This window comes from Elaeis guineensis, chromosome 4, assembly GCF_000442705.2.
Source record: "Elaeis guineensis isolate ETL-2024a chromosome 4, EG11, whole genome shotgun sequence".
NCBI classification, from domain to species: Eukaryota; Viridiplantae; Streptophyta; class Magnoliopsida; order Arecales; family Arecaceae; genus Elaeis; species Elaeis guineensis.
In genome coordinates, this window is record NC_025996.2 from 128,174,714 (window position 1) to 128,246,802 (window position 72,089).

A 72,089-nucleotide genomic window follows, 5' to 3' on the forward strand; every position below is an offset into this window, starting at 1 on the left:
CTAGCACCTTGCAAGCTTCACTCGACTTGGATCTGGACTTCTTCTAGATCTGGAAGAATAGGACTGCAGCATGAATCTTTCGTGCTGATCTGATGGGATCTCTTCTGGATGCCAAGAAGAAGAAAAAAAATTCTTCTTCTTCTCTTTCTCTCTCTCTAAAATCTCTCTAGATCTCATCTAAGGAGGAGGTGGGGCGTGGAGATAGAAGAAAGAAAGAGGAGAAGGTGTGGAGAAGTGATTAGCAGCAAGGAAAGAACCCCTTTACAAAAATACTGCACACCAACCCCTTTTTATTATTTTTGTCGCACAAAAACTACCCCCAACACCTTTTTTTTGATAAGATAGGATTTTATTCCTTGTTTGAATCAAATTCAAAAAAAATTAAAATCCAATAAGGAAAGAGAGAGAGTTTCAGAGAGGTGGGGCGCCAACTATTGGCACCCCTCTCTTTTCACTCATGCAAGGGAGAAGGGGCATGATTTCTTGCACACCCTCTCTCCATATGGTCAGCCAAAAGAGAAAGAATCCTAGGGATTTAAGGCTCTTGCAATCTCTTTTGATTTGGTTTCAAATTAGATTCAATGCGAGTCCGATTCGAATCAAATTCGAAAAGACTGTCAAACCTGATCTAATCAGGATTGCAATCCAAATCTAACTTGAATAATTAAACCCAATAAGCCTTAAATAAATTTAAATCTAATTAAATTAAATCTGATTTAAATTAATTAAGACTTGATTCATAATTTAATCAGACCTAATCATATTTCAACACTTACAATTAAGTCCCTCATGCTAACAATTAGCAGTTATTAAATTTATAATCTTTATAACTTAGCAGTTTCTAATTCAAACCATCAATTCAATTGATAATTTGATTATGATCCAAGCTATTGATCAGGTCGTGCTCCTTTTGTGTGTGATCCCTCAGGTTCTATTTTGTCTGATAGTAAGATATACCATAATCTCCATCATAATATCATCGAAACTCCTTTCGATGGGCTGAAATAATTTCAACTCAACCCAACAAAGATCGTTGATCCGAAAATGATCCTAGTGAGTTCTCACAATCTACCACTATTACCTAGTAGCATGTAGTGGTAATCCAGTAGAACAGAAAAATCTGAACCCCTAAGTGTAATTACCATTTGATCAAGTTCTTCTATCAAGAGTCCTGATAGGATGCAGGTCATAGAACCTCGTCAAACCCTAAGCATCCGTCAATGCTAGACTTAATTAGCTTGAGTTCAATCCTGAATCCTATAAAAAAAAATTTCTATAATCATGCTACTGTGACTACAAATTTATGGACTCAACCTCATAGGTCGTATAGGACTACTCTTCAACTACTAAGACCGATAGATCTCCTATAAGTGCACTCCTACAGTGAACCTACTACAGCCAACAAACACCGCAAGACACCGAATGGCTAGAGACTATGTTTATGTGTTGTCAAACTACAATAATTTAACTGTGAGTAGTTGAGGTACCGCAGATTAAAAAAAATGACTCACACAATTATAGCATCAAGATAGTCATTGATGAGTGAGTAGACATTCAACTGACTTCTCATTCTTGATCACGCTCAGTATCATTGTTCTCTAACAACCATCTGTACTCTCACTCTAATATCCCCACACTATAGACTCAAGATCCATCTATCCAAAAAAGAAGCAATCTGTGTACCAATCTTATTGGATCTATCACTGTCTCCATGATGATCATCGATTGAGAGCAATTCAAGAGTTAATCTATAATGACATATGTTTCAAATTCTCAATTTTTGAGAATATATGTCATTAATTATTAACTCCTTGGATGATTCTAGGTCACATTACTTCAGAATGAAAATAATTATTCATATTTAATATAAAATTATGATTAAGAGAAAGGATCATGTCCTAGACTAGAAAAATGTGTCACTCAGATTGACTTCTAGAGCATACATCTAACAAATTTTTTAAAAGCCACCAATAAATGTTATAACGTATCCCTCAATATCCAACTATCAAACTAAAATCAAATTCCTTCTTAATCCTGGAACATGTCTGACATTCTTCAGCCTCCATATTGACTGATTCGGCATTTTTATATGAACATCATCTTTCTCCACAATATCTAAAGACTGATTATTAGTGAGATCAATCTTTCTAAAATTTTCAGCAGTGTAATTTAACATACACTCCTTCTGTGAGGTAGAGTGAAATGAAGCTCCGAAGTCTAGGATTCAAGACTCTATAGGACTGTCTATACTGAGGATTAGGGCATCATTGACTTTGTCTATAGCTATATTCACGGATTCCTCATTCTAGCCTTTATTTTGATTCTTCTTTCTAAGCCAATGATTCTTCCTCGTGTGACCCTTCTTGCCGCAGTACCAATGGCCATCACCCTTCAGTCTTGACTGACTTCTCATCTTGGACTTGGATCTCCCATGGCTTTCATTGTGTTGTATAGTTCTTCCTCTGCCTTCGTGAGTGACTAAGACAGAACCATAGCTTCCTTTGGATTCTTTCCTCCTGATGTCTTCACTGAGGATTAGATTTCAAACCTTTTCAAAACTTAATTTACCTGAGCCACAAGAACTACTAACTGCTATCACAGTAGCACCCCAACTCTTGGATAAAGAAAATAATAATATCAAAGCACAAACTTCATCTTCAAAACTAATTTCTACAGAGCTTAACTGACTAGTAATTAGATTGAATTCATTAATATGGTCTATAATAGAGGCATCTTCATTCATCTTTAAGTTAAATAGATGGTGCATCAGATATACCTTGTTGGGAGCCGAAGGCTTCTTATACATGTTGGATAGAGCCTTCATCAAATCAACCGTCATCTTTTCCTCCAGAATATTAAATGCAACATTATTGGCCAATGTCAATCGGATAACTTCCAAGGCCTGATGGTCTATCAACTCCCAATCAGCTTGTGACATCTCGACAGGCTTCTTTCCTTCAAGAGATAGATGAAGCTTCTTCTGGTACAGATAGTTTCAATCTGTATCTTTCAGAAATCGAAGTCCTTCCCATCAAACCTATCAGTCTTAATCTTTTCTTCTTCAACTATCATTGCTTCTACTCTTTTCCTCAAACCTGGGGGTTCTGATACCAGCTGTTAAGAACTAGGGCTTAGCCTGACATGCAACGAGATGTGAAGAATAGTGGGAGAAAGAAGGAAAAAACATCAAATCATATACGCATACAAAAACACAGAGATTTATGTGGTTCGAAATCTCATGCTCCTATATCCATGGCTACATAGAAAGTTTCACTATATAATCAGAAAGTTTATAAGAGTACAAAAGATAGGGAAGCAACTCTTTCTCACATGCCCTCTCTTCTACACAGCACAGCCATCGGCTCTAATATATTTGATGCCCAATGATTATCTATTTATACCAGAGATTAGGGTTAACAACTGGTAAGAATATTTTAATTCAAATTTGCCCTCCATTCTAATAAGACAGAGAAGGAGAATCACAGCCATCAGTAGTGTGTACCATTTATCATTTGTTTGATGGGGTTTCACCCCCTAGACTCCTCTGGCAAGGGAGTGCTGCCCCCTTGACCCCCCATTTATTGATCACGCAATAGGACCTACAACTACCAATCGTAGTGCACAAATAAAACTTAGATTAAGAGGATGGATCAGGCTCTACAATCCCAACAAGGAGGATCGGAATGCCTCTACCACTAGCTGACCGGCATCGGCAAGCTTCTCATTGGCCTCCTTATGCCTCTCTTTCTCTGCCTAAAGCTCTATCTCGACCTTCTTCAGTGCCGCCTCAACCTTCTTTTATACAGTTTCAGCCTTTCGCTTCAGCTGCTGCCTTTGCTACCTTGGCAGCCATTTTCATCATCTTGGTCATTGCTTGTGCAACTTCAATCTTCTCAAGGACCTTCTTAAGGCACTTTACTTTGGCTTCAACCTCTTTTGCCCTCATACGAAAGGCCTCAGACTCCTTACAGACATCAGAGACCTTGATACCAAAAAAAGAGGAGAAAGTCAAAAAACTCACCTGGATAAAGGAATCAATAGGATCCTCTTTTGGGCACCTATGTCTTGCACCTCCAATTGATTAGTATCAATGAGAAGGTGGATGCTCTGGAGCAGCTCACGGGCTATCACATGATCGCGTAGGGCAGAGCTCGTTGGCAAAATCAAAAAGTCTTTGATCTTTGGCTGGATGGGGGAGCTGGTTTCGAGATGACCCTTTCGACTCGAGAGGATGGGGCCAAGGTCTTGGGGGCATGCTGTGAGACTAGGGGTGGTGGACGAATTACTGACATCCGAGCTTGCACCAGGATAGCTTGGACAACGTTGGCCATTGAAGGAGAACCCTTCTTGGCCGACTCTTTTGCTTGGGCAGTCGGAGCTTGACGCGGCTTCTTCAGTATGGCCACACCTGAAGATGAACCTAAAGCCTTCCTTCTCTTTAGGATCAAGTTGTTCATCATCTCAATTTCCTCGGACCTCATTTCTACATCAAACCAAAGCAAATTTAAAAAAAAAAAGAGAAGAAAAGCAAGAAGAAAGGAAGAAGAGTGGATTGGCTAATTTGATCCTTACCTCGCAGATCAACTAGGCTGAGGTCGACACTAAAGAGAGTCTGCTCTGATAACAACTCCAACAATGATGAAATTTTGCTTTTTTGCAACACTTTGAAGTATTGTTTATCTTCATTCCTCAGTTTAGGAGCTCAGAGGTCAGACTTTCTGGGTCGGCTTGGCAAACTCCCATCTTTTATGGCTGAGCAAAAGACATAAAGGAAGTGCCCCTTCCAGCATGAACAGGCGAAGGGGTACCATAGATCAAGGCACGAACCAATTTTTGGGGAGACAGGTACCACTAATCATTGGCAGATAGGTACCTCTTAAAGGTGACGAAAGATCAAAACAGATGGACAGATAGCTTAATCTCTGACAAAAAATATGCACCAAAAAACCAATGACAAAATGCCATGAGTCGAGACCATTGACCTAGGGCCATATCAAAAGATAAAAAAAGTTTGATTACAAAAGGATGAAGAGGAAGTCTAAGACCAGTCCGAAACAACTCTTCATATAGAGTGAGGTAACCCAAAGGAGAGTTGCAAATCCTATCAGTCGGACCCAAGAGCTCTAAGTCAAATTTCATTGGAATACCAAATTGGGCCCTAAACAGGTTGAGATTGTCTGAATCTAGGGTAGGGTAGTATTTTCTGGGCACAAAATTCTCATCCCAATGCCCAGACTTTCTAAGGTCATCTCCTGAGGGAGGATCGGAAAGCTCCCTCACTATCTCTTTCTCTAGTCTACCCATCTTAAGGTGAAGGGATAAGACTAAATTCCAAGCAAAAAAAATGAGGAAAGAAAATATGGAGATGAAGAAGAAGTGATGAGTGGATGCATAAAGGAAGCAAGAATAGACTGGAAGGTGACTGAGAAGGAACTCTAAGAAACCAACCTACACGATTGAAGGTAGATCTGCAAGAAGATATTTGAAAGTTGCTAAGGGAGCTTTGAACCTTTCTGGAGAAGCACTGCTAGCAAGGAAGAAGAAGACTAAAAGAATAATAAGAAAAAGAATAGAATGAAGAAAGCACTCCTATTTACAATAGCTATGGACGGCCCCTAATCTTGCACTGATTTAACCAAAACTGCTGGATGATCGCCGCGTAGTGAAGCTAAGTGGACCGAAATGATTTCTCTCAGAGATATATTTATGGGCACATCTCTAAAGGCATACACGATGCCTCAAATCCAGCCAAATCTTTAAATAATCAATGACTAACAATCTTTCATCGATATCTCTTTGCAAATCCTATCGACTCCTTGACATGATAGTTCGAAGGCTACAAACATGCCATTTAGCCCAAGAAGCAGAAGCGTAACATGTGTTTCGATGGACATGATATAATTTGTATTTCCTGCATCTGACCCTAGCTAAAACTAGGGAGTAGGAGGGCATATGTTATGAGTACAACTTTCGTCATGGCCGACTCATATATCAGCCATTGATCCACACATCAACCGCAAGCCTATACACAATGAACTTCATTGCCAACATTCATTCCTAAGCCATCAATCCATGATTGATTCGCTGACCTCAGCATCGGCGGTTGACCTCTATCTCCATCACATCAAATTGCCGATCTACACATCAACCATCACTCCATCATCAAAGTGATCTCCAATTAGGCTTCAAGTTTGACCCTCACATTGACTCTGATCTAGGCATCTACCACTGATCCCCATCTCCAATAATACATTATGATGGGTCGTCAAGCCACATTCCATCTGACCCCTACTTTGATCATCATATTCGAAAAGTTTGATAGAAAATTCCCATACAATCCCGTCAAATCACGCCACCACTGGAGCAACAAGCTACAGGCCAAATAAGGTACCTACAATCGCTCAACGTTGAAAAATTTGACTGAAGATCTCAAGATAACACATCCAAAGGAGTCAGAATAGTCTACAATTCTTCTCTCCCACAGCTCTCACCTTTGTAAATAGAGGTAACCAAAGGAACCACAAGGTATGCAATTCTCTCTCGTGCTCCTTTCTATCTATTCAGCTGATTCCTAACTTGGGCATCGAAGAATCTTTGTTTGAACCACCTCCAGTCAAAAATTTATTTTGTAGATCCGATCGCCATCTCACTCCAACCAATCCGACCCAAACCGAGAATCTGCCACAACATTTACGATGCTTTAAACCATCACCATATTAAATTTGTAAAAAAAATCAACTAATAAAAAATTATAAAAAAAAATTAAGAACACAAAACATATACAAAACTTGACATAGATGATGACCAAGGGAACAGCATCATAAAAAAATAAGCTGAAAATATTCTAATGTTTTTAAGCATTATTAATTATCGATACTTCTAAAAGCATGGGCAAATTTTGGTGCATCACTCACGCTGCCGACACTTTCTCCTCACTTTGGCAAACTTAAGTCAGCAATTTATTATTTGCCTATACTAATAATAAAGCTTGGAGCATGGGAGAGGATAGGAATTCTATGCTCTACGAGACTTGAAGAAGGGGTATGTAGGTAAGATATTTGAGATGGGACAAAGGCCATTTCATGGTGATTATGCATATGCATGTGCCCATGCTGACATATGTATGGAGATTTGGGGGGAGGGGGGGGGGAGCAAACTTGTTAGGGATGAAAATAGTATAAATATTATCCATTCATATTTATTTTCGTATCCGAATTCATTCAGATATCAATAAAAATTTGATGATCTAACTAATATCCATATCTGTATCCATATCTGTTAAAGAAAAATAAATATTAATATGGATAGATAACTATCTGATCCGTATTCAAATATCCGAATCTATATATAATCCTATGTAATTTTATATGGTACTTATTAATTTTTTAAAGAAATATACAACCATATAATATGTTCTTAAATTGATTTATCATATATTTACTAATATCTTTGACTTTATAATCATAAAATTTAATTATCTAAATTACATCTATCATTATATCCATACTTTCAGTATCCGAATCATATCCGTATCAGTTTAAAATAAACATGGATATGAAGATGCTGGTATCTGATCTGATTTCAGCCCTAACACTTATTCATGGATCGAACCAAATTGGATTTCAACCAAACTTTGCCCAACATATTTACTCATACCCAGCCCAACCATCAGCCTGCTTTCGAGACCCAAGCTTGGTCCATACTTGAGCTTCAACCAAGCATCAATCTTTATGAACTCTTTGTTTTTAAAATAATATATAAAAAATAAAAATATTTTAAATATTTCCAATATCCTACAATATATCTGCTATCCCATTTGTTATATTTGGCTCCAAATCATATTTTCATATTCTTCTCCCGTGACAGTTGGGAATACTACATTGGCTCAAACTCTATTTTTGAGAAGGTTTTCTTCCTTTATAAAGAGGCCACTGGCATCCTTTCTTGGTGAACAGAGGTAAGAGCGGACGGAGAAATTTCTAGGGCTTCCTGTGCGGGATTTTTCCTTGCTTTCTCATGTGCGCAGGCTTTGTTCTCGGGTCGACCTCTCACCTGTGAGTCGACCTCTCACCTGTGCCTCTTGTGCGCGGGATCTGTTCTCTGGCCTGTGTCATCTCTTGTGCGCGTGCTCTGTTCTCTGGTCGATCTCTCTTGCTTGTTCTTCGGTGCTGGCCTGTTCTCTGGCCGTTCTCTCGGCTGTGCCTTGTGCGCGGGTTCTGTTTTCTGGCCGATCTCTCGGCTGTGCCTCGTGTGCGGGTTACTTTCTGGCTTCTTTCTGTTGGCCTTCGGTTGGTGATCTACCTGTTTCCTTCTTCTCGGTTTCACAAATACTTTGTGCTGCTACGGCTGGTAAGGAGGTATCATCTTGATTTTTTGCCGAGGATTGAGGAAGGTATCTTCATCAGGTATTGTTTATTATCTTGATCTATTGCCGAGGCTGAGATTGGTTGATCCTATTGGATCTTGGTTGTCTTCTATTCGATATATTGTTGCCTTCTTGTGGGATTCGAAAAAAGGTATTTTATACCTTATATTGTACCTATTTTTTGGGACGGATTTATAGTGGAATTGCTCCTCCTCCCCGTGGATGTAGGCCTTTTGTGCCGAACCACGTAAATCTTGGTTCTTTGTCTTTATTTATTTATGCCTGCAATGTGTTTGGTGAATTGTCTCAAAGAAATTAGATATTAGATCACAAGCCCAGATCGATCCAATCCGATGCGCGTTGCTCCAACAATTAGTATCAGAGCTCTTGGATGGCTGGTGACAAGAAATCAAGTTTCTCAATGGCTAATGATCCGGTATCTGTCTCTCACTCCACCACCGTCAGGCATGAAGTGGCCGTCTTTGATGGCACGGGAGATTTTTCACTATGGAAGGTAAGGATGAAATATCTGTTAGTTAAAGAAGGTGTTGCAAAAGCCCTTAAGGGCATAGATTCAATTCCGGGAGATAATGAAGCTGTTAAAGAAGAGATTAACGAGAGAGCCCTAGGAACCTTGTTTTCAGGTTTAAGTGATAAAGTCCTTCGTAATGTTGTGGAACTAGACACAGCCCAAAGTGTATGGGAAAAACTAGACAGTTTATACATGGCAAAATCCCTGACCAATAGATTATATTTGAGGGAAAAATTACACACATTTCGTATGACAGAAGGAACTTTACTTAAAGATCACTTGGATGAGTATAATAAGCTCCTGCTTGATTTAGTAAATATTGGTGTCGATGTAGATGAAGAAGATAAGGCTTTGATTCTAATTTACTCTTTGCCCAAGTCATTTGAGCATATTACCACTACCATGCTTTATGGAAGAGAAACAATAAATCTTGAAGAAGTAGAAGCTACTTTGTTATCCAATGAACTTAGATTAAAAGTACAGCTTCAGCATCAGGCTCAGACTTCAGCTCAAGGTCTTGTTGTTAGAGGAAGAGATGAACAGAAAAAGAGTGGACAAGGTAGGAGTAAGTCCAAAATTAGATCAAAGTCTAGGCCTAAAAGACCAGGTATTTGTCACTACTGTAAAAAGCCAGGTCACTGAAAATCTGAGTGTAGACTTCTACAATCTAAAAGGGAAAAGGAACAAAAGGATAAAGGAACAATCTCTGATACAGCATCAATTGCAGTTTCTTCAGGAAGTCATAGCAGTATATCAGATGATGCAGTATTCACAGCTGCCTGCAGTGTTAGTCATACTGACACTTGGATAGTGGACTCTGGAGCATCTTTTCACATGACACCTCACAAGGAATGGTTCTCTTCCTTTAGATCTTGTGAAGGTGGTACTGTTCTTCTTGGAGATGATGGTATCTGTAATATAGAAGGTATTGGAACAATTCAAATTAAATCAAATTCAAATACCATGGTGATATTAGATGATGTTAGATATGTTCCTAAATTAAAAAAGAACCTTCTCTCAATACATGCCTTTGACAGAGTAGGATATGAGGGCAGATGGGGTAGAGGATCTATTACTATCAATAAAGGGGTATTAACTTTATTGAAAGATAAATTAAGTGGAACTCTTTATTACCTGGATGGCAGTATAGTTGTTGGTCAGGCATCAGCAGTACAATCTTCTCTTGAGCAGTTGACACATTTATGGCACCAGAGACTAGGACACATTTCAGACAGAGGTCTACAGGAGCTGAGCAGATGTGGTCTGCTGAGAGGTCAGAAAATTGGTGCACTTGGATTCTGTGAGCACTGCATATTTGGAAAACAACACAGAATCAGCTTCACTACAGGCGTGCACAGGACAACTGGTATATTAGACTATATTCATTCTGACCTATGGGGACCTGCCCCAATTATATCCAAGGGTGGATCAAGATATATACTTACTTTTATTGATGATTACTCCCGAAAAGTCTGGATATACACCATTAAAAATAAGAGTGATGTATTTGAAACATTCAAATGGTGGAAGTCTATGGTCGAGAGGCAAACTGAAAGGAAGGTGAAAATTTTTCGTACTGATAATGGTTTAGAATTTTGTTCTACAGAATTTGATGACTTTTGCAAGTCAGAAGGCATTATTAGACATAGAACAACAGTAAGTACACCTCAGCAGAATGGTGTGGCAGAACGCATGAACCGGACACTGTTAGAGAGAGTCAGATCTATGCTATCTAGTTCAGGATTAAGTAAAAATTTTTGGACAGAGGCCGCTCACACAGCCTGCTATATTATAAACCGATCTCCAGCATCAGCATTAAGCATGAAGACTCCCGAAGAGATGTGGACAGGAAGACCTGCAGACTATTCAAAACTTAGAATCTTTGGGTGCCCAGCTTATGCATATGTAAAAGATGGGAAGTTGAACCCTCGGGCGAAAAAGTGCATATTTATTGGATATGCATATGGGGTAAAGGACTACAGATTATGGTGCACAGAACCTGGATCTCAAGGATTTCTAGTCAGCAGAGATGTGACATTCCATGAGACAGCCATTGATTCAAGGCAGCTACAGCCTAATTCTTCTCAAAGTGATCAGGATCGGGGTCAGTAGGATAGGAAGGTTGTAGACATTGATCAGACTGTTAAATCACAACAACAACAGACAGATGCACAGATTCAGACTCAGGAGGAGGTGACATTACAAGATCAGGATCAGATTGAGAGTATTGCCACTCGCAGACCAAAGCGTCAGATCAGAGCACCTCAAAGGTATAGTTTTGAGGATTCTGCTTATGCTGAGTTAGTCTATTATGCTCTGAGTGTTGCAGACACCATTGGTGATGAGCCGACCACATTTCAGGAGGCCATTAGTAGTTCACGAGCTGATGAATGGACCATGGCTATGGTTGAAGAACTTCAGTCTCTAGAAAAGAATCAGACTTGGGAGTTAATCAAATTACCAAAAGGTGAAAAGGCAATTGGCTGCAAATGGATCTTCAAAAGGAAAGAAGGAGCCACTCCCCAAGACTTAAGATATAAGGCCAGGTTGGTAGCAAAGGGATACAGTCAACGAGAGGGTATTGATTACAAGGAGGTATTTTCTCCTGTAGTCAAACACTCATCTATTCGTGTGTTACTTGCTTTTGTTATTTCTCAAAATCTGGAGCTGGAACAACTAGATGTTAAAACAGCCTTTCTTCACGGTGATTTAGAGGAACAGATCTATATGCAACAACCACCTGGTTTTAAGGTTCCAAATAAAGAAGATCATGTATGCTTACTCAAGAGATCATTATATGGTCTCAAGCAGTCTCCAAGATAGTGGTACCGTAAATTTGACAGATTTATGGTCGACCATGGATACAGTAGATCTCCATATGACAGTTGTGTGTATCACCAGCAGCTTTCAGATGGATCCTTTTGTTATTTATTATTATATGTGGATGATATGCTAATTACAGCCAAAGACATGACAGTCATACAGAAACTGAAAGCCGAGCTCAGTACTGCATTTGATATGAAGGACCTTGGACCAGCAAAGAAGATACTTGGGATGGAGATTATTCGTGACAGACAGTCAGGTAGACTCTTCCTTACTCAGCATAGTTATATTGAAAAAGTCTTGGACAGATTTGGTATGTCTACAGTCAAGCCTGTCACTACCCCCTTTGCCAGTCATTTTAGACTTTCTGCCAGAGACTCTCCTCAGACTGAGGATGAGGAGAGATATATGTCTAGAGTGCCATATACGAGCGCAGTTGGCAGCATCATGTACGCGATGGTCTGCACTCGACCTGATATTTCACAAGCAGTAAGCGTAGTGAGCAGATATATGGATAAACCTGGAAAGACTCACTGGTCAGCTGTGAAATGGATACTTAGATATCTGAAAGGCACTTCTAAATTGGGATTGATATTTTCTACACAGAGTAATTGCATAGTTACAGGATTTTGTGATTCAGATTATGCTTGTGACTTGGACAGGAGAAGATCTTTGACAGGATATGTGTTTACTCTTTCTGGATGTGCAGTCAGTTGGAAGGCTACTTTGCAGTCTACAGTTGCCTTATCTACCACTGAAGCAGAATATATGGCATTGACAGAGGCAGCAAAGGAAGCTATTTGGTTAAAAGGGTTAGTACAGGATTTGGGTCTCAAATAGGATTGTTTAGACATTCATTGTGACAGTCAGAGTGCTTTGCACCTTGCCAGAGATCAGATGTATCATGAATGAACAAAACATGCAGATGTCAGATATCACTTCATCAGAGACCTAGTAGAGAAAGGTGATGTCAGACTTCAGAAAATATACACTGCCCATAATCCAGCTGACATGTTCACTAAACCAATCCCTGCAATTAAGTTCAGGAATTTTCTGAACTTGATTGGAATAAATATTTGGTAATGCCCTGCGGGGCTTGTGGTGAGGAGGAGGTTATAAATTTTTCCATCTGATATATAAAAGGTACAATATTTATCGCAAGGAGGAGGATTGTTATATTTGGCTCCAAATCATATTTCCATATTCTTCTCCCATGACAGTTGGGAATACTACATCGGCTCAAACTCTATTTTTGAGAAGGTTTTCTTCCTTTATAAAGAGGCCACTGGCATCCTTTCTTGGTGAACAGAGGTAAGAGCGGGCGGAGAAATTTCTAGGGCTTCCTGTGCGGGATTTTTCCTTGCTTTCTCGTGTGCGCAGGCTTTGTTCTCGGGTCGACCTCTCACCTGTGAGTCGACCTCTCACCTGTGCCTCTTGTGCGCGGGATCTGTTCTCTGGCCTGTGTCATCTCTTGTGCGCGTGCTCTGTTCTCTGGTCGATCTCTCTTGCTTGTTCTTCGGTGCTGGCCTGTTCTCTGGCCGTTCTCTCGGCTGTGCCTTGTGCGCGGGTTCTATTTTCTGGCCGATCTCTCGGCTGTGCCTCATGTGCGGGTTACTTTCTGGCTTCTTTCTGTTGGCCTTCGGTTGGTGATCTACCTGTTTTCTTCTTCTCGGTTTCACAGATACTTTGTGCTGCTACGGCTGGTAAGGAGGTATCATCTTGATTTTTTGCCGAGGATTGAGGAAGGTATCTTCATCAGGTATTGTTTATTATCTTGATCTATTGCCGAGGCTGAGATTGGTTGATCCTATTGGATCTTGGTTGCCTTCTATTCGATATATTGTTGCCTTCTTGTGGGATTCGGAAAAAGATATTTTATACCTTATATTGTACCTATTTTTCGGGACGGATTTATAGTGGAATTGCTCCTCCTTCCCGTGGATGTAGGCTTTTTGTGCCGAACCACGTAAATCTTGGTTCTTTGTCTTTATTTATTTATGCCTGCAATGTGTTTGGTGAATTGTCTCAAAGAAATTAGATATTAGATCACAAGCCCAGATCGATCCAATCCGGTGCGCGTTGCTCCAACACCATTAAATATGTAAGTGCATCAAATATGAATAAATAATAAAAGAAAAAAAATAAGGATAGAATAAGGATAGGGACACTCTTTAATCTCCAAGCTCAAGCCACGCCATTTATTAAACAAACTCTGTCTTGTAGGCTTGGCCCGGCCATTCATGCCTAAAATCTTTGATCCAAGCCAGCTCGAAAGGCTTTAGGCTTAAGCGGATTGGATATGCTGCTTAGCTTGTGAAGAGAGAGATAGAGAGGGATTAGTAACAGTAAACCTCATGCAGGCTCGGCTATTGGGAGTAGATAATTGCGAAACTCTTATTTTAAAATGGCTGTTTAACATTTATTTTCTACATAAGCTAGAACAAGGGGTGAAAATGGTATGAATATTATCCATCCGAATTTATTTTCTTATCCAAATTAATCTGAATATAAATAAAAATTTAAAAATCCATCTAATATCTATATCTGTATCCATATCCGTCAAAAAAAAAATAGATATGGATATGGATAGATAGCTATTTGATCCTTATCCAACTACTTGAATCTACATGTAATCTTATATAATTTTATATAATATTTATTAAATTTTTAAAAAAATATATAACCATATAAATATATTATTAATTTGATTTATCATATATCTAGTAATATCTTTGATTTTATAGTCATACAATTTAATTATCTAAGTAATGTCCATAATTATATCTATACTTCTAAATCCGAATTCTATCTGTAATCTTATATAATTTTATATAATATTTATTAATTTTTTAAAAAAATATATAACGATATAAATATATTATTAACATGATTTATCATATATATATATATATATATATATATATATATATATATATATATATATATATATATATATATATATATATATAGTAATATCTTTGATTTTATAGTTATACAGTTTAATTATCTAAATAGTATCTATAATTATATTTATACTCTTAATATCTAAATTATATCTATATTTATTTAAAATAAATATAGATATAAATTTTTATATTTAAATAATATTTATATTTATATTTATATTTATTAAATAAAATAAATATAAATATGAATATATTGGTATTTGATTCATGTTTGGTTCCGTCCTACTTAACACTTCTTATGAAATTTGTCTTGGGTGCAAACTGAAAATATTTGGACTACCAACCTTCAGACCTTTTGAAAGTTAATGTCGCATTGAGCAAAACAGCAGTCAAACCTGAAATAATTAAAAACATCTGACATGATTGGTCTTGGCTTTTACTTAATTTTTTAAAGAAAAGATAAGATAAGCCCAAGGAGGTCGGTGATGGTGGGCAAATCCTCTTTGTCTTCCTCCAAAACTCGTCGTGGTCAACAATGCCCCTGTCACTGCTGTTGGATTGCTCCAAGTTGGAGATATCACTACATCCATCTATGGGACCAGTACTGGAAACTTCAAGCATGCTTCTGGAATAATTATAAATAGCTACGAAATCATTCATTTGGAAAATAATAATACACTATTACTATGATACACATCGTATCATGATAACGAAGATACGGTATCCATTTTCGAAGTATATGATGTACTGACTATCCATGATAGTTATACACTCTAGGATGCAAAAAATAGCACTATATAGGATCCCATTTCACCTTCTCCCTTCTCAATTTCCAATCGTACGCTTCCCTCTCTCATAGTTTGTCCAACAATGCGCCAAGTAATAAACAACCTAGCACACTCCATCTGTCTCTTAATTAATTCCTATTCCATTTTTTGGGTTCAGCTTGTAGTGCTCATATTATTATAATGAGATTTGAACTGGCATTTTTATTATAATCACTGATATGGATTTTGGAGCATTATTATGATTGTTAACTTTTATGAGACTATTATTACCAAATAACTCTTAATTTATGGCTTTAGTTATTTAAGACTAACATACAATGAAGTATGAGTTTCTCATTATTTCATATATTTTATTTGGCAATTAAAAGCTTTCAACAAATTCAAAATGCTCGTGACAAAGTTGGTATCAGTGATAAACAGAGGTTGATGTATACTGAGACAAATATCCAGTAAAGTTCATACAAATTGATCATTATTCTCTAAGGATGGTTCTCCAGCATAATTGTTGCAACATTTTTCTCATATGAATGGCATAATTAGGGGTTTTAGTTGGTACCTCCAACTTAGATTAGGCTTGGACGTACTATCTAAGCTTTTGACCCAAACTATACCCATCCAAAGAACGCGTTAGGTGCGGGCAGTCAAGACTTGTTATGGTGGGATCGAGTATATCATGATTCACCAACACTCATGTGATTTGTATCGAATTTGTTTTGGATCTGGGACTTGAATGGTTATTAATATCTAATAAGTCATGCTCTAAAAAGTAGGGTTTTAATAAATTCTCTGCTCTATACCCTTTTAGTTAGGGAAAAAAACATTGTAAATATAGAGTCAAGTATAACTATGAAATTTTGATAAGAAATCCTAAGAGTATATAATATAAAAGTGGACATTATACTCAAAAATCAATCCCCAATTACCCCCTTTCTCTACACGCATTGTTGGGTTTGGCCGAGTTTGGTTATATGTACCTTTACCTACCAAAACCTATATGTGAATTTTTTGAGAAATTGGATACATGCTTGACTCATATGCCTAGGTTCCAAGTCAAATATTGGTCCAGAAATCTTAAGATTTAGTCTTTCTGCTGCATTTAACCACTTTGGTGCTGGAGAGAAGTGAAGAGAATCTATAATATATATATATATATATATATATAAATATAAATTGTGAGAAAATATATGTTAGCAAATTAAGTTGTCTACTAAAACATCAATTTATCACCTATGAATGTCATATGGATAAAAAAAATATCTACAAAATATTATTAAATTAAATAAAAAAATATTATAATATTAAATAATCAAATTGAAATTCATGTATTCGAATTAAATGATATGATTAAAATATAATATTATTATATTTTTGTAATTAAAATTTACTCATGTATGTAACCGAAAATATGAATTAATATTAAAAATTTAGATGAATATTATTTTATCATATTGATTTATTAGTCTAAAAAATAATTAATTTTAAAAAATAATTAATAATATGGTCTATAATTCGTACACAGCGGGCTCAAAACTAATTTATTTATAGTCCCTTTGTGGGCAATTGTGAAAAATATGGGAAAATATGAATGGATGTGTCTGATCTAAACATTGTTGTTTTCTGTCAAAAGAGGGGGCAAAATAAACTAGAAGTCGAAGAGATTCCTATTGGTCCAGAAAAACAGAAAATTAGACAGATGGTATGCGGATGGTACGATCTTTCGGATTCTCTCTCGTCCGGATACGTATCATGCTGCGGTCGCCGGCCAGGCTTGGTAATGGGTGTGCATCAGTTCGATAGCTGTCCCTTTCTCTCTCTCTCTCTTTTTCTCTCGAGGACGGATCATATGGAACTTGATATAAAATGGGGACAATAACCGGTCGTAGCAGTATCTAACCGTACTTATAAATAATATGTTAATAGCCTAGATCACTTTTTGCACTACGAACACAAAAGTTTTCCACAGCCTTTTTGCCACAATGGAAGCAAGAAGTCAAGCTGTAAGCATTTTGCCCATTTCCGATTCATAAGCAAGAACGAGGGGATTAAATCAGATCGAATATAGTATATTTACGTCTATATTTATTTTATAATATAAAGATATAAATTTTTTAATTAAAATATATAATTATTTTAAATTTATATTTCAAATAAATAGTTATTTTTATTTGAAATTCAAATAAATAACTATTTTTAAGTTAAAAATATCGGTAGAGATTTATCTCTAATTTTTTATAAATAAAATATCAAAAATATAAATATAAATTAGATAATTCAAATTTATGATTATAAAATTAAAAATATTATTAAATAAATAATAAATTAAATTAATAATATATTGATATGGTTATTTATTTATTTTTTCTAAATACATAAGTGCAATATAAAATTAGAAAACGGATCCAATAGTTATTAAATGGGATAAATAATCATATATTCATATACAGATTTTATAATTAATATTTATGCCTATATCAATTTTTTATATGAAAATAAATAAATATTAGTTAAATATTTAACTTGTTATTTATATTTGAATATATTTAAGAACAAAAGGGTCGGCCAATATTATCCGACCCTCGTTGACTACCGAGAAGATACGAATAGATTGGACTTGCCAAATTGATCACATAAACGTGACAATACCTTGCATAAAGCACTCATCACCACGTGTCCTTTCATTTTCACGCCCATCACTCCTTAGCACACGTACTTGGACGCGCCACTTGCCGGCACCGGCGGTACACGGAACATCGCCAGCCCCAGTCCAGACCATTAAACCAAAAAAAAAGGGGAGATATTTGACGCCTCCAGCTCCAGATTAATTGTATACAGCTAAAAAAAAAAAAAAGTAAAAGACATCGACCATTTGACGGTCCAGATTGATGTCCCCTTCCCCACTTGACGTGGGACCCACACATTTTTTATGCCACAGAAAAGCACGTGATATCGGCGGTTCCTTTTCCCCTCTTCTTCCTTCCAAACCCCACTCCCGTCGCCGCCCATACCTTCTTCCCCCATCTCTTCTCTCCCCATCCATATCCCCCATTCAAACCCCTTCTCCCCCCCCATCCATCCAACCCATCGATCGAACGATCTAAAAGAGAAAGAGGAGCATCGAATAGAAATCGATGGGTTTCGAGAGCACGAATAACGACGAGGCGAGCTCGTCCTCCTACGGCCTGGTGGACCCAACGAGCCCCCTCCTACCCCCGCACCCCTCCGCCGCCCGCCTCTCCTCCCAGCCCAAGACCTTCGCGAACGTCTTCATCGCGATCGTCGGCTCCGGCGTCCTCGGCCTCCCCTACACCTTTATGCGCACCGGTTGGGCCGCCGGCGCCCTCCTCCTCGCCGCCGTCGCCGCCCTCACCTTCCACTGCATGCTCCTCCTCGTCCGCACCCGCCGCCGCCTCGACCTCGACGATGGCTTCTCCAAGATCGCCTCCTTCGGCGACCTCGGCCTCGCCGTCGCCGGCCCCTCCGGCCGCGCCGTCGTCGACGCCATGATCGTCCTCAGCCAGGCCGGCTTCTGCGTCGGCTACCTCATCTTCATCTCCAACACCCTCGCCTACCTCTTCCACCTCCCCTCCAATCCCTCCCCTTTCCTCGCCCCCAAAGCCCTCTACATCTGGGCCATGCTCCCCTTCCAGCTCGGCCTCAACTCCATCAAAACCCTAACCCTCCTCGCCCCCCTCAGCATTTTCGCCGACGTCGTCGACCTCGGCGCCATGGCCGTCGTCCTCGGCGAGGACCTCGCCGTCTTCCTCTCCCACCCCCCGCCTCTCCGCGCCTTCGCCGGTCCCTCCGTCCTCCTCTACGGCGTCGGCGTCGCCGTCTACGCCTTCGAGGGCATCGGCATGGTCCTTCCCCTGGAGGCCGAGGCCGCCGACAAGGCCAAATTCGGGAGGACCTTGGGGCTCTCCATGTTCTTGATCGCCCTCATCTACGGCCTCTTCGGCGTCCTCGGCTACTTGGCCTTCGGCGACGACACCCGCGATATCATCACCACCAACCTGGGCACCGGCGTGGTCACCGTGCTGGTCCAGCTGGGGCTCTGCATCAACCTCTTCTTCACGTTTCCGGTGATGATGAATCCTGTGTACGAGGTGGTGGAGCGGTGGTTCTGCGGGAAGCGGTACTGCTTCTGGCTGCGGTGGTTGCTGGTGGCGGCGGTGAGCATGTCGGCGATGCTGGTGCCCAACTTCGCCGACTTCCTCTCGCTGGTGGGGAGCAGCGTGTGCGTCGTGCTGGGCTTCGTGCTGCCCGCGGCCTTCCACCTGAAGGTGTTCGGAATGGAGCTGGGGTGGTGCGCGGTGGCCGCCGACGTGGGGATCGTGCTGCTGGGCGTGGCGCTGGCGGTGGCCGGAACCGTGTCGTCTCTCCAGCAGATCTTAACCTCAAAGGAGGTGTCATGAATAATTTCTCCCACAATTTATATGATTCATGAATCAAAAAAAAAGTTTTGATTCGTATTAAATGAACCTGGAATTTATTGTGTTGTGTTGTAATTGTTACTTCGGAAACACGAAGTATTGTTGGTTGGGCTGGGGTGGTTGGAAGTATCAATTTTTGTTTCCTATCAGAAGATTATACGATCCAATTGGATCTTGGTTTGGTTGATTGGTTGGTGATGCAAGGTGTCTCAAATCTAGTAGTTGGAAAGATCTTTTTATGATATTTTGTAATAATCTGCCATAAGAATGGTGGCTTCTAAGATACTTGGAAGTCTGCCGTTAAAGTGGTGTTATATTTTTCTTGCTAATATTTTACCATTTGTCTAGGATATCCAGTAATGATGTTTTCATGAAGGGTTGTCACATGTTAGTGTTCTAATTGACTGATGGACAAGTTTTAATTATGACTTGCTTGGGAGTGCTTGAAACACTAGATGATTCAAGAAAGAATTTAGTATCTATCATTTGGGTTCTTTCTTGCTAAATGAGAAAATGTATCTTGCTTAACAACTGGATAAATGAAAATCGAGGTAAGAGCAAATTTGGAGGTCAGCTCTTTTAATGCATCATCTATTCTATTATTGATCATGTCTTATATGATTACTATTGTGGTTTTTAATAAGAAAGGTGAAGAAGGATGCTGTAGACCTACTCAAGAGGCAGGCTGGGCCGGGTTCAACTTAAGATACTACCTAATTTAATTTGAGTCCAACCTGAATAAAATAGCAATACCAGAAGATGCAACAATTTAGAAAAATTTCCTCCAGCTTTAACAATAGTCAAAACCTACATAGATTAGTCTTCCCCGCGCCACCATGTCTATAAAAAAACGGCTATGACTATTAGCTGAAATTATCTCTCTGATAGTCTCGTAGGTAAGTCCTTTGTTTACTACTAAGGCCAGCAAATAAGCTTTGGAGTAGGCAAAGAAGGGGGAAGATAGAACTACTATACTAACTACTATAGTAGTTAGTATAGTAGTCAACCATACCAAATTTTTTATCTTTTATCATAGTACATTACTTCGTCATGGGTGGATAGCGGGGATCGAACCCGCATCTTCTCCTTGAAAAAGAGAAATTTTACCATTCAATCATATCCGCATTTTCTTTGATACACACGCATATGTCCACACTTATATGACATATATCATATATCATATATGCGTCTTGATCATATTTGTGCAGGGCCGGATACTCAGATGCTATAGTAAAGTACAGTAATATTTCAATTAAGATAATCTTAATTTTATTATTATATCTAATTAATAATAATATAATTTTCTTATAAGCTCTGCAATATTATAAGAAAATTGTTTTTGAGTTAAGTGACTTTAACACGGCCAAGAAAACTTGCATCTGGCAAACACAACTAAGAAATGGTTTCCAAAGACCTGCTACTTTTAATCAGCAAAGTCACAATTTCATAAAGAGCATAATTCTTTATCCGTGGCTTCAACAATTGCAACCGATCAACTTGAAGGGTCCACCTCTTCTTGTAAATGATATCTTTGGAAAATAATTTCTAATTATTATTCCATAGTTGGAATAGATTTGATACCTCATAGAATAGAACGAGAGCTCTTAATTGTTGACCTATGCCTAGAGTCTGGCTTCTTTTAAAGACTCGTTACACTCTTAGTTAGAATCCAACAAACCATGAGCTTGATATATAGACTCAGATCTTGGATAAGCAACGCCATTTGTGATGTGAATATCCTCAAAATAGGTAGATCTCTTTATAACGTTTAATAACATCGATAGACATAACCTATCACCATTTATAGGTAATAGATTCCGCCAGCCAGTACATCTTTTTGACAATCTTCGCCTTCACTTCCTTCATTACATCATTCCATATCCAATGTTCGGGAAGTCGGTATAAGTTAATGACTGTGCATCCTCACATACCTGATTTGCCTTCATCACTCTGTAAAATGGTATCTTCAATTTAAGGATGTTCAGTGCATTAAGCAAATTAAGATAATCAAAGTAATGATCTGCTCATCAAGAAGATGGAAACTGAACCTCCTAACACCAAGCTCATGATAGTTAGCACAAAAAAATCAAACATTCTTCCATATGCTTTCTAGGCTAAAATTACCGGCAATCTAAAAACCATTTAAACTCATCTACCATGATTCTCCCCATTATTGACATAAGAACCACCATCAGTTTCCTCTAAGGTCATAATAGCTCGACCAAGAATGATATGAGCCTGATTCTTCCAACAAATTGACATTGTGAGGAACATGTAATTGTTTTCTTTGATGGAAGGAACCATGTAATAGTTATCAAGCAGAACAATTTCTTCAACAACTCTATCATCATTCATTCGATGATCAATTGGACAACTATCATCATCCATTGTAATTGCAACAAGAAAAAGGATCCATAAGGTCCGTGAATCATAAACTACCAAACAACTTTAAAAGCAATTGGATCAACTTTCTAATAAAAAATTTTAGCAGAAATGACATGGTGAGTATCTACAATAGAATGGTATTATGATCATCATGTAGGAAGCCAGCCCCATTTTAGGAACTAAAAAATATATATTACTGTATTCCAAAATATAGAGTGAGATATATAAAGAAAGCATGCATCAAATAATTAAGTATTCTACAAGATACCACCATGTGCTAGTGGAGCTACGGCGTCTCTATCTGTGCCATTTACTATCTTCAGAACTGCATTGTCGTGAACTTTTGACGAGTGAACTTTTGTAATTATTTTATTTGGTAGGCACATAGTGGCATATTACTACCCTAAACTACTGCTGAGTTGATATATCGAGTGTAGGATATAATTTTTTGTATAGAAATAATAAAGGAGGAGCATTGTTGATCACCTATCAAGATCGACACCACTAGGAGTGACGTCAAAGGAACCGGATTCCATGGCAAAAAGAGGAGCAAAGGAGATAAATGGGAGAGGTTCAAGATATAAGGGTTCACAAGGGGGATTTGCTTAGATCCGAGACTGCTTGATTGGATTCTAGACTAGGCTTGGTTTTAAGCTTCGGATGGGAGATCCGAAATAGATTGATTGGACTCATGAAATGGTGAGAGAACTACAAGGAAAAGTAGGAGATTGCCTCTCGTTGTTTTTTCCTTTTTTTCTTTTCTTTTTTGCCCTTTTTTTCCCATCTTTCTAGTGTTGTGGTGGTGTATGGGCAATAGATTTGGGGAGGGTGGTTTAAGAGGTTGCTAGGAATGCAGTGATAGAGTGGTAAAGATGCGAAAGTGGTGATGGATCAATATTTGCTCCAATATCAATTGACATGGAACAGAGAAATAAGGAGAGAACAGAAAAGAAAGAAGAGGAGGGAATCGGATAGAGGAAGAAAGGTATAAGAAGATAGAGGAAGGAGGAGAGGAAGAATCAAAGAGAGGCAACTCAATATTCTCAAATCCCAAAAATATAGAATTTGGATTCTCAATTATATATCAGTGAATATTTATGGATGCAAATTCCTAGTAATAGTCCATTTAGAAATCCTAATGAGTATAGAAATAGAAAAAACTTCAGTCCACATAAAACTCTAATCCTAATAAAATAAATTTCTCTAATTCCTATATCAGCACCTGACGGTAGCGCACTCAGATCTCTTACAGAACGATCCACCATCAAACCTATTCCAGCCCTACTCACTTTTCCCAATATATTAAAACTTTAACCCAACTGAACATGTCCCCAAATCTTTCCCTCCCATAGTCATCGAATCCAGCCTAATCTGATAATGTGACCCAAACCGAGCAAACCTTGTTGAGGTTGTGTTAGATAAATTCAAACTTGAGTCCTGGTCAGACTAGGATTGAAAGTTTTACATGTCAGGATGGGTTAGGGCTGGACTGCCATCAACCTCCCCACTCCATCCGCGTTGCAGCCCTAATTACTATAGAGAAACAACCAGCCAGCTCACTTGTGGACTTCACAAAACAGAGTATGATGAAAGACCATTGCAGACAAATGAGCATCTCACAACAAAAATTTGATAACCATCTCCCACGAAGGCTAAATCCTACCGATCACATGAACCTTGATGGTTTGCAAAGAATCATACACTGACAAGCCTAAATGGATGTCAATCAAAATCAAAAGCCAAAGCTGTACATGGTGCTGAAATGGTGAGTTATCGATGTAATGTTACAGCTGCAATTACATTCTACCTGCTGTAAAATCGCTGATGCCTCGGCATATTTCGCAAACATTCACTAGCTTCAGCAGGTTTCTAACCTCTGACCGTCACCTAGTCAAAAGTCCAGGATACCAAAGAATTACCGTAAACGTAATTGGATCCTACATTTAGAGTAGGGACAGAACAGAAATGCAAGACAAACCAAGATAATCACCTTATCAACATGCACAAAATCACTCATACAGAAATAAGGATATCAATTTCATCACTGTACCGTTCAAAATTGTCTTTGCATCTTCCTTACAAGCCAGGATGCTAAAACACAAGATTTCTGATGCTTCAATCTGTCCCTTGTATGCCGTGAAATTATTTTCAAGCAAAAATGACAACCACTCTGCAATGCTCAAGTCACAAATACTAGCTTATACATGATATGACGTGAACAAGAAGGCTAACTGAAACAAGACTTGGAGGCACAGACAAAGCAAACCTAAAACCTAAGATATAACAACTTATAATACCAAAAAACAAAAGAATGCTGATAAAAGAAAATTAAGTCCAAAGCATGTAGCCAAAATGTCAGGGATCTTATAGCACATGAAATTGAACATCTTGCTCCAGAATTTGCATCGTGACACAAAGCAGAAACTTCTCCTTGGAGCAATATCTTGGAGCAAGGATCCCGGTTATCCAAAACATACATAGGATAAAAGATTCATGAAGACTTGAAAGGTCCAGTCGAGCCAAAGGGGTCTGCATCATCAAATGATTCAAATTTCCGACCGTGACCAAAATCTCTGCTGCTGCTAATGGAGTCAAACCTTGTAATGCTTCCACCTGGAGGATAAAATTCGCTGTCATGTGTCCTAAAGGAATCGAATTTGCTAAAACTGTTGAAGGAGTCATCCTCTCGCCCCTCATTAAACATCGGTGACAAACCAGAGTTGAAAAATGGGGAATTTGGAACAGAATCCTCAAAGAATAAACTCTTCTTCTCCTTCCCAGAGACGCTAACAGAACTCAGGGGTTCTACTTTAATCGGATTTAGACCAAAGTCTTCAGAGCCAAAGAAAGAGTTCTCTGTGGTCCTCTCATGATCAGTCTCCTACATAAGAAATTAAATATAACAAAGGTATGTTCAATAATCAGATACAAGCATTTTGCATCACGTGAGAGAAAATATAAAAAGAACTGCTTGTCCAAGAGGTAAAGAGAATTTTTACCTTCAAATGTATTGTATTAGAACCCCATACTGAATCAGTATCATCAAAATTCCATGAGGTCTCATCAGCAAACTTATCACCGAATACAGATGATTCAGCACCACCATGATCACTAGATGCCAAACATTTGTGAGCGAGTAAGGTTATCACGATCAAGTAACATAAATAAAATTAAACACAAGGAGAACAAATAGCTGAAGATTAAGAAGGCCACAAATTTTTTCAAAATATGATATCATGCACATAAAGCTCTATTTGATTGCTGAGTAAAAGAAAGGAAAAGTCAATCAATTGAGGAATAGAATAGAATGTGAAAGTAAAGATAATTGAAAAGTTTTCAAGTCTAGCTGAATTGAGAAAAAATAGCAGAAAGAGAACTACATTGGAAGAGGCCAGCATATGAGAGTTATCCTGCTTCACTATCTTCTAGAGAAAAAATTTAGACCATTTAGAGAAACTTGGCTGTTTACTTTCTCCTCATTTTCATTTCACAATTTTCCTCCATAGCCAAACAATGGAAAAGAAGACTTTTCTCTAAAATTCTACTCTAACATTCTCAGCATTTGAACAGAACCTAAGTGTTTTGCTGCATGCCCACCAATTTTTGGGAAAAATTATTATGAATTTACAGAACTATGATCCTCAGATTAATGCTTGGAAAGTCATAAACTAAAACATAAAAGCAAAATAGAGGATCAATGTGTAACAAAGCATCAGAAATTGTGCAAAAATATGCAAGGAAACTTTTACCATAAACAAATCGTGTTGTTTCTTTTGATAAAGAAATAAATTTATTTTTCTCTTGATTCTCTCAATAAACAAATTTATTTTTCTCTTGATTCTCTCAATAAACAAAAAAAAATTGTATTTGTAAATGAAGGATGCAAACTTTTACTCCCGATTGAATACATATTGTGAGTGAACAATGTGCGGCAATAGAATTGGAGGCTAGGATAGTATGCAAGATTGTAAAAGATTACAGCAAGGTTTATAGCATACATTTAGGGATAGTTTTAAATAATTTTCTGTAATGCTCAATGTTGGTGAATATACTATCACCAACAAAAGATTTAAAAGAATAAATCACATAAGTAAATATATATCAGGAAAAATATGCTCTACAAAAAATGATTAAAAATGCAGATCTATGAAAAAGGTACAAATTTTTCAAATCATATATTGAAGCAACAGAACAGTAGACATCTCATTATAGGATGCTAAGACACATTACGAACAGGATTTTTTTTCTTTTAATGAGGTCCAAGGTCAAATTTTTAAACTATAAACTTTATTAAAGGTGTATGTAAAAAAAAAAAAGAAAAACTTGTACCTGTGACTTTCTTTAGTGTGAGGAGAAATATCATGCACATCAAACTGCACAGAGCGAGATGGGCTTTCAAAAGTACTCCTTCCAGGACTGCCGGGACTTCTTGTTAATCCTTCCTCACTGTGGTCATAGGCTGATCCACTCTCCGTTATCTGTTCGCCAGCACTAAAAGGCTTCTCGTTCTTGCTATTAGCATTAGAAGATGATGCAACAGGAGAAAACTCATCCGTAGAAGCCTTATCACTCCAAACTGTGGGAGACTTGGGATTTGAAGCAGAAACCAAATTTTCTACTTCTACACCGATATCCTTTGCAACCGTGAATCCTGCAAGCGTACATAAGGCAACAGATAACCACTATAAGTTTCACCATATATTCTTGCCAAATGAACTTGGCTTAGAAAATTCTAACTCTAAGGCAACAGATACCCACAAACTCAGGCACATACACGACAAGAACAAGCAAGCTTGAATATAAATTATTAACTATTTCAAAAAAAAAAAAAAATCAAGATTTCAAAGAAACAAATGTGAAAAGGTCAAGATGAGAGTAGCTAGTAAAAAAGAAACTTGCAGGGATGCAAGCTTAGACACAGAAAAAATGATGATACATGTATAGTTAAAAGTTGAAACACAAGATCTAAAATCACATTACAAAAAGAACAAAGAAAACACGGGAAAAGGTCATGCAAAAGGACTTAAAAGAAAATAATAAGCAGAGTCAGCAGTGACTGCCGACTTCACTTTAAAAAACAAATATATATATATATATAAGGGGCCTTTGGCAATGCAAAGGAGGGGGGGCATCGAAAGACCTGAATCCCCCCTCCCTCGGTCTCTCTCATACTCCACCAGCATTTCCCTCTTTCCTTGTCTCTCCCCCTCCCTCCCTCTCTTCCTCTCCCTCCCTCCCTCACCCCACCTCTCTCCCCCTCTCCCTGCTGCCCTCTCCCATCTCCCTCTCCCCCTCCCTTGCCAATTTCCCTATCAGTTCACACCAGAACAACAAAGCACCAGGGCTTAACATACTGTACCACTAGCCTATCCAGTATTATGGACCTTGGTATGATACTTAAATCCATACCTATGCGAGATTCATAAAAGTGATAGGTGCCTAGGCAATATGCCTACCAAAGCCCCTAAAAATTCACCCTTGGTGAACTGCCTATATCCCTTTATTGAATCATTTACATGCATTGCACCACCCAAATGGCTCATCATACACAATGATTTAAACAACTACATACATATTCAACTTTTCTTCCAAGGAAAACAAGTTCAGATGGTAGATGGAGATACAATTCCTACGTATTTTTTTCGGGCCTCTACAAGTGGCACGTCATAAGCAACTTTGAGCAAACTGACAAACTGAAACATTTTTTTTTAAAGAAAAAAGAAAGAAAAAGTTCACCCAAAGTTGCATACTCAAGAGGCAAAGAAGTATACCTTCATCTTCAAATTTGTCCCAGTCTTCATCCCAATCTGCTGCCCCCTCTTGTGTGCCAGGTTGCCAACCTTTGAAAAGATCCAAAGAAAAGGAGCTATTCATCAAAAAGAGTGGAGAAGCAAATAAGATAACATTAACAAAGGAGATAAAATACAGTAGATCAAAAAATGCCAAGGATAAATATGATTAGATAAAACACTGTTCTGCATATTAAGCTCAAAATTTGAGTCAAGCATTAATTGTCATAAATGTAATCATGTAACCTCATCCAAATATTACATGATTGAGAATTTTTTTAACAGAAATCTGTCCTGGTCTATCATATCTCGATAACTTAAAATTGACCATGGATTTGCAAAACAAGTCAAACCCTTTTTTTCCTTCTCCCATTGTGTTGTTCTTGTGGCTCAACAAGCATGGAACATAACAAGGAACCAAGACGTAACTGAAATGGAGTGAATAGCCTGTTAAGAGAATACATATTTCAAACTTCTGATGGTGTTGTCTTATTGGCCATTATCAACTATTGCCTTTGCAAGAATCAATGGTGCTAAATTCTTTTTGATAATTTTGATACAAAAGATGATTAACTTGTTGGAAGAAAACATCATAAAGCAATAAAGTGATAACTCCAGATATAAATCAAGATCAGGAAATGCTTCAAGAAATTATCTAACCCAAGGTTCCCCATACGGGTGCATACCATACCATACCGAGCATATGGTATTGCACTAATACCAAACCAAGACCCATTATAGAGAAGGGAGGCATATCAAGTCTTGATACGTTGAACTGATCCCCATACTCAGACACTGACATTGTATCAACATGGTACCGAGTCCTGTCCCAAGATCATGAACCTTTCTAATCCACACTAGACCTACTAAACCCTACAGAGTTCAACACATGGTATGATTGTATGATTGCGTTGCATGCATGTGGCATAAATCTATACAATACATGAAAGGGGAGTTTAGAGCTCCCCCTGCACGCCATGTGTCGAGCTCTGAACTCCCCCACAATGTTTTTTTTTAAAAAATCTCCAGCAGCTTTCTTTTTTCCTTTTTTTCCATGGAGTCCTCGAGCCTTCTTGAATCTTCCGACCTCTCGCCGACACCCGGTTTCTCCCTGCTCTCCTTGCCGCCACCGCCCGCCGGTGCCTTCTTCGCTATCTTCATCAGCATCAAGCCCCATAGATCTTCAAAAAAGAAAACGCCGATCACAAACCCTTTTTTAATCTCTCAAACCCTAACCCTTTCTCCCTACCCACCATCGCCGCCGCTCCCATACCCTTCCTCTACCCATCCGATTTCTCCCACCACTGCCGGCGCTTACAATCTCCTCCTGTAATCCTCCGATTCTCCCCACCACCACCGCCTCTCCCACCACCCTTTCTTACTCACCCTTTCGCCCCATCCGGTTGGTCGATTTTGTGCTCCGACGAGCACTCGAGACTGGTTACATGGAGAGTTTCTTCCCTCCCCTTTTCATCTTGGAAGATGGCAGAACAGAGCACGGCAGTTGGAAACTGACCCTACCACGACTGGCCAAGCAATCCATTGATGGAATACACCGACCCTGCTACCTTTTTTTTCCCCTTTTCTGATTCCTTTCTTCATTAATCTGATCCTAATCCTATTGCTTTCTCTCTCTTTCCGCTGTCTTTTTTTTCTGTCCCCTCTTTCCGATGTCCTCTTCTCCTATTCAACCCTCTCTACAAAACCCCACCCATCTATTTTTTTTCCTCTTCATTTCTATTGCTTTCTTTCTGGTCCCAACCATTTATCCCTAATATTTTTTTGTGGTGTCCTCTTCTCCGATCCAACCCTTTCTGTAATCCCACCTGTTTATTCATTTTTTTTTGTCCTCTTTTCCAATCGAACACCCTGTGCAACCCCACCCGTTTATTCCTTTTTTTTTCAGATGTCGTCTTCTCCAATCCAACCCTCTCTGCAACCCCAACCCTAACCCTAAACTAACCCAAGCCGTACCCCCCTAACCCTAGCCCTAACCCCCAACAGAACCTAACCCTAAACCCCAACAGAACCTAACCCTAACACTAACTCTAACCAATTCCCTTACCCTAACCCTAACCAGAGAACCATCCCTAACCATGTAATTCGGACCCTAATAGCAAGCGGGTTCAGCCCGCTAACCCAAATATCAAGGACCAGATCCTCACACCCACTAACCCGATAACCCGAATCTAAATATTTATGATCCACGAGGCTCCCAACCCAATACCCATTCACTCTGCCATTAACCCATGACTATGGGTCTAGAACTCTTGCATTTGTAGACCCATGAGCCCATTTGTTGTTTTTCTCCAATCCGATCTCTCACAACACGCGCATCCCTTTTTTTCCCCCTTCCTTCACCGGAAGCCTGCTGCTGCTTAGTAGCAACCATGCCTCCATTGCTTTCTTCCTGGACGGACATTGACGGAGGCTGCCACGGCATGGCAGCAGCCTTGTGTCCCTTACCTTTTTTGTTCATTGGAAAGCTGCAGAATTACTGCAGCAATCGTGACCCTTTTTTTTGTTTCATGCGGACATGGGCAAGGCTACTATAACATAGCAGCAACCCTCTGTCCTTCTCGTCCCTCACATGATGTCTATCAATAAAGGAGTGGAAGGCTGCCACAATGTATGCAGCAACCCTCCTACATTCTTAATACGGAACAATAATATTGTTTCTGATTGAGCAATGAAAGACTGCACACTAAACTGATGAGGGAATGAAAATCAAAAAAATTCAATAAAAGCGAAGGTGTCTCCCAACTCACTTTCTCTAGCTCCCTTTTCTCAATTTTTTGACCGCTACAAGCGCAGTAGCAACCCTTTCAAAACTCTCTCAAATGATGCTTTTAGACTACAAAACTGATGAGAGGCTCTCCCAAACACATTCTCTCCTGCACTCTAATCATTCTCTAAATGCAGTCTAGCTAAAAAAATAAAGGGGAGTGGAGCGCTATTGCATTCGCAGCAACAACCCTTCCAAAATACTCCCAAATGATGTTATAAAACTCAAAACTAATAAGACAGACAATAAACAAAGAAAGAAGAAAAATCTTAGACCTACCCTCTTTGAACCCTTTTTAAGCCATTCCCTGCTTTCCCCGCCACTACCTCCCGTGGGTCTTCATAGTTGAAAAAGAGAAAAAAATTGAACAGCCTGGAAAAGATTTGGTCTTTTAAATTTTCCTCCTTTTCTTTGTTTTCGTTGATTTTTTCTATCTTTTTTTGATTTTTGCTGTACTTTTTTTGCTCGTGGGAGTGTCAAGCCGATGGAAGGCTCGGAGCGGCCGAATAGGAAAATTTAAATCCATCTCAATCGGATGGGAGGCTTAGAGCAGACAAGATAACTTTTTCTCTTCCTCTCTATGAAGTTTATTGAAATCTATTATTTTTTTTAAATTACTTTTTATTATTATTTGGTAGTTAAAAAATTTATTATTATCTTGATGTTGATTTGATTTCATGATTAGACAACTTAAAGATAATTAAATGATTAAAAAAATTATTAGTATAGATTTAATTTAATAATTATAGGTCCTCCTACTATCTCAAAGTCCAACAATGAAAATAACATTTATGGTATCGATATATTTTTTTATTAGAAAAAAGTGAGTTATAGCTTTCTATTTTTTGTGGATGATTTTGTAATTTCAGATCCATCTATTAAGTAAATATATTCAAGAACGTATTCATTACATTTTGCTCCATATTAGTTTATTGATAAATAAAAAAATTACAAGATTATAATTTCTATTTTATTAAAATTTATTTTATTATATTATCTATTATTGGAGTAAGTTAATCGAGTAATTTTATTTTCCATATTTTATGTAATTTTTTAATTTGGTTATGTTTGTTCATATTACTTAACTGTGAAGTATTTGACCATTTAGATGGTTCTTTTCTTCTTATTATATTTAGCCTTTTATGTCAATTTAAATGGATTTTAGGTCAAGATAAAAATATTATTCTAAAGAGATATAATGTGTATGATATTAAGCAGGTTTTAAAAAAAAATTATATCAAATTCTAAAATTATTGGCAACATATTTTTAATGATTCTAGCTTCATAGCCCTAACTATGGACTTCCATCCTATAAATATTTTAAAATATATTTAGGATTTATCTTCAACTAGTTGTTTAGATTTTTTTCATGTAAATATTTGATTTTTCTCTTAATTATAATTGCATAAATAGACATTGTTGAAATTTCGTCAAGAAAGAAATTTGAAAGATCTATACAATATATGAAAGGAGAATTCAGAGCTCCCCCTGCGCACCACGTGTCGAGCTTTGAACTCCTCCACGATGGTTTTTCTTAAATCTCCAGCAGCTTTTTTTTCTTTTTTTTCCCTTGAGCCCTTCCCGAGCCCTTCTTGAATCTTTCGGATCTCTCACCCATGTTCGGTTCCTCCCTGCTCTCCTTACCGCCGCCGCCCATCGATCTCCGTCCGTGCCTTCCTCCCCATCTTCATCGACATCGAGCTCCATAGATCTTTGAAAAAGAAAACGCTAATCTCATCTCTGCTCTCCTCGCCGCCACCTCCCGCCGATCTCCGCCATCGCCTTCCTCCCCTCCAATCTCCCTCGGGTGCTTTCCTTCCCTCCATCTTTTTCCTCTGGCAACGTTTTCTTTTTTTTTTTTTGCTTCTCTCACCCACCCACCGCCACCACTCCCAAAAGTTCCTCCCTGCTCTCCTTGCCGCCGCCGCTGCCCACCGATCTCCGTCGGTGCCTTCCTCTCCCAGCCTCCCATCCTAAAATAAAGAATAGAAATCCCATATACCAGAAGAAAATATAAGACATGAAAAGGACCTCTCCTTGTCCTCGTTGCACGTTCTTTCTCTAATGTGTCTTTTCGTCCGACAAGGATAGTTGCTACGTTAACGAGGAAGAAAAGCTTTTTTGCTTTTCTTTCTTTTTTTTTTTAATTCCGAAAAAGGAAAGCATTCGGAAATAAGAATTCAAGATAACTCCCCATTGGACCCCATCCCCAGCCAATGCTAGTTCTAGTTCTCTTCTCAACCCTTTTTTGCGACTTTAAAAACCCAAGTTGGTTCTTCCGCGCATTCCCAATTCGCTATGGCTTCTCCAAATCCTCTCTCTGCCGCTCTCCGACCACCATCACTACCACCTCCCAAGCACCGTCAAGGCACTCCTCACAAGAATATGCCACGACAAATCCCTCCCTCCTCACGATGCCATCGCTCAAAGGGAGCTAGCTGCCCTCGGAGAGGAGGCTTCTCTCCGAATCCTGCATGAAATTTCCGCCGCTAGGTGCGTGAAGAACCTATCCGACTTCATTGTTTACATGGCCAAGAACTCCCCTGTCGCTTTGGCCCGGAACGTCGAGGTGTTGTCCACCCAGGAGAGTGTGTGCTTCTCGAGGTCGTCTTCCCCTGCCTTTACATCAAACAGAGGTAATTTTTCTCATTCTTGGATTTAAAACGAACAATCTTTATGTAGTACTTTGATTTCTTTTATGCTAATAGGTTTCAAGAACCCACCTTTTAATTGAAAGATTTGGGGAACATAGTTTTATGTTTGGTTTCTTTTACAAATGATTCTACTGCATGCCCATCAGATTGCGAGATACCTCAAAGATAGACGGCAAGCCCCCAAATGGAAGCATTGGACGAACTGGAGTTCAGGAAAGCTTTCTTGATTTTAAGCTACATTGGCAAGTGTTGCATGGAATTTTTCTTAGTTTACTACGTATTCATTATCTTAGAATTCGTAAATTATATAGAAAATTTCAGAATGTTTTCTTGATTTTAAGCTGTATAGGCAGGTCACTGATCGCAAAATTTTTTTTTTGTTAGTGTACCACTTATTTTAGAATTCATAGGATAAATCAGAGAATGGAGCTGCCGCATCCGTCATCACCAGTGAGCGATATGTTGAGCCGCGGCAGCTCCATTTTTTTCCCATCAAATCGTTCCTAAGCTGTGGAAGCATCATTTTTTTTCTTTTTGCTTCGAATCCTTGCCGAGCCCTTGGTTTCTACCTTCCCATTGTCACTGGCGTCGACCTTCCTCCTCCGATCTCCGTCAAGTGCTTTCCTTCCCACATATCTCTGAAGAAAAAAAAATGAACAATCTACATAGAAAAAGATCTTGCCTTTTAATTTTGCCATCTTTCCTTTGTTTTCATTGATTTTTTTCAATATTTTCTCACCTTTTTTTCCTCTACTTTATGCTTTCTTGGGAGTCTCAATTGGGTGGGAGGCTCAGTCGGAGCGGCCGAACAGGGAAGTTTAGATGATCCCATGCTTTTTCTGTTCTCAGGAGTCTAAATAGGGTGGGAGGCATGGAGCGGCCGGATGGAGAAGTTTAAATGATGTCAAGGGTATTATCTTGAGAGTTATAAGAGTCTCCGATGATTTTTCCTATGTTTTCTCTAGATTTTCCCTCTGGTTTTTCATCCTTGGCAATTTCAACCGGGTGGGAAACTTGGAGGGCCGAATAGGGAAGCTTAGATGATGGCTTGAGTTTTCTATTGGGTATTTATATAGAAGAGCCTAAAGGGTATGAATATTATATAGTGGGTATCTGATCTTTTCTCCATTTTTCCGTCTTTAGGAGCTTCAATTGGATGGGAGGCTTGGAGCGGCCAAACAGGGAAGCTTGGAGGATGGTTTGGATTTTGTATTGGATACTTATATATAAGAGTCTAAAGAAGATAAATGTACTATTAATTAATTTAAAAATAGATATAATTTTATTGATTAAGATAGTGATTAGGATATTATCAATTAATTTAAAAATAAATATGAACTGTGCTCCATTGATTAAAGTGGATAGGCTCACCAAAGATCTAAAATTTGTAGACATATATACTTTATAATATATATATATATATAATCGGATTTGGATAGTGGATATTCGAGAGGAAAACTCAAATCTATTTTCAAACTCGAATGAATTGTAATTTTAAATTCTAAATCCATCCCAAATTCAATAGGATATTGTTAAACGGATCCTATTAGAGTTTAAGATGGATTGAATATCCAAAAAATCTGTCTGACCACTATCCCTAAGCTCATTTTAGTATTAGATGCAGGATTAGCCCATTATATTTTCGGGCCCATGTGTTGTATTTTATATGATTTTTTTGAATTTTTTTAAATAAATTTTAAAAATTTATATCCAAACATATAAAATATCTGGATTTATTATATGTAGGTAAAAAATATTAGAAGGTTTAAAAAATAAAGTTAATTATATTAATTGGATGATACTAATTCATTAAAAAAAAAATTTTTGAGTTTTATAAGATTCATTTTAGGATACTATATTTAAATTTATTATATATGATCCGAAAAACATCCAAGGACCAACACAAATAAAGTTGATAGTTTTGCTTATATGAAATTTTAATATATACATATATGTATGTGGTTTGGAAAATTGATAATTAAAAAAATAAATTTAAAATTACTAATTATATTTGCTAATTGATTTTAAGATTAATATTTAATAATAAATAATCTGTTTATTGGCTTAGGCCTGCTCGAAATATTTTGGGCCAGATTGGTTTAGCGTTATTATATAAATTGAGCTCAAAAAATTAGTAGCCAAGGTTGGATTAAAATATGGAGTTCGTTTATTTTTTCGAACTGAGTTTGGGTATATTATTGGCTTAACTAAGGATTTTGGAGCTAGGTTAATAATATTTTACGTATAGAATAATATTTCATTATATTCAATAACTTACATATGAAAAAAATTCTAAATTATTTAATTATTTTTTAAGAGATGCAATTGCATGCAAGGTAAATTTAAAATCAATTGATATTTTCTGTGGTTAATCATATAAAATATGTTATAGTTGCAAGGTTGTAGTAAAGATTTATGATGATATGTTTTAGTGTAATCAATATCGTAAAAATGATCTCTCCCCATACCGTGATAAACCTGCAATATATGTATTAATGCTATATTTTTTTATTTAAAATAACTATATTATGTTTTACTAAAAAGTAATTTTAATATGTTTATTGTCTCAAGGTATAAATTAAACAATACTGTTAAAGATAAAACTGATGCAGTGATTTTTATAATTTTTGAGAAATTAGCTTAGCAACTAATTGATGCCCCAATACTTAATTTTGCTACGGATACAAATATGACAGATTTAGTTTTTGCCGGTTATTATCAAAAATATCCTCAATAATATTTATGTGCTTCAGATTATATTTGGTTCACAAAATTTTAACGATAGTATGTATAATTTCAAAGTCACCAACATATTTTTCAAAAGTTAACTTTGACTTAATAATTTGCCAAAAAATGGCTTCAAACCTATATTATATTGTATGAAAAATCTATATTAACAAAATATATATTTTTTTGATTTAAGTTAAATCCCGCTGCTAAATGCCGGTTACATGCTAGTGTGAATTTGAATTCTGACCCCCATATACCGCAGATTCAGCATGTTATAGGAAGTTTGCGTGTTTCTATGACAACATATATGTTATAATCTGCCTATTTTTATCAAGATGTCTTTTATTTAGATACCTCTCCTAATCTACAATATGTCTAACAATTTCCCAGTTTCTCATAAAATTTTCTGAAACAAAAATATATTCCTGCAGTCAAACAGTCCAACATATTTGTTTATTTGTCTTTTGTTGTTATTGCCAACAAGAGTGGAGTTCAACAAGGAACCATTTAAAAGATTGCAAATGAAGCCTACATTCTGATAAAAGAATATATTTTGAAACTTGTGCTGACATATTATCAGACCTTGCCTTTTCAAGGAATAAAGGTGCTAATTTTGTGACAGCTTGGATAGCAAAAGATGATTAACTTGAAGGTCATAATTTATAAACAACAAAAAGAACCAAATTGACAACTCTTGGAAACAAATCAAAAAATATTAATGCTTCTGCAAACTTTAACCTCATGATACAACTACTAGACAAATCAAATCAAGATTTAATTTGCACTAAGAACAAATTATATGTCAGAAATCAAATCTACCAAAGGGAAGCTCAATTGATGTAGCTGGCTTGACATGCAATCCGTGTTGCTTGCAACGTTCATTCAAAGCTTTCTCTAGCCCCTCAAGATCAGATTGTATTCGATCAGCACGAACCTGCAGACAAAGTACTGAAACTGAGTGAAAATTATCAAACAGGGAAGATTAAATCAAGCAAAACGAAAGTTTACCTGAAGCAAACCATCAGCACTTCCACCTTGTTCCATTTTAACTAATGCATTATGTAGTTCCAGTTTTCTCTCCTACGAATGAATCAGGTAAGTTCAGTCTAACAGCTATTAGGAAATTAGTTGGAGCAGTTCTATAAAAGGAGCTCAAAGATGTGAAAAGGATAACTTTTGTAGGACCTTCTTCTAAGTTATCATGCTGTAATCACCTGAATATCACGAAATGTAGCCTCCTCGACTGCCAGTTTCGAAGCCAATTCTCCAACTTGCTTGTACTTCTCCTCATATTTTTTTGCCAGTGACTCAACCTGACACCAAACACTGTTCAGTCAGATTTCCCAAGGAAAAGGACAACCATTATACACATTTCAAACATAGATTGATGACTGGATGCACAAAACTGATAATAAGCCACATATCATAAAAATGATGACAAGAACCATGGCCATTAAAGAAAATGAAGTTTATATTGAAGTATATAGTAAGCACAACATTAAAAACTTCTTACTTCATTAACAACATCAAAATCATTAATACTACCCCCAATGGTAATATAAGATGCAAGACCATCTAATGTAGCATCAAGCTTCATTAAAAGATGCAAATCAGGAACATGAGGACACGTTCTAAAATGGGAAACTAGTGCTGAAAGCACTGATCCATTCACTTTTATCAGATGTATAAATGTCAGGAAAACTAAATGATTAACTTATTTTACATGATTTAGGGCTGAATGTTAGCCTATTTAACATACCAGATGCAACTTTTAGTTTTATCAGTGAAGCAGTTATTTTTCAAAATACTGCTAAATCTCATAGAAGAAAAAGCAATAAACCTCCATGACTTCCATGACTCTTCAATTTATCCGCACTTCAGCAAGAACAAGTAAAAGAAAGCAGGTCTCACATATAGTCCTTGGGATTATAAACCAGGTAGACCCTCATCAGGAAGCAAATAAGAAGGATCCATCCTGGTTCACTAATCGGTGGAGCCATTGACCCGGGCAAATAATCTGTGAAAATTGTAATCATCAGGTCAGGAAGCTCCTAGAAGTTCAATTTGCCCATGACATGAATAGAGGATCCTATTAGATTCAATAAATGAAAGTGACTGCTAAAGTCTCAGAAAAATAGGAGTTAGAGCGTGTTCTAGAATACCAAAATCAGGTACTTCAAATTTAATTGAAATGATATCCCATAAAACCAAGGATTGCCAAGCCATGCTGAACGAACCAGTTCAAAGCATACAAAACAAAACCAGTCCGTTAGCACCATGGTTCAGCCTACATATTCAAGACAGGGCTTAGGGTTCATTCGAGGTTGTTTGATTCGTAGGTTCTTTCAAGGTCATTCGATTCTTGGGTTTGTTTGAGGTCATACGATTCTTGGGTTCGTTTGAGGTCGTTTCCTTCGTGGGTTTGTTCAAGGTCTCTCCCATTCGCTCGTGCTTGTCTCGGACTCGCTGACCAATGTGACCAGCAATCATCCCAGGTAAGCCTCTCTCTCCACCATCCCTCCCTATCCCCCCTTGGTTGAGATCCTGGATCAGCCACTCAATCGGTAGCCAAGCCAAGCATCCCCACCTCCTGAATCCCATGTTTCACCCTCTCACTCCCTCTCTTCCTCTTCTTCTCTCTCTCTCCTTCCCTTTCTCTCATCAATCCCCTTCGCCTCTGCCGGAAGCAACAATGCCATGGTGGCTCTCTCTCTCTCTCTCTCTCTCTCTCTCTCTCTCTCTCTCTCTCTCTCCCGCTTCCTCCTCTCTCATCCTTGCTCTCCTTCTCCCTCTCCCTGTTTTGGTACATTCCAATGTGGCATAGTATGGACCTGTCCCATACCGGTAGCTGACCAATACAGGTCAAAGGTAGTAGTTCAGCTAACCTTGCATTACACTCTTCCTAATCCAAGATTCCATCTATGGTTGCAAGATTTGGAGGTGACGCTGGTTGCACATCTAATCAAACTCATTCTTTGGCTAGAGCTGCTGCAATGCCTATAGATAATCTCTTTAATGATTATGTTTTCACCTAACTAGCCTAGGTAAGGCAACCATCTGTGAACTGTGAGTGGTTAAAATCAAAAAAAATCTCATATCCCTACTGCCCATGAAAACACAAGAGAAGACTCTAGTTCATGGCTCAAGAGAGGAGGACATCAGCAAAGATGATAAAAACATAAATGGGGGAAGGTGCATCGTAGGTGGAAACTAACTGATGGCAGTTTCATTTACAAGTACCAAGGATCAAACATTTTGATTCAACCAAGAGTCTGAAGAATCCGCTCATTGCAAAGACATCCTTCCTCAAGACTGCCTCCAGAAACCCAAATGCACCCTATTATAAACTTTCACCTTAACCTTGATGATACTTAATTTTTCCAGCCATAACAGGCCTTGACAAGGAATGAGTAGCTTCCTACACTAGCGTCACATCTTTTGTGGTTCTTCGGACTTGCTAACAGGAACAAAGGCTCTGAACTCAAACAGTAGGATCTTAAGCGGCAATAGACAAAAATGACAGGCCAGGATGTTAGCAACCATATTATACATACAAATACAAAGATTGATGAGCCTAATGATCTGGCATTACACACACATAAACTATTAATGCAAGTGATGGCCATTCTACTTGCCACATGTCAAAATCATATGTAAAACTAAAGCCAAAGAGGGCTCAAATGTCTGTAAAGGGATCTCATACAAGTAAAACTTGATGGATGACGACTAAAGCTCAGAAGGTACAAAAAGTGGCACTTGACTTCCAGGAATCCAACATGCCCAAGTTTTACAAAAGGCAACCATGTGCACATCAATCCAAAAGAAAGCTTTATCAACAATAGCTAAAAAAAAAAAAGAAAACTACTCCTATAAGACCATTTTCAATATGTTCATCATCAAGTTGGTTTTATAATGTATCTTGAATCACCCTGAAAGATATGGCTGATTTATTGACGACCTGTCATGACTTTTTCATTATCAATACTACGACAAAAATTCATGTAGCTAAATCTTCTTCTTTTCTTTCATATACCTTCCATGCTTCAAACAATATATATTTCTTCTGTCCAAAAGGTGGCCAAGGCACTCTAGATCCTTTCCTTAGCAGCTTAAATGAAAAAAATATGTACAGTGAATTGCTCGAAGCATGCTGGTGTTTCAAAATCAAACTATGATTGTAAATCAAAACATGACCACCTCAAGCATGGAGAACATTGGGATACCGGTCAAAATGTTTATAAACTTCATAGTTTGATACCAAAAACTACTGAAACATTGCGCAAATGTGAACAATTTGGGTGCTTCAACATAAGTTGTACAAAGCATGAAGATGTATCAAACTAGATTACTCAGCATAGGATGAGAAAATATTAGAATTCCAGAGCAAGGATTTCTAGAAGCTAACAATTGATGAAGAAACATTATAAAATAAAGAAAAAAAAAAGGAAAGAAGGCAACAATTCAAACTATATATATATAACGAACAACTTTAATAAGACTACTGATAGCATCTTCATGCTCTGACACTTAGCACAAGTTTCAGATATAAGAAGTAGAAAACAGTAAGATTACAAAACAATCCACATACACAATAACAGCAACATCATAAGTCGTGTAGAGCCACAAATGCAGAATCTTTCCTTTTTTTCAATTTTTTTGATAGTATAGTACCTCATGCCTATCAGCAGATGCCCTTTCAGTGATCTCATTCAGTCTGTTATCACACCTGCTTTTGTAAAGAACCTTAATCACAAAAAGGAGAATACCATTATTAGAAACACAACTATCAAACAAAAAGGATGCAGAACAACAAGGCGAATAAATGTGTTATATTAAATTATCCACTTAACAATGTTGGAATTTTATTGACTTAACAATATTTATCAAATTAATATTTATCATTTCATGTTTATACCTGATCCTTTTCTAATCAAGGCATTTCAAATTCAAAAATTTACTAAGCCCTAAGCATTAGAATTTTTTTAAACAACAGCTGACAATTTAGTTGAGGATACACATTTTTTGGCACCTAGTATTGTCATGCATAAAGCATGGTCCACCACCTACGTGATGATAGCCAGTGCTTAGGCTCAATAAAGCTTGGCTTGATTACACCCTAAAAGAAGATCCCATTGCCTTAAGGCTTAATTCATTAAAAAAAAGACTCACTTTCACATATACATACACCAACATAAGTTCGATTCCCCCACATCATAATCTATTTTAGAGAGTCACTTCATGAGCAGTACTTTCCTAGTAAAATGTATAACCTGCCAAATGATAATAAAACACTCCAATTCCAACCTTAAGAATGTGTTTCTTTTGAAAGATCCTTCTAAATATACAATTCATCCTCTGATAATCTCAATGAAGTATAACACAAGGACTACCTTAGCACCTGTTATAAAATTAGATCCACGTTTAGAACTCACCCTCTAATCATGTAATGGTTATCCCATTGTCAATTCCTTTGATGATGATCTAATTTCCTTAGAACTGCTTATCTATGTCAAATTCACCAGATTTAATATTTTTGATTTGCCTGTCTCTCCAGATTCAGTAAATATATTAGATTGCAGAAATTTCGTTGAAAGACCTTGTGCGTTAAAGGTTGCTTCTGCCCCCTATGAAGTAATTTTCCACATTTGATTGGTAAAAATTGGAATCATGTCAAATGACACGGAAGGCATGTTTCATTGCTTCTTGAGAGTTGATGAAAAAGGAATTTATATATGTAGATGACGTATATATGCACTTCCTATTACTCAGACTTAACAGGTCTGTTTACTTATATAATAAGCAAAATAATGAAAGGAAACAGAGAAATTACTTCTTATTAAGATGTAGCGATCAAAATAAGGCTGTTTCAAAAGTTCAAGAGATGATATGAGAAATGGAGTATGATTTCATTGTTTGGACTCGTTCATGTAGAGCAGTTCCCTTGTTTGAAAATTATATAACCAATAAGCAGGGGACTCACAAGTTCTTGCATCTTGGTGCGGTAAAATTCAATCTTTTCCTTAGAATCAAGGATCTGCTTGTCCAATTCTTGAACCTTCATACAAGAAAAGAATCAGTACATTCTATCTTCCAAGGACAATATGCCCCTAATTAAATGATGATACAAACTAAAAGAATAAAAAGTTTTTTTTTTTAAAAAAAAAAAGAACCAATAACAGAATATGTTAATATGCATATTATTTCATAAACAAAATAAGAATTCACTCAGTTTATCAAAACATGCAAAGCAGCAAAGAAAGACAAGATATCAGTTATCAGGATTTAAGTAGAATATCTAAATTGTTAAAAGCTTTAAGAGATGGATGCTTAAAAATAAAAGGCAATAATGGAGGTTGTAAAAATTGGCACATCTTGACAGTTTCTGGAATGATCATATTAGCACACATCCACCAATCCACCAGACATCCATATACAATAATAATGCAATTTCTTGTGTGAATGCATTAGCATACTTGTGCATGTTTTATACACATCAAGCAATCATTTGTCAAATGGCATAAGGTTATGTGTGCAAAGCACTTAGAGAGAAAAGGTAAATCTAAAAAATCTGTCTTTAAACCTACAAATTTATTACCCAAAACAAACATTTAAGCCAAAAAATGCTCCAAAGAAGATATAGCGAGGGGAAGAAAAAGAGGCATACAAGATTGTGATACGCATATGAATTCATGAATTAAATATTTTTGCACCCTTCATGATATTTCAAAAGCAACAAACCCATGAAGAAGTTTTCGCTTTTATATTTTCTGACTACCAAATTTCTAAGTAGATAAAAGATCACTCCCACAGCACAATTTTTTGTTTTGGCAAAAAAAAAATGATAGCAAAATGAATCATGCAATCTGCTTTAAGTCTAAGCTTGTAAGAAGGCATGGAAGATGAGGAAACAAGAAGGAAATAAAACTAAATTAAAGTTTCTAATATTTTATATAATTCCTAAGGATGGTAGGTGAACAAGCTACCTTTAACAGAATAATTAGGTGTTCACTGTCATTGGTTGACTAGGTCAAGTGGTCAACCATGCAACCATGATTATTGCTTCACAACTCAAGGATCATTATTAAGAAAAAAAATGTCAAAATAAAGATGAGAGATCTTATACAATTTTGGGGCAGTTACTAAACAAGTTGATTGTTACTTGCACTAGTGGCTAATAGACATCTAGGTTTTGCCCATCATAACATATTAAGTGATCAATGTCCACTAGCCTTGTTATCCTAGTATTGGAAGCTATGTAAACAAACTATAAAAACATTAATATCAATAGATAAAATTGTGAGCTATAGAGGTACAGAAATGAAGCTAAAAGTGTAAATATCAAACATTATTGATGGCATCTATAAAACTTCAAATTAATAACTGAAACAAAAAAGAAAAAAAAAAGATAACAAAAATACCTTTTTCCCAGCATCTATTGCCTCCTGGTAACTTGAGTTCACTGTTTTCTGCTCATCCTTGCTGAGTTGGTTTACCATGTGATTATCCAATCCAGGTGCTCTTGACTTTTGCTGCGCTGACTGTGCTGCACCATCTGGCTGCAAAGGGACAGTTTGCATTGGTGGCCTTATTCCAGTGGCTGGCATTACAGGACGAGATCCAAGGACCACTTGCTGTGGTAAGCCTAGTCCATAAACAAACAACAACAAACAGGTGAAGAATAGTGGCATAGTAGCAATCGCAAAAGAAAAAGTTAAAATACAGGGAGTTCTAAATTACTGCAGTCTTAACCTCCAATTACTTCTTCAAAAGCAAAGATAGGTAAATACCAGGATTTGGTTGCCAAGCTGGACCACCAAATGAAGATGAAGGCTGACTCGTGGCATGTAACAATGTCTCATCATACCTAAGGGAATTTGGAAGCGCAGCTGGAAGAGGATGCCCTTCTCGGTACCGCTCCATTAGATAAAGAGCAATACAGAATTCTCTCAGAGAAAGCATGCTATCATTATCTTGGTCTGATAAGTCCCACACCTGTCTTAGGACCTCTGAAAACTCAGGAGAACAAATTGCATTAGCAGTTCATCATAAAAGGATAGCAACAAGATAGCAGTGCCAATCTATTAGCTCTCCAAGTTAATAATGACCCTTTTGAAAGTCAAGTAAATTACCCCTTTAATTAGCTAACATGCACAACAAGAAGAAAAACAAAGAAAGAAAGAAAAGCATGCAACAATGAGAAGTCCTCTAGAACTAGTAAATTGCCAATAATGAGGCCAGCACAATGGCCAAAGTTAGTACAAGAAGCATACAGAGACAAAATTGTTTGAGCGAATATGTATATGTGGGTATATAATTTTAAGACTGTGCTTACAGAATTCAGCATAAAGAGCAAGAGCTAAAATTCTAATTGCATATATAGATGATAAAGCCAAACAGATTTCAGTTTACCTTTAAGGTGCTGTTAACATTTTGAAGCAAATCGTATTCACTCCTTGGAATGATTATACTTTAACACAGCATAAAGTAATGGGATAATGCCTACCTCTAGGAAGTCTCCAACTTAGGAACAGGTTCCGTGCCTGTTCACCTGTGATCTTTCCATCCCTGTCCTTGTCTACCTCTACAAATACAGAAGTGTACTTCTGAATATCAGATTGAGTGATTCTTGGCCATTGAGGCTGCAATTGGTTGGAAGCTGAACTGAGAGATCCAGCTGAAACTGTAGCTAATGCTAAAGAGCTCTGCATTTTATCTGGCTGATCTTGCTTAACTATTGACTGATTCTGTTGAAGCTGACCACTACCAGAAGGAAGTGCCATTGTATGCTGTAAAGGATCAGGATGACCTGGCCTAATTAAATTTTGAGATCCAACAGCAGGTGACATGATACTGGAGGAGGTGGGGAAAGTTCTTGCATACAAAGTTGATGTAGAAACATTTGGCCTTGCTTGAGAAGTAGCAGAAAATATATCCCTTCCAAAAGCTGAGTCAGATATAAAACCATTTCCAGATACAGCCAACGCTTTTGAATCATTATTAGCAGCAGGCCTGTATGATGGTAAGACTGGATCCAGAGGTTTTGGCTGCACTGAGGATGCTGGTGCAGATTGTGTTTGTGGTTTAGGAGGCACTCCAGGGGTCGTACCAGATAATGTTAAGCCAAATCCATTTGGGTTCTGTGAGGAGCTAATGCCCCTAACTGAAGCTTGAGAAGTTGCCCCAACTGCAGTTCCTCCTGTCCTACCACCAAGCCAATCTATTGATATGTTCTGTGTATCTGAGCTTGGCAAACGTGGACCGGCAACATTGCTACCCACAGAAAGTCCTTGATTGACTCCCTGCAGCTGAAGTGAAGGCACAGCAGGTGTTGCTTGAGGTGGCCTGATGATATTAGCATTTGATGAGGAGAAAAACTGTTGATTCATGCCCACATTTGGAGCTACTTGTGGCCCCCTGAAGCCTAGATTTTGAGATGCAGTTGGTGCTACAGCACCCATTTGGGAGGATGATGGCAGCATAGTATTCACTTGGGGTGGAGGGGTAGGGATTGAATTCATTTGAGCTGGAGGAGTTGACACAGGATTTATCTGCGGTGCTGGAATTTTAGCTGCAGCCGGACCATATAATGCAGATTTTACAATATCAGCTGTTAGTTCACGCCCACTTTGTGCCACTGTTACAAGTTTCAATGCATTATAGAATTCTTGGCGCCCAAGGAAGCCAGTTCGGTTCTGATCAGCATGCATCCATATCTGCATATGACCAGAATGCCATGATAGCAGATACAGAGAGCAGAAAACAATATTAAACTTTAACAAGTAAAATACTCCAATAGCGATCAGTATGAATATGTGACACACATAGGCACTTTGAATGAATTTAGGATCTGACAAACTTCTAAGCATTGATGTAAAATTGAAACACATCCATGCATTTAATGCTCAAAACCAGATGCATGGTTAAGGAAAATCGAAACCATTAAACAATTCCACAAAACTGTAACAGTAAGTTAAGAAACAGAAAATAAAAGATGTTAGACAAGATAAAGAGGTGGAAAACAGCATTGGAAAAATTGAAGAGATGTGAGCAGGATAAAGATGTCTTAGTGCCCTGACCTTGATGATGCCAGAACCAACTCAATATCAGATGCAGGACTGTACAGATCGAGCCTTTCCAACCAACAAGAGCCAGGAATATCAACAATCAAATTGTTGACCGAATGTACACTAAACTTTCAAAAAGCAACAGCAGAACTTCAAAGTGCGGAGTCCCCCCCACCATCGAATAGATACTTGGCAGTGTTGATAGCATAATAGAGTTCAAATCATCAAATGTGTCATCACCATCAACAGCTACTAGTCAGTGCATACCACAGTGGTCAAAGCAAAATATAGCAGCAAGAAGCCACCACACATCATTTTTCTCACCTAAATGGTAATAGTGAACATTCAGTTTTATGCCAAGAATATTCTAATTCCAGTCTAACCTTAGGAGAAGAAATAAGTTTTCACAAAAATATAATGAATCTGGGATCTGTTGCAAACTCTGGCAAGCGCCTACTTAATTTAATCAAGCTACATACAAAAGTATATCAGCATCTCCAGAGAACCTAGTTTATGGGAAGTTCATCGAAATGCGTTTTACTCCAACCAAGTGATGTCGAAACCTGAGATATTCTTCGCATGATATCAAACCGATGAACTCATATCGCATCTTTGATATTAGTCTGTTCAGCTTAATTTCATACTCATTAGCACCTAATAATTTAGTTTCACGCAAGGATCTAAATATTGCATCCAATGTGACAATAACAAGCATAAATGAACCTTCAAGTCTTAGCTTTTTTGTCTGTCTCCCCCCTCTCTCTAATGAAATAAAGCCTAACAGAATGCGAAGGCCAGATCACAAGAACTGAAAAGAATTCCAATAAACAGATAGAAAAAAAAGAGAAAAAAACAAAGCAATAAATCCACGCTGATCCCCAGCCAAATAAAACATCCATTCATCCACAGACCTAAAAAAAACCAACAGAATTCAAGCAAAATCTTGCAAAATAGCTATACATATCCAATTATCAACCAAACAATCAAGATTCAAGAAAAAGAAGAAATAAGAGGGAAAGAAACGAGAGACCTGAGCTAGGATGTGTTTGGGCAAATTGGATCCTTGGAAAAAAGCAACAGCCTCGGCCCCACTAATCCTCCCATCGCGATCCAAATCCGCTCTCCTGAAGTACGCATCGAAGGCATCCGTGTTGGGAGGCCGCGCCACCGCCATTTTCGCCGGAAATTCTTAGCTCCGTTGCGAGATCGGCCCTGGAGTGCCCTCCAACGGCAGCGACCGACAGAAAACTGGCCGGATCCGGAGACACTACCCGGCCGACGGCCGTAAGAGAGATCGAGAAGAGAGGGTTTGGAGGATCTCCACGGGGATCGAGAGTCAAGAAGGAGCGATGCGTCAAGGGGTGTGGTATTCCTGGCTCGATAAGAGGACGAGAGGATGGCCAGAGGGAGAGGAACGGTATTTTCTTTATTTCGATTTATTGTTTCTTTTGTTTTTGTTAAGTTAATGACAGTGGTTGGTTTAATGCAGGAAGTGCGGTAATAATGAGTTGGGTACGGGCACGGGATCGGTGGTCCGGCCGATCAACGCAGATGGGTCATTAGGATGGTGCCACCACAGCGCATTGGAAGGTTGCAGAAGGTCTATGCCATTGACCTGTTGGTTCCTGACGTCACTGCAAATTAGAGCAACTTGCCATGGTAAGCTAATTTTATGTTGAGTAATTTTTTGTACGGTAAAAAATGGCATCTCATCTGATTCGCAGTCGTCATTTTTTAATATATATTTAATATTTATAATTTTATTTTTTATTTAAAATTTTAAATAAAAAATTATTTTTTAAAAAAAATTATGATATTCGGAGATCATATTATTACACCTTCGATCAAATTATAATTTTTTATTTATAATTTAATCATAAAATAACATAAAAAAATAAAAAATATTTTTATCATTTAAAAATTTTATAAATTTTTAATAACGAAAATAATTTTTTTTTAATTTTTAGAAAAAAATCATGCCTTCGTATATGCATGATATCATAATTTGACTGCTGGAGGTTATAATAAAGCTATAGGATGTTACAATTTTTTCAGAATAAAAAGAGAATTTTTGTTATTCAAAATTTTAAATATAAAAATAGAATTGCAGGTATTAAATACGTTATTAAATGTACGTTGGAAAGCAAGGGCTACATGTTTTAATGTGATTGAGTGATATATTTCATATCAATTTTATTGCACCGCACGTGATGTTCAAAGACTTTCTCTTTTATGTTTGTGGATAAAATGGGTCTTGAAAGTGGGCTTATATTTGTATATATTTATGAAAATAATAGGGCTTAGAAATATGCTTTTTTTTTTTGGAAGTTAGCAGGAAAAATGCTTTGGGGGCAAAGCTAGTACCAAGAAAAGATATCAGACATGTTACAATAAAAAATGATGGATTTTTTTAATATGTGTCTAAAGGGCAGGGATAAGGAGCATTCACCATCCACTTAACTAGATAGATTTTATCCAAATAATAAGGAGATAATAGTCTTCTTATGACAACTATTTTTTTATCTCTTTTCGTGCTAAAAGCTATTTTAGGCAAACAAATAGAGGAAGAACATCTGGACATTTTTCTCTTTTCAATTTGAGTCTTAATTCTTCTCCGCATCTTAAATTCTTCTTCTTATTTTGTCCTTTTCTTGTTGATTTAGTTGCTGTGATTTGGCCATTATTTTGAAGAAGTTTCAAAATAATTTTACTTCTTCATTTCTGAAGGTTTGATCAATACCAATTACAAAAAATTAGGTAATTCTTTTATATTGCAAAATCGTAGTTCTTAGACTCAAATTCATGAATAATTTATATTGCATGTGTTTTATTTTCATTACCTTAATATTGAAAGTATTTTTATTCCTTCTTCTTTTCTTAATTTTTTACTTTATTTATTTATTTATTTTAATATGCTTATAATATAAATGGTACAAGATGGATAAAGATTTCTTCAAGGTGATCTTAATCAACGTATTGGAAAAAATTTTTTTGATTTGAATGAACTTCCTAATGATGATAGTTGTAAAAATTTTGAGGAGGTACCAATTGATTTAAGAGATAAAAATTCAATGAAAAATATATATGAGTCATTCATTGGTCAATACTTTCTCAGTGATGAAGAAGTATTTATTTTCTATAGAAATTATGCCAAAGAGAATGATTTTGCAATTCGAAGAGATAGGTTTGTCAACAAAAAAGGATAAAAGAAAAGATGTGATTTTTTTTGTCATCGTGAAGGAAAGTTGGAGCTAAAAATTATTGATTCATCTAAGAAATAGCGAAATAGGGAGTCACTTAGATATGAATGCAAAGCACATATACAAATCATGTTAAGAAAATTATTCCATACTTTCTTAAGGAATGGCATATCAATTAGTTTGTTGCAGATCATAATCATAATTTATTGCCTTTTGAAAAAGTATATTTTCTTTTATCTTACTGTAGTATTACTAAAGAAGATGAAGAACATGTTCTCTTGCTGAAAGAAGGGGTCTTTCAGTTAGACAAATAATGTGTGTTATAGAGCTTGAAAAGAATATAAAATATGGATATCTTGCATTTTTTCTCAAAGATGTTCATGATTTTTACAACAAAATTTGTAGAAAGAATACAAAGAATAATTCTATAAATCTTCTACAACATCACAAACATGCTAAAGATAAGATTCTAAATTTCAATATGCTTTTACATTTGATGATGAAAGAAAGTTAGAGTATATTTTTTGGTCCTAGTTGATTATGTTAATTGGTACCAAAAGTGTAAAGATGTTGTTTTTGATACCACATGTAGGGTACCACATATAGAGTGAACTCTTATGACATGCTTTTTGATATCTTTGTTGGTATGATAATTATGAGAGGATGGCATTATTTGGTGGTGCCCTTCTACGGAGTGAAACTACAAGTGCATTTCAATGGCCAACGAAGGTAATATAGCAATTTTTTTCTCTTTTTACTTTTATGTATATAGTCTACCATTTTATTGTATGTGTTTTATTTGTTTGATAATTAGCAAAATTTTATATTGTTAATGAAGAAGCCACCTAGGACAATACTAATTGATCAAGATCCATGGATGATAGAGGCAATTGCAAAAGATATACCACCAATGAAACACAATTTTCGTATATAACGGCTAAATTTAATGATTAGTTGTTAAGACCATAGCCCTTAACCAACCTTCTAAAAAGAGAAATCCCTAATAGAAGGCAAGATTTATTAGCCTTTATCCACTAGACTTAGAACCCCGCGTCTGTACATGCTGCGGATGGGCCTGAGGGCCTTCGCATTGGCATTGACCCACTTCAAACTAGATTGATCTTAGCGACAGGTGAAGCAGTCAATCTCCCTTTAATCCTCCAATCCGAAGACGAGCCGACCCCCTCATAAGGAGTCGATCCTTCGAGAATTATTGCCACATCACCAACTACATAAATCCCACGTGGGATCCTGAAGGGTGTGCGCTGGAATATAGCCAACATTAGTTTACTTCAATTCTTCAAAATTAGTATTCAAATTAGTATATTGATTTTTATAAGTTGTACAACTTAGACACCTGTGAAGAATTTGAGCATCAATTGCATTTAGTGATTACATAATATAATTAATTTACAAACAAGCACATAAATGATTCTGCTTCTACGTGCCAGCTTACCTTCATGACTATTTTTTTAGTGGTATGACAACTGGAGGAAGATCAGAAAGCATAAACAATTTACAAAGAGATTTGTCACCTCCCACACAAGTTTAACCCAATTTGTTAAATAGATAAGTTTGCTTCATTTAACATGCATGATAAAAATCTAAATCATAGTTAAGAAAATTTTTTTGTTATATTGTTTGTTTAATTTTTTTCTATGCCATTTTAAAACTTCTTTCTAATTTGACATGTGAATTATAGGTTGATGTTGTCATTGAAGACATCAAGGAAGCACAATTACACAATACTATATTGAAGAAATATATGGGATCTTCTTTGAGAACCATTTCACCATTCAAACAACAAAGATATGATACTTTAACACTATTTGCTTTTAAAAAATTTCAGAAAGAGTTTGGAAGAGTGGTTTAGTATATGGTGCATGAAGAGAATAATATTGAGTTCGCAGTGCAACATCATAAAGAAATTCATAGTCAAAAGCACAGTATTCTATGGGATGGTTAGATGGTCATTTGTAGTTGCAAGTATTTTAAACTTTTGAGAATTCTTTATCATCACATGCTAGTATGTGTTTTCCTTCATAAAGATTGTTTTAAAGCCTCTTTTGGCTACTTGCTATCACATTGATGCCGTGAAGAATTCCAAAATGCATAAGAATTTTTAGTGGCTAATGATGAAATGTTAGTAGACATCGAAGCATCATCTAATGGTAATCTTGTGATTAATCTAGCTATCTTTGTTCACTGCTCTCCAGCATCAAAGACAAAGGGATGACCCAAGCAAACATGATTGAAAGATGGAAAAGAATTAAGAAAATAAGTGAAAACTTGCAAACTACGCAAGGGTGTTGGTCACCATATTGTTATATGTCCAAAGAAAACATATTAATGAGAATCATACTACCACAAGTGGTGCTAATAAATGAAAAAAAGGTGTTTCAAATGATGGTAATTTGAATCCCAATTTTTCCTTGAAATTTTAGAGTGAAGATATATAATGCTTTAACATTTTGTGTCCTATATTACTCATTTTAAAATTCAAGAAAATGTTCTTTTTCAATCAAGGTTTGTATTATAATAAATATGATGATTTATTTTTGTTAGAAAAATATGATAAATATCTAGAATATGTAATTAAATTTGAATATATAAATAGAATTCTATCTCGTGATGCTTTTTTCTCTTGGATAGATAATATATATTCAACTCAAAGAACCATAAAGGAAGATCTTATTTGTATCAACCGTCAGTTTTCAGTTTTTCCTCTATTTTTTGAGCCCGAAATAGCTTTTATTGTTAAGAGAGATCAAAGGGAGAATTTTGTCATAAGAAGGTTATTAACTATCTTCTTGCTATTCGGATAAGGCCCAGCTAATTAGGTGGGTAGTTAATGCTCTAGTTAATGCTCCATAACCTATGCCCACAGGGCATAGATTAGAAAAATCCAAAAATGATTAGGTCTGGCATTGAGATTTCGATGGCTACAAAGAATGCTTATATTTCTTATATAAATTCATATTTATAGGTATTGACCATAGTTTTATGCTGGCTATTAACCTACCGTAATACTCCTCCTTTATTGAGATTTGAGACTAGTTATATTTTTTTTATCTCATTTTGTACATTTAGAAGGAAAAAAATAGAGATAAACTGAAAAGCATATATGATAAGATAGTAAGGACTTCATATAGCTAAATTTGTTTTTTAGAAAGTCTAGCCTTAAATGGAGCAAAATAGAGGAAAAGACTACGTCAATTTGTGAACACAACAATCTTTATTTAGCAGCATATATTAAAAATGCTGCTAATTTAGACCTTGTTCGATATTTTGCAATATTTGATAGAGTCAAATAATTTGATATTATTAAGGTATGAAGTGAGTACATATTTGTTATAACAGCATATAATAAATTTATACTGCTAATAAGCAACTACAAATCCTCAAGTTAGACAAGTGGCTAGCGAAAAATCATGATCCTCTTTATAAGATCTAACATTTAATTTTAAAAGATATATTGGAAAAGTACTGATTGTTTTATTGAGGCACTAGTCAAAGACTCGCGTGCTGTACTAGACCGGATGTACGAAAATAATTTTCCTTCTAGATCTGATTAGATTGAAAAAAATTATATATAAATAATAAAATAATATTCATTCAAATTCTTAGAATCATTTCATATTCTCAACTACCTATATAAATAGACTTTAATTATAAGAATATAATAATACCATATATTAATAACATAATTTAATATGAAGAGTTGTTCTTTTCAGATGGCACAACAAAACTCATTTGAAAAGTTAAGTTGGCAACACTCCAATACTCCTTCAAAAAGTATTATTTTATATATATATATATATATATATATATATATATATGATGACAACCAAATAAATGATAGCTTTTTGATATTCCTTGAATTTAAAAAAAAATTGATAAATTTTTTATCCACTCGATCTCCTCACCCTCATCTGATTGTCACCAATAGTGTTCCATCTAGTGTATGATATGTGTCACGCCCCCGATCTGAGATTGTAAATTGAGGGTCATGGCAACCGCCGCATACTCATAGAAAACTCTTTCCATAAGCATGCAAGGCATCTTATCATGCTATCCTAAAATAACAGCGGAATAATTAGTCAATAATTTAAATCTAAAACATAACGACCTAAATTTCTTCTTTAATATCTCAATAAATTCAACAATGATTCATAGGCCTTACATCAAATTCAATAAGACTTTCAACCTAAAATAAAAGTATAGGGATTCTGCTTCTGATCACTCTTCCATTCATATCTTGTATCATCTTAATTCCTCAACATCTGTAAAAATAATAAAATAGGAGGTAATGAGTTAGACAGCCCAGTAACCAATGATCACTTCTCAACATATTTTATCAGGTATTTAAGTAAATAATCATTTATAAAAAATAAGCATATAGAGTTCATTAATTCGAAATCAATTTCAATTATGCAACATAATTCATGCCAAATTTATTTCTTTTTCAAAAATTTAAGTTTCTTTCGAGATTTCAATTTCTTTCGTTCTTAAATTCTTTTCGTCAACCATGAGCTATGACCATATTATTTCTGTGGTAGGGTCATAACACCGCGTATCTTCTTGCGGTGAGCTGTGAATCATCTGGCAGCAAAGTCCTTCAGAACAGCTGGTCTCTCTGACGGTTTATCGCTGGTCTCTCTGGCGACGTAAACCCTCAGGATAAATCTATTGCCAACGTATATGCCCCCATTGGTGGGGTCTTTTACATAGTCAGGTTGTCAATTCATATTGTTCTTATATCAGAATTTTTCATAAATTATGTTTCATATTCTAATTTTGATAATAAAACATATAATCATGTAGTATTGAAATCAATCAATATAATGCATCATGGAATCAATATGTTCAATCATGCTTCATCATAACATTTCAAATAAGATATTTTCATAACAAAATACCATTCATCCAATTCATGCATCGTTTCACAAATCATGTCAGAAAAATATATTATAATTTATCGATAAATCTAGAAAAAGTGAAACATTACTTACCTCGAACGTATTCCAATAAATCCACATAATTCTATAAATTTTCTTCCAAAAATTTTATTCGTAGATCATATTGCGATATCCCATGATCAAACATCCACAATCCTATACAGAATCAATTTCAATAATTAGAAAGAATATGAATACCATATTTCAATGATTTAGATTGGGTCCGATCATCTAATTTTATCTAATCAAAATCTAATTAGAACCTAAACGATCCAAAGTTTGACTATCAGATCAAATCGGATTCGAAGTGATAAGATCGAGATTTCTTCATCGATTTCATAAAATCAAGTAGAGAGAGATAATTAGAGGAGAGAGAATTCATGAGGTACAATTTGAATTGATCAGGTGACATAATCCAACATTACGATTGGTCCAATATCTCGATTGGTGAAATAAACATGATCAAATCAAGTTATTGCTAGATCGAAATCATGGATGATCAAATCTAAAGATTCATGGTCTAATTAAGGTGGGTGCCAGTATACTGTCTGACAATCATGGATCAGGATTCTTCATTAGATCAGAAATATTAAAAGAAACTCTCATTGATAAATCGATCAAGAGAGAAAAATCAATAGAGAGAGAAATGGCTTTAGAGAGAGAAAATTCATCTTGAATTTTTCAAACAATATGATTCAACAAATTCGATCGATCAGATCAAATCATGCTAAGATTATCATATGGATAATTTAATAAAATCATGAAAAATAGAATCTTAAAAATACCTAATCTGATCAAAGTGGGTGTTGGTATACCATCCGACGATCACAGATCAAAAATCTATCATGAGGATCATTTAAATTCATCATCATTCTTCTCAAGATCTTAGAAAATCTTAAGAGAGAGAAATAATCTAGAGAGAAAATTTTGGAGAGAGAAAATAGAGAGAGAAAGTCTAATTCTAGAGAGAGAAAATACTAGTTCAGGCTGAAGAAAGAGAGGAAAAAGAGAGAAACTCTCTTTCTCATATTTTATTATTTATATCACTATTTATTAATTAATTTATTTTATTTTTTTCTTCTTTTCTTTCTTTTTTTTTCTTTTTCTTCACGGAAGAGAGGAGAGAAAATCTTATTTATTATTATTATATTATTTTTCTTCTTCTTTTTCTTCCCTTTTTTTTTCTTTTTTTTCTTTTTTCCCTTTTTCTTTTTCTTTTCTTTTTCTTTTTCTTCTTCTTTTTCTTTTCTTTTTCTTTTCTTTTCTTTTCTTTTCTCTCGGGCTCCTTCCTGGCCGAAATAGGGGACCGACAGGTCCCCTCCCTTGATCGGCCATTCAAGCCACGGTCGACACGATGAAGGCCGACAGCAGAAGGGGGCAACTCTCTCGAGTTCAGAGAGGCAAGGTCGGCGGTCGGTAGTGATCGCCGGCGCCGGAAAATCAAAGGGAAGAAGAGACCAAACAGGGGTCCCTTCTCCGACAAAAATCGACGACACCCGTCGCCGGCAGTCGTGCACAGAGGCACGGGAAGAAGGAGAAAGAAGAGAGGAAGAGGAGGAAAGCTAACTTCGGCCTCCGATGACCCCACCGGCGAGCAATCGCGGCGAGCACGAAACAAGTATCCGCGGCTCCAATCAGAGAAATCAGGGAAGAAGAGAGGGGAAAAAGACCGATGGAGGACTTCTAAGGAAGGGGAGAGCCTTTTTATAGAGAGCCCTAGGACTCCTGGTGGTCCTAGGACTCCCGATCACTGCGATTTCATCGGAGAAGAAGACTCCTATCGGGAGTCTTCTTCCCTATTTCCCCTGTTTTTTTTTGTTTGGGCTTTGTGGGCTGGGATTCATTACTCAGACCGGGCCATCACATTCTTCCCCTCTAAAAAAATTTTCGTTCTCGAAATTTTTCTTGTTTGAGTCTTCATATTTCCTTACTTGAATCTCATCCTCAAATATTTCAAAATTCTAATTCTTAATACAAATTCGTTCTTAAATCATTTCATAAGGAAAAAGTCAATACATCAATATCGATCTGAAATAGAACCATTCATTTTCTTATTTATCAAGATCAACATCTCAAAGATTTTCAATATTTCAAGATTTCAAAATTATAATCTCATTTTCTGTAAAAATTAATGTTCAATATCTCATAACTCAAATTAAAATCAAATCTATCTCTTGTGAATAGAATAAGGTCAATGTCTCTATTTTTGCATAAAAACTTCATTCATCATCATCATTCATTTTTTTTTAAAAATATTATCCACTCTTAATTTCAACCCATTATAAGATAGGAAAAACATACTTATGTGAATCATATGATGACATCCCAATCAATCAAAATTCAAAAATATTTTTTCTTATTCGTACTTTCAAAAGTTGAAGATTTATCATTTCAATCTTATTCTCAAATTTTTGATATTTAATTCTCGATGCAACTTCATCATTAAGTCATTTCATAAAGATCAATATCACCATTGTTGATTGAATCGATATCACTATTTCTAGTCATCGAAATTTTCTTACTCAAATCCTCAAACTCTTAAATATTCTAATTCTTGAAGCAAATTTTATCATTAAGTCATTCCATAATAAAAATTAATAACTCAAAAATTGATCTAAATCAAAACTATATTTTTCTTATAATTAAAATTAATGTCTTTATTCTAAGTAAGTATATCAATTTGCTTTATCTAAATATTAACTATTCTTAATTAATCAATTCATTATCAAATTAAATTATAAATAACTCCAATCCATCTTTTGTAGAATAATCGTCAATATCGATAGATAATCTCAATCTTTTCCATTTAGTCAGAAAAATAATAATGATCAAAAGAGTTCTAACTTCAAATTTTATTATATCCTGAAGATAAATATTTGAGTATAATAATCTAAGATCAAAATCATTATTCGATAAACAATCTCAAATTCTTCCTAATAAATAGAGAATTATAAAATTTAATTCTAGGATAGAGAAAATTTATCTCTAAATATTCTAAATCAAAAATCAAAAATCAAGGATCCACTCATCCTAGAATTAGGATGCTAAATATTTTTTTTAGCATAGTAGGTGGAAGCACTACTTTTTAAAAATCATATTAGGATATCTAAAATAATTCAAAATTTTAAAATATTATTCTTTCTAATATCAATAAATTTTTTATATCAAACCATATCATCTATCATAATTCTTTAACTCAAAAGGTCAACATTCCTGACTTACTCAAAATAATCCAAATTACCATGCTTCCACTATGCACTCTGATCTAACAATCAAAATTTTTTAGGTTCACCAAAAAAAAGTTTGATCAAATTATTTTTTTATCTTATCAATAGAAAAGATCTAAAATTTTAAATTTTAATTGAAGTCAAAGATTAACTTTCGATTCTCATTCATACTTTTACTGGTATATAATAATCTTGATTAACCTTTGAGTCCAATATCATATTTAAACCATCATATAGATTTACTATAATCAATATGAATCAAATCTTAATTCTCATATCAATTCAATTCGATAATTTTCAAACCAAAAATCCTTATAAGTCAAATTAATGAAGAAAAAATCCTTCGATGCTCCACCAAATTTGGACATAATCAGAATATATAAGAATTTTAAATCATCATATTATATATATTTTTTTTAAAATTTTTATCATCAGGATCTTCAATATCTATCAAATATCCTTTCATAACAATCATACAAGCTTCAAAAAAAATCAAATCTCCATTTAATAGTAGATTCAATTAGGAACCTCGTTAACAAAAGCAAAGGAACTCCATATCAATTCCTAAATTCAAAATTTCTAAATTGTAAATTCACATGGATCTCTTAATCTGAAATAAATATAAATCAGATCTTTTATCTTAATCTGAAGATATCAATTTTTCATTAATAACCTCAACAATAATATCAGAAAATCTCTTGATCAACTTAGATACGAAATCTTTAAATTGAAATTTTATACACATCATGTACTCTCCAAGAGACATAATAAAATCCATTATTTAGATCTAAGGATGATGATTCAAGCTTCCAATACGATGAATATTCTACAATCTTAAAATCAATTTCATCAATAAGAAATAGACTTCTTTGCAATATCTTCAAATATGCATTCATCCTAATATGCCACTATATATATGATCCACATACCAAGTTCAATTTCGATAAATATTCCAATCAAGCATCATAAGAGACTTTCTTAGTCCATCCTGGAATAATATTTTATCATCAAATCTTTATCTTGCCAATAATAGTCAACTTCTCAACTAGAAGTAATATCATAGTATTATTCTCACATCGAATTTGAACTTACGATTCACTTGAATAACCAATGATCAAATTAATAACCATAATGCACAATAAAATTTTATGTCAATCCTTTTGTGATTACTTTCGATCACAATCTAACTAATCATATCATGATCAATAGATCATCCATCATATTTCAAATGTTATATGTCATAATCTCTTGTGATCCTTTCATACATAATCTCAATATTTAACCAAAAGTTCATAAAGATTTCTCCCACTACAATCATCAATGATCTACACCATAATGTCCTTAGTATCTATCTACTAACACTCCTTCTATATACATCTTAGTTCATCTACTAATGCTCTGATACCATATTAATTGTCACGCCCCCGATCCGAGATTGTGAATCAAGGGTCATGGCAACCACCGCATACTCATAGAAAACTCTTTCCATAAGCATGCAAGGCATCTTATCATGCTATCCTAAAACAACAGTGGAATAATTAGTCAATAATTTAAATCTAAAACATAACGACCTAAATTTTTTCTTTAATATCTCAATAAATTCAATAATGATTCATAGGCCTTACATCAAATTTAATAAGACTTTCAACCTAAAATAAAAGTATAGAGATTCTGCTTCTTATCACTCTTCCATTCATATCTTGTATCATCTTAATTCTTCAACATCTGTAAAAACAGTAAAATAGGAGGTAATGAGCTAGACAGCCCAGTAAGCAATGATCACTTCTCAACAGATTTCATCAGGTATTTAAGTAAATAATCATTTATAGAAAATAAGCATATAGAGTTTATTAATTCAAAATCAATTTCAATTATGCAACATAATTCATGCCAAATTCATTTCTTTTTCGAAAATTCAAGTTTCTTTCGAGATTTCAATTTTTTTCATTCTTAAATTCTTTTCATCAACCATGAGCTATGACCACATTTTTTCTGTAGCAAGGTCATAACACCGCGTATCTTCTTGCGGTGAGCTGCGAATCATCTAGCAGCAAGTCCTTCAGAACCGCTGGTCTCTCTAGCGGTTTGTCGCTGGTCTCTCTGATGACGTAAACCCTCAGGACAAATCAATTGCCAACGTATATGCCCCCATTGGCGGGGTCCTTTACATAGTCAGGTTGTCAATTCATATTGTTCTTATATCAGAATTCTTCATAAATCATAATTCATATTCTAATTTCGATAATAAAACATATAATCATGTAGTATCGAAATCAATCAATATAATGCATCATGGAATCAATATGTTCAATCATGCTTCATCATAATATTTCAAATAAGATATTTTCATAACAAAATACCATTCATCCAATTCATGCATTGTTTCACAAATCATATCCGAAAAATATATTATAATTTACCGATAAATTTAAAAAAAAATAAAACATTACTTACCTCGAACGTATTCCAATAAATCTACATAATTCTATAAATTTTTTTTTCAAAAATTCTGTTCGTAGATCATATTGCGATATCCCATGATCAAACATCCATAATCCTATACAGAATCAATTTCAATAATTAGAAAGAATATGAATACCATATTTCAACGATTTAGATTGGGTCCGATCATCTAATTTCATCTAATCAAAATCTAATTAGGACCTAAATGATCCAAAGTTTGACTATCAGATCAAATCAGATTCGAAGTGATAGGACCGAGATTTCTTCATCGATTTCATAAAATCAAGTAGAGAGAGACAATTAGAGGAGAGAGAATTCATGAGATACAATTTGAATTGATCAGATGACATAATCCAATATTACGATTGGTCCAATATCTCGATTGATGAAATCAACATGATCAAATCAAGTTATGACTAGATCGAAATCATGGATGATCAAACCTAAAGATTTATGGTCTGATTAAGGTGGATGCCAGTATGTTGTCTGACAATCATGGATCAGGATTCTTCATTAGATCAGAAATATTAAAAAAAACTCTCATTGATAAATCGATCAAGAGAGAAAAATCGATAGAGAGAGAAATGACTTTAGAGAGAGAAAATTCTAGAGAGAGAAAACTCATCTTGAATTTTTCAGACAATATGATTCAACAAATTCGATCAATCAGATCAAATCATGCTAAGATTATCATGTGAATAATTCAATAAAATCATAAAAAATAGAATCTTAAAAATATCTAATTTGATCAAAGTGGGTATCGGTATACCGTCCGACGATCATAGATCAAAAATCCATCACGAGGATCATTTAAATTCATCATCATTCTTTTCAAAATCTTAAAAAATCTTAAGAGAGAGAAATAATCTAAAGAGAAGATTTTAGAGAGAGAAAGTAGAGAGAGAAAATCTAATTTTAGAGAGAGAAAATACTAGTTCAGACTGAAGAAAGAGAGGGAAGAGGGAGAAACTCTCTTTCTTATATTTTATTATTTATATCATTATTTATTAATTAATTAATTTTATTTTTCTTTCTTCTTTTCTTTCTTTTTTTTTCTTTTTCTTCACGGAAGAGAAGAGAAAAAATCCTATTTATTATTATTATTATATTTTTCTTCTTCTTTTTCTTCTCTCTTTTTTTTCTTTTTTTTCTTTTTTTCCTTCTTCTTTTTCTTTTCTTTTTCTTTTTCTTCTTCTTTTTCTTTTCTTTTTCTTTTCTTTTCTCTCGGGCTCCTTCTTGGCCGAAACAGGGGACCGGCAGGTCCCCTCCCTTGACCAGCTGTTTAGGCCACGGCCGACACGGCGAAGGCCAGTGGCAGAGGGGGGCAACTCTCTCGAGTTCGGAGAGGCAAGGCCGGCGGTCGGTAGTGATCGCCAGCGCCGAAAAACCAAAGGGAAGAAGAGACCAAACAAGGGTCCCTTCTCCGACAAAAATCGACGACACCCGTCGCCGGCAGTCGTGCACAGAGGCACGGAAAGAAGGAGAAAGAAGAGAGGAAGAGGAGGAAAGCTTACTTCGGCCTCCGGTGACCCCACCGGCGAGCAATCGCGGCGAGCACGAAACAAGTATTTGCGGCTCCAATCGGAGAAATCAGGGAGGAAGAGAGGGGAAAAAGACCGATGGAGGGCTTCTAAGGAAGGGGAAAGCCTTTTTATAGAGAGCCCTAGGACTCCTGGTGGTCCTAGGACTCCCGATCACCGTGGTTTCGTCGGAGAAGAAGACTCCTATCGGGAGTCTTCTTCCCGATTTCCCCTGTTTTTTTTTTTTTTTACTTGGGCTTTGTGGGCTGGGATTCATTACTCGGGCCGGGCCATCACAATATGTTTCCCATTTACGCACACCAATGTGCATAAATTCCATCTTCCAAATGTCCCTTGCAATTTTGCTGAAATCGGTGAGGAGTTTGAATTTGTGAAGAACTCCTAAGCAAATATGAAAAGTCTTCTTTCAAGCATGATGCCCCAAGAGTTTGAGTTTGTGAAGTACTTCCTAATACTGCTTAAAAGCTAGCAAATCCTAAAGATTTCTAATATGTGCGAATTCTCTCTCAAGTGCGATGGCCCTCTCAAGTACAATGCCTCTTGTGTATTCCCCTCTCACTTGCAGTCCTATCTTCATAAAAACCACATAGAAAACCATTCAACGTTGGATCAACACCTCATGAACTATAGAGCATGATGACTCGCATTTTCCCCTCTCATGCATGGTCCCCTCTTCACAAAAACCACACACATCGCGTATTAATTCCATCTCCATGAAAAACCACGATCCAGCATTTGATAAATTCCTCATGAACCAAACCATAATCCAATGTTGGATCAATGCTTCACAAACCACTAGTGTTAATCCATTGACTCCCATTCATAATGCTGCAATTTTGTGAGAAGATTTGATTCGGCAAAGAACTCCAATGAACTCACAATAGGCCAAGTATGTCGGCATATGTTTCCTGACCCAATTCCAATTCAAAGTCTGACTCCTACCAAGCTCTTAGTGAGCGAAGGACTCCCACAATCTTCTTCACAACAAAAAATATGTATCTTTTTAGTCTAAGTTTCCTAAACCGATATGAAGTCCTCCATTTCTTCATTATCTCATGCACGCACATCTGAAATTTAGATCTGAAGCCGCTGCCTCCTTCCCTGTCCATCGTTACCTGCATCTCGCCCACCGTCTCCTCTACTGCATCCCAATCTACTGCCTATACTATTTTAAATCCCGATTGATCAACACTAGTGGATGGCCCATGAGTTCCTTTCTCTATCTCTCTCTCCATGCTTCATTATAGTTTCAAAAAAGTATAAGGTTTGAAAGATGTATCAAGGAAGTAGTCTCTAGTTTTCTTTATTGACAATCTAAAGGCGAAATTTGATATACTCAAGAGTTTTATTTTCTAATTGGAGGCTGCCAATTTATGGGTTTCCAAAGTCCAGACTCCTATTGTTCTATTTTTTTAAAGCTTATCTTATCTTCATAAAGAAGGATTTATGATTTATGTGCATTCACCTCTTGCATATGTATCAGCAGATGTTCAAATTATTTTATCTTCACCAACCATATGGTCCATAAAATTTGAACATCAACCCTGTTTCTTGACCTCAACTATACATGATGATGTTTTGTCGCTATCTTACATAGGAGAAAAACTCTATCTACTATTAAAATCATGTCCAGTTGATGGACGGTTAGTATGGTTGGCCATCATACGATTCGGTGCTTGTCTGACCAATAGCTTGGACCTACCATCAAAGGTGGAAGTTGCTTCATCCAAAATTAGTGCCAAGGACTTCTAATGCAGGGATCTTGCAATAGCCGGCCTCTATTTTTGTGCTCCGCAGAGAAGGGAGCCTCTTTGTCCGATCACAACAAAAAAAAAAAGTATTAGCAGTGTCATTACCGATAAATATTTTTACACCGACAATAATTAACAACAATAATTTTATCATCATTAATAATTTTTTTAAATTTTTTTAAAAAATTATTAGCAACAAATTCTTAATTATTAGCGACGGTATTTCTTCATTGCTAATAAAAAATATTTTTTTAATATTATTAACTATCAAATTTTTTTTTATTTATTAAAATTATTAGCAATGGTGGAAAAAATATTAGCGACGGCAAGTGCCGTCGCTAATAACCATTAGCGACGGCACTATTAACAACGGCATATCCATTACAAAAAATATTTTTTTTATTTATTATAATTATTAGCGACGGTATGAAAAATATTAGAGATGGTAAATTCCATCACTAATAATTATTAATGACGGAACTATTAGCGACAGGACGTCCGTCGTAAAAAAAAATTATTTTTTCTCTGAATATAATATAATTTTAGAATTTAAAGTCTATCTTCACTGTTCATTATCTAAATAATTATCGTTAGAGTATCGTCACAGAAAATCATCTCCATTCGATGGCTCTAGATATATCGATCATTAAAATTTGATTTCAATGATCACGAATGACTGTATAATGATCTGATAGATAGAGACTATCGATGGATCCGAAAACTTGCAACGATGATCTTGATGATATTTATAGTATACTATCAAAATTTTACTTCAATCGGACATTATTATCATGGTCAATTTTGTACGGGATGATTTGGACCCGTTAAATAAAAATCGAGTGATCAAAAGACCAAGCAGCATCCGATTATAATGTAATTTTTTGGCTAAATGATCTTTGCTACTATTTTGATTATTTATATGGTGGTGATCATAAAATTCAAACTGTGCATATATGAACGATGCAAAACTATATATCTTTTGATACTCATTCTTAAAGTCCTTAAGTAATTATACTCACGCTTTTGTAAGATCTGCTTAATATAGATTGTTCATATGCATAGTTTGAATTTTACGATCACCACTGTATAAATAATTAAAATAATAGCAAAGATCATTATCTAAAAAATTATCTTAATCGGACATCGTTTGGCCTTTTGATTACTCATTTTTTATTTAATGATCAAAATTATTCTGTATTAAATTGACTATGATAATGATGTCCGATTCAAGTAAAATTTGGATAGTATACTACAAATATCATCGAGATCATCGTTGTAAATTTTTGGATCCATCGATGGTCTCTATCTATCAGATCATTATGCGATCGTTCATGACCATCAAAATTAAATTTTATTGATCGACATAGCTAGGATTATCGGATCGAGATAGTTTTTTGTAACAATATTCTAACGATAATTATTTAGATAATGAATGGTAAAGATAAACTTTAAATTTTAAAATTATATCATATTCAGATGGTTATTTAGGGATGGATTCATGGTTATTAGCGATGGATTTTAACGACGGCAAATATATCATCGCTAATATCTTTACCGATGGCATTAGCGATGGTATGTTTGCCATCGTTAATAATCCACCATATAAACCACTGTGGGAAAAAGAATTTTCGCTCGCCCGCTCATTTTCTCCCGTTCCCACCTCTCATCCTCCTCTCATCGGCACCCTCACCCCCACAACCCCGCTTTCCTCTCGTCTCTCTGGCATCTCACAGTTGCTTCGACACCACCGGCCCCATCCCTACACCAGCCCGACCTCGAGTCGGCCCCACTGCCCATACCCTAACTCGACCCCGAGTTGACCCTGCCAGCCTCGCAACCCCCACCTCGTCGATCCCCAAGCCCCCGCCTAACCTTGACATCATCGGCATGACCCCGTGGTTGCTTCGAACCCCCGTCTATCAGATCCTGAGCCTCTCGGCCACCTCCCACCTCCTCGAGCATTGGCTGCCTCCCCGAGCCCCCTGCCCACCTCCCCCTGACGCCTACGGTCCCCTCTTTCCCCCATCGCTGGATCTGACTTCCTCGAGCCATCGACCACCTCCCCAAGCCTCGGGCCTTCGGCCCACCTCCCCCCGATCGCCTCCCTGAGCCTCGAGCCCCTGGCTGCCTATCCGAGGCTTGGCCCCCTCCCCCCAATCGCCTCCTTGAGCCCCCATCCGCTGGATCCCAAGTCCCTCGGCCGCCTCCCGCCTCCCCGAGCCCTCGACCCGCCTCCCTCTGATTGGGTCACCAATTATTAGTATGTGATGGTTTAATTTTTTGGATCTTTGTTTCTGGTGGTTTCTTGATATTTTATTTGGTGGTTTATTGTTGTCCAAGTGATAACATACAGAGTGGAGACTTATAGTGATAACATGGTTGGATTGCAGTCAAAGAAGTTATTGGATAGTTCCACACTGCCCATTCATGTATCACGATTAAAAATCTGATGTAGTATTTTATTTTTAAACTTTCATTATTTACATGTGTATGCTTTAATATTTTATTTTTTTAATCCATTATCTAGTTTCACGTGCACACTATCTTCTTTACATTATAAGACCTTGCTTTATATCTAAGGACTTAGATTAATGTTTGCTTGTCCATGATTCTAAAAAAAGTTCTGATGCTTATAGATTAACCGAGTTGAGTACATGCATTCAAGGCCTGGTCGTAAAACAAATCAGGTATATTATTATATAACACTGGTTCTACTTTCTTAATGTTTAAGAATATGAATTGTATTTATTGTTCTGATGCTGTAGCAGAACTTGTATCTTTTTATGAATAAGTTAGTGTCAAGATTTTGATTCATCCTACTTGATCATAGATTGATGTCAATAAACAACAAATTTTCACTTGTTATGTATTGATGTCTTTTACTTCCCAAACCTAAATGTCTTGATATTAGTTTTTGCATGTCTAGTTTGATTGATTGATTCGTTAATATCGATTAATATCGATTGCACCTTGGACTGCTTATCATGTATGATGATCAGAATAAGAAACAATTTTAGATTGCTTGAAATAATTTATGAATGTAAGGATGGAAATTCTTGTATAGTCAAATTTTTGAAGGAGAATTTTTGCACCTCCAAAAAAAATTCACTTTTATAGGGTTTACTTTTTAACAATGAGCCCGCAAATTTATTTGACTTTTCCTTGCCTTGACCTTAGATAACTTAAATACAAAAAAAAAAGAAAAAATATAGCTAGTCAAGAATATGCCGTATCTATCCTTGCAAGATTAGAACTATTTTAAAGCTTTTCTTGATAACGAATGATAGTTTTGATCATTTAAAATAAGAAAGGACATCAAAGAGTGTTCTCAGCCATTGCCGCTACGTCCATGCTTCCTTTTTAACTTTAAGCAAATAGTGCCCTCATTAATGGTTAGCTTTCAATTGTTCATTCTAATACTTGGATAATTTTTACATCTTGATAATGGTCCAAATTTTTGTCCAGCATAATTTATGGAGTAAATCAGCTCACTACAGTTTAGTGAATAAAGTAATGGAATGCACTGTAAAATCAAAGTATAAAAATACTGCCGATTGCCTTAAAATATTTGAAAATTCTGCATGCTTCACTTTTTCTTTAACTCTTGCTTATTTACGCCCCTTCTTCTTTGCTATCCTTACGATCTTTCAGCCATTTCACTTCAATATGAACACAGAGAATAGTTGATTTTGATCTATTTCATATTTCAATAACTTAATAGATATCCACTATGAACAGCTATACTCATTTAATTTCTTACAAAAAATTATGTTAAATAATTTAAATTTTAAATATAATATAATTAATTTTTTTATTTATAATTATATTAAATAATTATTATTTTATTTATAATAAATTTTTAAAAATAATTATAAAATATATTTTAAAAATATTTAATTATAATTTTTTTAAAAAAATAAAAACTATTAGCGATGGTATATACCACCGCTAATAGCTTTTTTTAAAAAAATAAAAAACTATTAGCGATGGCACTTACTGTAGCTAATAGTTTTTTAAAAATTATAATTAAAAAATAAAAAATTGTTAGCGATGATAGGTCGTTGATAATGCCGTCGTTAATAGTTTTTTAAAATTATAATTAAAAAAATAAAAAAAATAAAATCACCGTCGCTAATAATGGTAATTAGCGACTAGGATATTTTTATTGAATTTTTAGCGATGAAAAATTAATTATTAGTGATGGTAATTAACCATCGCTAATAATTAATTTTTTTGTAGTGAATGTTCATTTCATAGCCATCTCAGAGTATGGCAATGAATTCATCAGTATTATAAATTCTCTTAGCATTTTCATCTTATTCCATATTCACTTTTCCAATTGAATCTCTATAGCCAATATTTTTAGCCATTGTTCCTAAAAATAGCATAATAACTTGTGAAAGATTTTTGTTCTTCATTGCATATACAAAAAGATTTATGTGCATGGCTCTCAAAGTCACCACTAGAAAATAAAATGGATTTTGACTAGAATATATCCTCTTATGAAAAGTAATTCCTTAACATAATAATGACCTTCGACTGAAGCTTTGAGGTCTTTTTCATATTAAAAAAGATTTATGTGCACAGCTCTCAAATTCACCACTAAAAAATAAAATGGATTTTGATCAGAATATGTCCTCTCATGGGTAGCAAGTCCTTAACATGAAATTAACAGCCGATCGAAGACTTGTGGTCTTTTTTTCTCTCTTAGGTCTCTTGCAAAAGCATTGAATTATTAAAAAAGATTATCTCACATGTTAGAAGTGTAATCTAAATTTTAAATAGATTATATATTGATTTTGAGTATTAGAGTTATTTTTTCTATTCGATGGAATGAAAATAGTACAGTCAAACACGTTCAGTAATAGTAACAATGCACGAAACACAAAATTTTTTAAATATTTAATTTAAAAATGAAGATATAATTTATATTTGAATCCTAGCGTAGAAGTAGGATGAGATAAAAAGATTGTTATTGACAGATGAACGTACATTCTAATACGATAAAAGTGTTTCACTTCAGATAAAAAATTATAAATAATTCAGTCTAATCAGACAACTTTTTATGCCATGATGCTCATTAAACCCCAAGACAAAGCTGGATTTTTGAGTTTTGACTTCACCAAAGCAGCCCCATCCACTGGAACTTCATATAAAAATGACAACCTTTGTTATATGCCATATCGATTAATTAAAGTAGTGCAACACAATTTTATAAGCCTAGACCAATTCATCACCGTGTAGTTTAAGCTTCTATACTGCATCAGATTGAGTCAAACTAGAATAACACTCCTAAATTTACTTTCAAGTATGAAATTATTTATAAACAATGCTAGGTGGGCTATGAGCAGATAATTTATTAAATTTTATAGATTCTCCCTTTACACTTTAACGATACTTTGTTTATTAGAAATAATCATTAATTTTATGGTAACCCATTTAAGCTATTGGAATTTGTTACGATAAATCCTTGGAGTAACATCCATCCCGAAAAAGAAGGTACCATCAGCATTTAGTTGGAAACAATGTCATTATAGTTTTCCTCTCATTTATGTTCCTTGTATTTTAGCCATACTAATTGAAGAAAAAAAAAATCTAGTATAAATAGCTCATCAGAAATTAAAAGAAAATTAGAGAAGTATTGAATTTAAGTAATATCAAATAGATGCTTTCTCAACCTTTTTTAGTTTCGTGATAACAATGGCACAACACTGTCCTTCCAGAAATTGTCTTGTTAGGAAATTAAAACTAACCCAAGTCACGATGATATTTAGTCATGATTTAGGTATAATCCAAAATATTGGTTATTGGGTAATTTTTTATCCTTAACTAATTTTTATCTTTTTTTTTGATGGATTAAAAAATCTTTTGCACTCAAGGGGCGTTTGGTTCATAACCAGAATCAAAATGGAAATGGGAATTGGAATGGTTTGGAATCGGAATCGAAATCAGAATGGCTAAATCTCCCGAAGCATTTGGTTTGTGACCGAAATCGGAATTGGAATGAAAAATTGAATCTATAGAGGAGAGCAGGGATTGAGTTCTATATAGATTGACCCATTCTCATTCCACCCTGTAATCGAAATCGGAATGGGACTCCTCCCAACCAAACGGTTGGAATGGAAGTCACCCATTCCGATTCCAATTCCAAACCCCTGCTCCCCCCAACCAAATATCCTCTCAAAAAAAATTCATATCGAGTGATATTAAAAAGTAACAATGAATCAAAAAAAAAAATATTACAAAATATAATTATCATAATTGAAATCATCCATGACTGCTAGTTATCAAAACTCAAATAACATAATTTCAATTACGTGGGCCTTTAAAAGCATGTCTTCGTTATATAACTTTGTAATTAAAAAGCTTCAAGTTTTCTACTCAAACTCATGATTTGAATTTTATATTCTTCTTTGTCGCAGTACTTGCAATTAGATTAACTCATTTTTTGATTGACTTTCTAAAGCAAGTGCGTAGCTTCATTATAGACAAATGGTGGATTAATTAGCCTAAGTGAATAGATACATATTATAATATTAAATATCATTTATTTTTATTGCAGAGTCATATTCTTATTCATTCTTTTTCTATCATTTTAAAAATTTAGGGTGAGCAATGCATACTTGAAGGGATTGAATTAATTCTTAGATTTTGCATTCACTAATGTATCTTTTAGGACATCGCATATGAAAAAGATATCGTGTCCATGCAAGAATTATAGTAATAACTTATATATGGAAGACTCGAGAAAATGTATTCAACCATCTATTATGTCATGGATTTCTTAAGGGATACACTAATTGGATATTTCGTGGGGAAGTCATAGTTTTTTTTACATCTTCATGCCTTCCATGATTAAGATGAATCAAATCAACCCAATGAAATGCATGGATGCTACAAATGCATTTCCAATGCTAAATTTGGATAGTATAGCAAGAAATGCAACTAATGAACACAAAGAAGCCTAATGTTGAAGCTAGAAAATTTTATACATTGGTTGAAGAGGTCAATCAAGTTTATACCTAGGCTGTAAGAAATTTTGTAAGTTGGCTTTTATAGTTCAACTATTTCATATAAATGCATGAATGGTTGGAGCAACAAATTATTTATCATGTTGCTCTAATTACTAGAAAAAGCATTTCCAGACGGCAAGACATTGCTGCATACCTATTATGAAGCAAAAAAGATAATTGGGCACTTTAGATTGGATGACAATAAAATTCATATATGCCCTAATGAAAAATATACTTTATTGGAAAGAATTTGAAAATACAGCCTCATGTCTCATATATGGAGCTTGTAGGTGGAGAGCATCTGAGAAGCATTTAGATGATGATGTAACAACATCATCTAAAAATAAGGATAAAACTCTTACTAAGATTTTATACTATTTTTTTATAAAATCGAGACTTTAGAGATTATTCATGTCGCCAAAGATAGCCTCGTTAATGGCATGGCATAAAAAAGGTAGATCACATGATGGGAGATTAGTATACCCTACAAAATTTCTAGCTTGAAAAATATTCGACTACTTACATTCATCTTTCTCCATCAACCTCAAAATGTTAGATTTGCATTAGCAAGTGATGGTTTTAGCCCCTTTTGAATAATAAACATTCTTCACAGTATGTAGCTAGTTATTTTGATACCATATAACTTGCCTCCCTAGCTTTGCATAAATCAACCATATCTTTTGTTATCTTTGTTGATTGAGGGACCATCTTCACTTAGAAATGATATTGATATACACCTATAACCTCTTATATAAGTTTAAAGAATTATGAAAAATTGATATCAAGATTGATGATGCTTGATACAAATAAAAATTTCAAATGCCGACAGTAATATTATAGACAATTAATGACTTTCTTGGCTATGCTATATTATCGAGGTGGAGCATTAAAGGGCAATATACTTGCCCTTTATGCTATATTTCACTCTCACTATATTTGAAGTTTGGGTAGAAGTATCACTACATAGGCTATCATAGGTTCCTAACTCTGATCATAAATCTCATTATGAAAGTAACTTTTTCAACAATAATAAAGAATTTAATCCTACACCTACTCCATTGACTGGGGTTGATGTTCTGAACCAATTGGAGGGTTATGTTATCATATTTGGAAAGAAAGTTGATGACACATCTAAAAAACGAAAAAGGGATGATAATGCTAACAAGTCAAAGGGTTGAAAGAAGAAAAGTATATTTTTCTCATTATCTTATTGGAAGGACCTCCTTTTGCATCATAATCTTGATATTTATGCATATTAAGAAAAATATATGTGATAGTATACTTAATACATTACTTAATATCGAAGGAAAAAGTAGATATGAAATCTTGTCTCACCTTGAAATTTTGAATGTAAGGCGAGTACTACACCCGAAGCAAATTGAAAGGGGGTAAGAAAGTATATTTGCCCGTGTCATGCTTTTCAATGATATAAAAGGGGAAAGATATCTTTTTAAAGTATTGAAGAGGAGAAAGGTGCGAGATGGTTATGCATCTAACATATCATGAGATTTTGACATTAAAGAGTGGAAAATAATAGGACCAATAAAGAGCCATCATAAATATATTTTGATACAACAACTACTTCCATTAGCTATACAAAAAGCTTTGTCTAGAAATATCAGCTATGTCATAATAGAGCTATGTACTTTCTTTAGAGAAATATACTCCAAAGTTGTTCGAGTAGC

At 35.8% G+C, this 72,089-nt stretch overlaps 2 protein-coding genes and 1 non-coding gene across 4 annotated transcripts; 1 reads left to right on the plus strand and 2 right to left on the minus strand.

Annotated features, from left to right (window-relative positions):
• Window positions 1-18,414: 18,414 nt before the first annotated feature.
• LOC105042696 (amino acid transporter AVT3B) lies at window positions 18,415-20,228 on the plus strand. The gene has a single exon (XM_010919991.4). It carries the CDS (start codon window positions 18,543-18,545, stop codon window positions 19,824-19,826), a length of 1,284 nt encoding a protein of 427 aa, XP_010918293.1. The 5' UTR covers window positions 18,415-18,542; the 3' UTR covers window positions 19,827-20,228.
• Window positions 20,229-20,897: 669 nt separating this feature from the next.
• Window positions 20,898-20,968, minus strand: TRNAE-UUC (transfer RNA glutamic acid (anticodon UUC)). Its single transcript has one exon. It is a non-coding gene; the product is annotated as a tRNA-Glu (tRNA).
• A 3,277-nt stretch (window positions 20,969-24,245) lies between these two features.
• Window positions 24,246-47,679, minus strand: LOC105042695 (uncharacterized). Of its 2 annotated transcripts, none has more exons than XM_010919989.4 (13): window positions 47,282-47,679; window positions 44,691-45,900; window positions 43,975-44,193; window positions 43,606-43,829; window positions 42,168-42,242; window positions 40,859-40,930; window positions 37,402-37,500; window positions 37,196-37,267; window positions 37,007-37,121; window positions 28,001-28,069; window positions 26,559-26,880; window positions 25,229-25,340; window positions 24,246-25,110 (listed from the first exon to the last, which is right to left on the minus strand). In XM_010919989.4, exons 1-13 carry the CDS (start codon window positions 47,423-47,425, stop codon window positions 24,721-24,723), a joined length of 3,123 nt encoding a protein of 1,040 aa, XP_010918291.1. In that variant the 5' UTR covers window positions 47,426-47,679; the 3' UTR covers window positions 24,246-24,720. The 2 variants fall into 2 exon arrangements, with proteins under 2 accessions (XP_010918291.1, XP_073112883.1); XM_073256782.1 differs by lacking the exon at window positions 47,282-47,679 and adding an exon at window positions 46,264-46,494.
• Window positions 47,680-72,089: the final 24,410 nt, after the last annotated feature.

Excerpts from the sequence above, each read along its gene's own strand:
- LOC105042696 (XM_010919991.4), top strand. The coding sequence starts at position 18,543 with ATGGGTTTCGAGAGCACGAATAACGACGAGGCGAGCTCGTCCTCCTAC.
- LOC105042695 (XM_010919989.4), bottom strand. The coding sequence starts at position 47,425 with ATGGCGGTGGCGCGGCCTCCCAACACGGATGCCTTCGATGCGTACTTC. Across the intron at positions 43,830-43,974 it reads AGCTTGGCAACCAAATCCTG|GCTTACCACAGCAAGTGGTC; the intron begins GTATTTACCTAT and ends TTTATGGACTAG. Across the intron at positions 37,501-40,858 it reads CATCTGCTGATAGGCATGAG|GTTGAGTCACTGGCAAAAAA; the intron begins GTACTATACTAT and ends GTTTGGTGTCAG.